At 42.3% G+C, this 71,079-nt stretch overlaps 4 protein-coding genes across 4 annotated transcripts in view; 1 reads left to right on the top strand and 3 right to left on the bottom strand.

Moving 5' to 3' along the window:
• Nucleotides 1-7,623: 7,623 nt before the first annotated feature.
• SOST (sclerostin) lies at nucleotides 7,624-11,935 on the bottom strand. Its single transcript, XM_044673973.1, has 2 exons — nucleotides 11,716-11,935; nucleotides 7,624-8,197 (listed from the first exon to the last, which is right to left on the bottom strand). Exons 1-2 carry the CDS (start codon nucleotides 11,933-11,935, stop codon nucleotides 7,773-7,775), a joined length of 645 nt encoding a protein of 214 aa, XP_044529908.1. The 3' UTR covers nucleotides 7,624-7,772.
• Nucleotides 11,936-31,385: 19,450 nt separating this feature from the next.
• On the bottom strand, nucleotides 31,386-50,248 carry DUSP3 (dual specificity phosphatase 3). The gene is made up of 3 exons (XM_044677042.1): nucleotides 49,750-50,248; nucleotides 41,720-41,946; nucleotides 31,386-32,718 (listed from the first exon to the last, which is right to left on the bottom strand). Exons 1-3 carry the CDS (start codon nucleotides 50,148-50,150, stop codon nucleotides 32,519-32,521), a joined length of 828 nt encoding a protein of 275 aa, XP_044532977.1. The 5' UTR covers nucleotides 50,151-50,248; the 3' UTR covers nucleotides 31,386-32,518.
• A 3,164-nt stretch (nucleotides 50,249-53,412) lies between these two features.
• On the top strand, nucleotides 53,413-60,908 carry CFAP97D1 (CFAP97 domain containing 1). The gene is made up of 6 exons (XM_044677041.1): nucleotides 53,413-53,536; nucleotides 55,226-55,296; nucleotides 55,658-55,776; nucleotides 57,991-58,114; nucleotides 58,973-59,029; nucleotides 60,629-60,908. Exons 1-5 carry the CDS (start codon nucleotides 53,413-53,415, stop codon nucleotides 59,027-59,029), a joined length of 495 nt encoding a protein of 164 aa, XP_044532976.1. The 3' UTR covers nucleotides 60,629-60,908.
• Nucleotides 60,909-66,735: 5,827 nt separating this feature from the next.
• Nucleotides 66,736-71,079, bottom strand: part of MPP3 (MAGUK p55 scaffold protein 3) — a 44,210-nt gene continuing 39,866 nt past the window's right edge. Inside the window, 1 exon segment of the mRNA XM_044675085.1 lies at nucleotides 66,736-66,912. Within this exon segment, the coding sequence (XP_044531020.1) occupies nucleotides 66,736-66,912 (177 nt within the window).

The following is a 71,079-nucleotide window of genomic DNA, read 5'->3' as shown; positions in this document are numbered from 1 at the left end:
TAGGGGCATAAAGTATGTAAACAGGTTAAGAATGAATATTAATAAATGTTTAAAAAAATAAAATATCATTCCTGAATTGATAAATAATCTAAGGATATGAATAGATGGTTCTCAGAAAATAAACCCAGGCTCTCTATAACTGTATTCTTTTAAATGCTCCTAAATCACTACTAATTCAATCATTCAAATTAGATTAATTATGAGATCCTACCTCATATCCATCAGAGTAGCAAAGATGAAAAAAAGAAGGATAGTGATTAATGTTGGAGGGGCTATGGGAAAACAGGCATATCAATGCACGTTTGGCAAACTGTAAAGGGGTACAACCATTCCAGAAAGTAATGTGGAAGGATACACAAAAAATTACCAAACTGTAAAATGTCCTTTGATACAGCTATAATAACTGCTAGGTCTATACCCCAAAGAGATGAACAAAAAAGGAAAAGGTCCTTTACGTACAAAAATATGTATAGCAGTTCTTTTTGTGGCGGCAAAAGACTACAAGTTACAAGTATATTCAACTATTGAAGAATGACTAGGTTGTGGTATATGAATGTGATGCATTACTATCATGTTCAAAGAAAAGAAGAAATAAATGATTTCCAAGAGATACAGAAAGATGACAACAACTCCATGCCCTAGCTCTTCGTCTTGAAACTCACTCAAACCCCAGATTTATACCTGGCTACACTCTGGACTTCTACCACTCTTCTCTATAGCATCTTCCTCTTTATCCAACCACTTATGCCCTCTTCAGTTTCCTTTTGTTTGTTATTTTCTATCATTAAAGTGAAAGCTCCTTGAGGTCAGGGACTATCTTTTCTTTCAGCTTGTAACTGTATTCCCATCATTTAACCCATCCCAATGCCTCAGCTCATATTCAATACTTAAATGCCTAGTGACTTGACTGAACTGATGTTAGTGGGTCCAATCTAGAATTTGTTTTACAGTAAAAATGGGTGCCATGATCAGAAACAATGATACAAACCCAGTGGAATTGCTTATCAGCTCCAGAAGGGGGGAGGAAAGAGGGAAGGGAGAGAACATGAATCACGTATCCTTGGAAAAATACTTAAAAATAAGTAAACATTTTAAAAAAAGAAACAATGATACAGGGGGGGTCCACATTGGAAGATTTAATTGACACTATAATATCATAGCTTGAATAAGCATCACCTACAGTAAAAACTTTTGAGATGGGGGAAGAGAGCCATTAAAATTATTTTGCCAGTTGGGGAAGGTTGATAACTATAGAGGATCATGCCATACTTATGGTGCAAAGAGTGATGCTCCATTTGGCATAAAAATAGCATTGCTGATCAGAAGTCATCATATTGACCATAAATAATCACCTTGCGCCTATCACTACATAGTATCATCTCCCCCATAGCCAGATCCAGTACCCAACCTCTACCATTCTCATGAGAGCATTGTGATTATTAATTCCAGTAGAAGGGGTATAATGTCTCATAGGGGCATTAGTATACCCCCCCAACAATTTTATGTGGTGAGAGGCATTTGCAAAATTCTTCCATTTGAACATCAGAAAGACTTACCAGGATCAACCTCCACCCAACACCATCCTTCAAAGCATCCCCATGGTTGGTTAATGACTGCTGAGGTTCAGTTATGTATACTTCTCTCATGATAGACAGAACCATCAGTAAATCAGGTAAAAGGGCATTCCTCAAGAGCCAAGTCCTTATTGGCATGGATTAATGGAGGAGGTAAAGCATTGGAGTTGGGATTTAAGATCTCAAACTCTGGTAGAATCTCAAGCTAATTCATGAAAATGAATAATATCCAAGGGAGAAGGAGAGAACAATCTTGAATATACTATTTCCTTTTTTAAAATTTTTTTGCAAGTTATAAGTCTTTCAATTGATCTGTCCCTCCCAATACCCACCCCCATTAAGCAATTTCTTTAAAAAAAATTCCTCAATATATATTTATATAGTCCAGAAAGACAAATTTCCACATTAAGCATGTATGGAAATGTATGTATCTTTTTGCATTTTAAATACATCATTTCTCTGGGAGGAGTTAAGGGTAATGTTTCATCTTCATTCTTTTGAATTCATGATTTATCATTGTATCAATCAGAGTTCTAAAGTCTTTCAAAGTTATTTTTCTTTACAATGTTATTATTACTATATAAATTGTTCTCTAAGTTGTGCTTAATTTTCTCTGCATCAGTTCACAAAGGTCTTTCTGATTTCCTCTATAATCATTTATTTCATAATTTCTTGTAGCATTATAATATTCCATCATATTCATCTACCTACAATTTCTTTAGCTATTCTCCAATAAAAGGATAACCCCCTGCATTTCCAAAAGGAGGTTTCAAGAAGAAGGTGGCAATCTGTCAACAATGCCATATCATGTTTTGGATTCTTTAAAAAATGTTTTATTGAAGACTTTTGTTTTTATAATAGCCAGAATTTATATAGTACTTTTAAAGCTTATAAAACACTTTACATATATTATCTTATTTGATCATCCCAACAATCCCATTAAGTAGGTGCTATTATCATCTTCATTTTATAGATAAAGAAACTAGGGCTAAGAGTTTATTTAACTTGCCCAGGGTCACGAAACCTATAAGGGGCAAGGAGATCATAAAGAAGAGGTATAAATGCAGCCTGCCAAACCCATGCTTTTTAGGACTCTTATCCCCTCCCTTGAAGATGTTCCCCATCGAGTAATTGCTTCAGAAAGAGCATCTTTGTGAGGTCAACTATAAAGAATCACCATTTTAGCCCTTAAAAAGGGTACGACCTGGAGCTTCTAATTGAGTCAAAAGACTTTATAAGAGCAAATCCTATGTAAATTCTCCAAATCAATGGAACTTTGCAACTAAAGGTACTCCATATTGATTCCATTAGGCATACTTTTGTTGGTCATTCTTTAATAACTCTTCAGCTTGCTAAGCTTATCCATGAAACTCCCAAACATTCTAATGGCTAAGCTTTGGCAAAGAGGAAATATTTGCTTTTTGCAGATGATATGATTGTTTGCTTAGAAAACCCTAGCGAGTCAACTAAAATTTAAATGAAATAATCATTTTAAGAGAGTAGCAGGATTTAAAACAAAACCACACCAAAAAATTGGCTTTTCCAAATATTGCAAACAAAAGCCCAGAAAGAAGTGATAGACAATATTGGATTCAAAATAACTGCAGAATGCATATGAATACATCTACAAAACAATCTTTATGGAAATAAAGACAAACCTAAATAGAGATATTAACTGCTCATGCTTGGACTGTGTCAATCTAGTAAAAATGACAGTATTACCTGAATTTGATTTACAGATTCAGTGACCATTATGATTAATCTACTGAAAGGTTACCTTCTAGAACTAGAAAAATAATAAAATTAATTTAAAGTTTACGAAGTCAAAATCATGATAGGAAAGGGTGAAAAAAAAGCAGGAAGGTAGAAGACCTAATGGTACCAGATCTCAAAATATACTACAAAGTAGTTCTGGTTTTGCTCACTTCATCTTTCATTAGTTCATGTATGTCTTTCCAGATTTTTCTGAAATCATCTTGTTTATCATTTCTTATAGCATAATAGTATTCTTTCACAATCACATGCCACAATTCATTCAACCATTTTCCAATTCACGGATATCCTCTCAATGTCCATTTTTTTGCCACCAAAAAAAGAACTGCAATAAATATCTTTGTATGAATAGGTCCTTTTTCCTTTTAAAAAAAACCTCTTTGGGATACAGAGCTAGTACTAGTATTGCTGGATCAAATGATAAGCACAGTTTTAGAGCCCTTTGGGCATAGTTTCTAATTGCTCCCCAAAATGTTTGGATCGGTATGAAGGGAATGGTAGTGATACAAAAACAAAACAAAAAAAGAAAGAATACAGCATCATTAAAAAATAAATAGATCAGTAAGGTAAAATATTTTAAATGTTATATAAGATAAATTAATATATTAAATACATAAATAAAATGTATTTACATTTTTAAAACAATATATGCATTATAATATGATGAATAAAATAAACAAACATAAAATATGTTCTATAAGAATGGAGCATTGATAAAACACCTTTTTAAAAAATATACAGAAAGAAGTTCAGAATGGAAGACAAACAGGGCAGTGTTGGAACTGTATTATAAATATATTCTTTAAAAAAAGATGAGTTCAAGTCCTACCCTGTTACTAGCTTTGTGACCCTCACCAGCTCATTTAAAGCTCTAGGCAACAACTCTCTAAGGGAATAAGTTGCAGAGAGAATGCTGATCATATTGGTAGAGGGAGTTTCCTCTTCTGAGAGTTCCCAGTATCATTAAAATCTAGTCCCAGTCCCTAACCCTCTGTATCCCTATATTTCCATCTACATTGTTACAGTTATTATGCCTGTTGTTTTATTTTCTGGTTCTGCTCACTCCATTTTTCATCAGTTCATCTGCCTTTGCTTACTTCTCGGTAGTCTTTGTATTCATTGTTTCTTAGATCATGGTAATTTTCTATTATATTCATTATACCACAGTTTGTTTAACTATTCCCAATCAACGGACATTTACTTTGTTTCCAGGTCTGTGCTCTTACAAAAAGTGCTATCCTGAATATTTTTATTGGAAAAATATTGGGCAGCTAGGTGGTGAAGTGGATAGAGTATTGGGTGTGGAGTCAGGAAGACCTTAGTTCAAATCCAGACTCAGACACTTCCTAGTCATATGAACTTGGACAAGTCATTTAATCTTGTCTTCTTCAGTTTCTTTGCCTATCAGATGAGATGGAGAAGGAAATGGCAAACCACTCTAGGATCTTGGCCAAGAAAATCCCAAATTGGAAATGGACATGACTGAACAACAATAGGAATCCCTTTCTTATTGATTTCCATGGGTTATATGCCTGACAGTGTGATCTCTAGTTATCCTTTCCTAATCTCTCCTAATTCTAGTACCTTTCCTCTGTTGATTATTTCCCATTTTTCTGTTTGTAGCTTGTTTGCCTATAGTTATTTGTAGACTGTCTATATCATTAGAAATTTAATTGAGCTCTTGAAGGATAGTGACTGCCTTTTGCCTCACCCCTCCCTTTTTATTTTTAGTTTTTCTTGGTTTTTTTTTTTTTTTTTTTTTTTTTTTTTTTTTTTTTTTTTTTTTTTTATCCCCAGCACTGTTCATTGCCTGGAATATATGCTTATTGACTTGATTGACTGGGTCAAAGTATATGTCCATTTTTAATTTTTAAAATTTCTAAATATTTTTCTATGTTTACATGATTCATTTTCTTTACCTCCCCCCTTCCAGAGCCAATAAGCAATTCTACTGGGTTATACAAATGTTATCACTTGATGCCTATTTCCACATTATTCATTTTTGCAATCTTTTAAAACCAAATCAATCTTTTGAAACCCAAACCCCAAATTATATGGCCATTTTGGTCACTTCATAGTATAATTCCAAATTGCTTTACAAAATGATTATGGAGAAGAGTATTTCAGGTGGGGAGAGGGGCAAAAACATGGAGTTGGGAATGATAGCTGCCTGTGGATAGCATGGACCAGTTTGGCTAAAGAGATTTTGAGCTAGGGAGTCAAGGAAGATAAAGTTACACCAATAAAATGGGGGCTGGCTGTCCAGTACCTTGAATACCCAGCTGAAGTTTCCCTCTAGGCAAAGAAGAAGCATTGAAGGTATTTAACAGGGCGGTAACAAGATGAAAGGGATGCCTTAGAAAGATTAATCTGGCAACAGTGAAGAAGGATGAATTGTGTAGGAAGAAAAACAGGACCTAGAGACACCCAGTTAGAAGACTACAATGGAAATGCAGGCTGGAGGCTATGAGGGGCTGGACCAGTCTGAGTATAGTAAAAATGGAAAGGTTAGAGGTGGATACAGAGAAACATTTCAAAGCAAAAACTGGCAGTCCTTCGTGACTGAATTGATTCAGGTGATGGAGGAGTCGAAGGTGACTCTGAGGTGTCAGGCTTAGGTGACTAGAAGAATGGTAGTGCCTGTGACAGAAATAAGATTTGTGTAGTTAAAAAAAAGAGAAAGAGCCCACATCCTTTCTTGAATAATCTGTTGGCTTTATTAACAATACACTTGAAATCCTCAGAGACCAGACTGTTATTTCATAAAGCAATATTAATTTTTGTTCTCTATGAGAAAAATACTTTTGCATAAATAACTTAAACAAGAAAATAAATATGTAACTTATTCTTTTAAAAACAATTACTTTCATTCCTGCATCAGGGTCCCATCTGAAGGGACTGCAAATGTAAGCTACCAGACCTGCAGGCTTTCACATTGAATACACTTTAAAAAAACAAAAAAACAAACCACGCACACACAACAAAACATTTTAGAAATTATACAGAAAGAAGTGTCTGGAAATGTTTCACTGAAAGATTTTTGGACTGTAGTTACTGCATTTTGTGGTTTTTCAGCATATGTACAGCAGTTGCAATTTTTTTGTTTGCTTTTTTTTTTTTTTTTTTTTTTTGCTTTTGCTTTCTAATAATAATCTTTTAATGAAAGGAGCATCAACACATGCATTGCATGGTGCTAAGCTATTTTCAGGATAGGAATGTGCCAGTGAATTACATGTGCTCAGACCAGGCCTTTGGACTGGCTCATCTTTTACAATGAACCAACACTGGCCTCTGCCAAAAGTGCCCGTGGGCACCGACCCCAGGTACTGGGGGGGAGGAAGGGACTCTGGGTCACTAGAGAATTTTGCAGCGGTTACTGTAAGAAAGAAAGAGTTAGGGCAGTCCTTTGGGGAAGGAGGGCCAGGTTGTCTCTAGCTGCTTTCTCCCCAACACCCTCCCTCCTGGCTTGCTCTAAAATCCCCGATTAGCTTTTAGTGCCAGGAGGTAGCCCATCTCCATGCCCTACAGACAATTCAGCAGTGGCTTCACAAGCCACTTGGTTCACAAGCTTTGCAAACTATATTAACTCTGCAACCACCACACACACCCGGGGATGGGGGTGGGAAAGGTGGTGGTGGTGGGGATTTTGCTTAAAACTGAACTGGAAAGCCAGGGTGTGAAAGAAACCGATCTCCCCACTCGCCTTGAACATTAGTGAACAGACCTAGCTTTTGGTAGGAGGGCGAGATGATCTCATAGCTCAGATTTTCAGAGTTGGCTATGGCCTTCGAGATCATCTGCTCCAATATTTCTCCTTCCAGTTTAAAAGTGGAGCTTTCCTTTTTGACAACCTGATGTTACACCTTAAAAGCATTCAAGTAGAAGCGGGACCAGGAGGCAAAGGAGGACTATTCTTTCTTTTCTGATCAGTAGGATATAAATATTATTAGAGGTCGCAAAGCCCTGGGCTTAATATACCCCAAGGCTCTTCTAACTGCAGGCGGGTAAGCGAATGAGTGGAAGGGTTGGGGTGCTGAGGAACTCCCCTCCGCGAACTCCTGTGTGGAGGTGATGGGGCGGATTGGGGAGAGAGGGGGAAGGGGAGGCGGTGTTTCTGTGGCTGTAACTCCTACTTGCCCTATCCTCCGCTTCCTAAAGAGAGAAGAGACCCACCTGCCAGTTAAATGCAGGTCAGGAGGCCACCTCCTCGCCACCTGGCTCCCGTCCCAGTGGCCCAGTGGCCTGGCTATCTGTCTGCTTCGCTAGAAGGTTCAGGCTCAGAGATCAGGGGAAGACAGACCCTACCTTGGGCTTCAGGCAAAACAAAACAAAACAAAAAAGACCCAGACGCCTTCGGGGGGGGGCAACCTCGGCGCTGACAGGTCTCGGAGGGAGAAGCGGCCTGGGGCAGGGTCTAGGGACGACCTAGTAAGCGTTCTCCAGCTCGGGCTGTTTGGACTTGCCGCTCCGGACCCGGGACAGCCGGGGCTTCTTGTTCTTGGGCGGCCGAGCAGCCTCCTTGCCGAAGTCCTTGAGCTCCGACTGGTTGTGGAAGCGGGTGTAGCGCTTACATTTGCAGGAGGCCACCACGCGGATCTTGTGAGTCCGGGCTTTCTCGCCACCCGGGCACAGCAGCTGGATCCGCTGCGTGCGGTAGCGGTCAGGGATGCAGCGGTAATCCGCCGCGCTTTGGCGCCACAGCCATTTGCGCCCGATGGCGTTGGGCTGCAGGTGTGCTGGCCCGCACTGGCCGGAACACACCAGCTCGTTGACCGGCTTGGCGCTGCGACAGGGCCCGTCGGTGATGTAGCGGGTGAAGTGCAGCTCCCGGCAACTGTAGTCGGACGCGTCTGGGGAAACAAAGGGAAAGAAGGTGCTAGGGTCCCGCGAGGAGGGGGCGATCTGGGCTAGAAGCTCCCCTAACCTCTCCAGGGCTAGCCAGTTGCCTTAGGCTGCACACACTCTGCCCTCCCTCTTCCCCTCCCTCCATCTCAACCCCAAACCCAGGAGCCCTTTCCCTCACGGCTATCCTACAAGTCACGCTCCTTTTTTTAGGGTGGGGGCCTCAAAGGATGCCATGCATTCCCACCTGTGTATTATGTATATAGGGCTATCCATTGTCTCTACGTTAGAGTTTTTGAGACTAACTGCATTCACACCCAGAGTTGCCTTCCAAAAGTCCTGGAAATAAACCACACTGGGTCACTCAAAGCAATTATTTACACCCGTCTCACCCACCCTGACCTAGACAATTTTCTGGGTTCACCAAGCCCCTCTTGCGTGGTTCTGGCCTGCTCCCAAATGTTTCCTTTCCCTAATGTTAGATTAAACTTGACAGCCACTGCTGTTAGAGAAGGCATGTGGAAGGAAGATCAAGGACCCACTGGTTTGTCCAGCAGATGTAGGAGTCGTTTCACTGAAAAAGTGAGGGCTCAACTCACTTAATGTTAACTGTGGTGTGGGATAAGCATCCCTTTTCATCAGTTAAAATGAGTTGCTTCCCTCAAGTTTAAAACTGCCAGAATGCCTCTGTTCCTTTAGAAGCATATATGGGGGAGGGGGGGGCGGAGAAAGGGGGAGGGGGGGGCGGAGAAAGAGAGAGACAGAGACAGAGACAGAGACAGAGAGAGAGAGAAACCAATAGGACCTGTGCAGGGGAACAAGGCTGGATACAGATCCTGTTGGCTCTGGAAATGGGGATTTAGGAACAATATAAACTCTATTGGTAGGGAAACGGGGGACAGATTTCTATGTCTGCTGGGAGAAACCCTCAGGTTTCAAAACCCAGAGTTGGATGAAGAAGACATTGCATTCTTTCCAAGTGTGGGCAGTTTGGTGGCACAGTGGATAAAATATGCCTCATATACTTCCCAACTGCCAAGTAACCTCTCTATCTTCAAGAAAAGGTTATTAATAGTACCCATCTCCCTGTAAGACTCAAATTAGGTAGGATGCTCTGAAAACCCTAAACCAAGAAAGGGAGCTGAGCTCTGATTAAAAACCTATATGTGAATGGTAAGTTAGTTAGAAGTTAGAAGACCAGGGTTCACATCTCTCTTTGGAAGCCTTTGTGACCTTAAGCAAGTCACCTAATCTCTCTGGGCCTCAGTTTCCTCATCTGTAAAATGAAGGGATTGGCCTAGATGGCCTGTGAGGCCCCTTCCAGTTCTAGGTCCATGATCTTCAGAGTCCTAGTAGCAGCAAGAGTCTTACAAAGAGTAGGGTGTTTGAGTACCAGAGGAGGCTGGGATGGTGATGCGCTCTCTGTGGGATGGTCACATCTCCCAACCCAGGCTGACCCCTGAACTCTTTCAAACTTCACTGACTGCTGAGAGATATACAGATAAAGACAGAAACAGATCAAGGCAAAGAAACAGAGAAAAATTGGGGGCAAAAGTGATGAAAATTGTCTCCAGGACTGAAAACAAGAGGGGAAGAAAAAGCCTTCTCCCACAGATATTCCTGGGGCCCAGAGGCACCACACCAAAGAGGGAACCTGTGGGCAGCAGAGCTAGCTTTGGCTCCAGAGTTCTTACACTTGGTTTCCCTCACCAGGCTGTACTCCTCCTTTCAGAGTTGGGGTTGTAGAGTGTGGGGGCGGCCTGTATTTGCCTAGGGAAAAGAGGAATCTAGGGCTAAGAATAGTGCTGCCCAGTTTAGGCACTTCCTTTGCAGAAAAAGAGATGGTATTTTGAGTGGTAGGATCTTTAGGGCAAAAGTGTTTGCTCATGTAACTCCTCCTCCACCAAATCTTAGATTTGTAAAATCTGTAAAATGGGCATAATGATATTTATAGAATTGTGATGGTGTAGATAAAACATTAAAAAAAAAACCTTAAGGTACACTTAAAAATTACAGTTACTATTATTTCCCAACAGCCTTTTTGGAGTTTGGACTACATTGGGCAGAACTCAGAAACCAGGTCCTGCCCTACTAGTTTCTAGACCTCACATCCTCAGGAGCTAGGATTGTCTTCCTGTTCATGTTTACCTCCTACAGAATGACCCTCATATCTCAGTTCTCCTTTCCTGAAGACCTCTTTGAATAAGCTAGATGGACCCCTTCATCACAAACACATGGAAGAGAAATGTGAAGCCTTTGTAACCCCTTCTCTTCCTCACTGTGATGGTTGTCTTGTCTGTGCCTGATTTCATTTTACAGCGAGTCTTTCTTGCTTCTTACTGCTATCTTGAGAGGCTCTCAAATAAGATTTCCCACTGACTTTGTAGCTTCAGATTAGGTTTGAGGATTTGTTAAAGAGAACACAAGCCAATATATCCCATGCCCACTGCAGATGCTACTAAAACACCTGTGTGCTGTGAGAGGATGGAAAGAAATCCTGGAAATCAGAAAGCAGAAATGAAAAGAAGAAGAAGAAGAAGAAGAAGAAGAAGAAGAAGAAGAAGAAGAAGAAGAAGAAGAAGAAGAAGAAGAAGAAGAAGAAGAAGAAGAAGAAGACCATACCCACCCACACTCAAGTGCAAAGAGTTACTCTTCTGACCTTGCTAAGGCAAAATCTGAAAATTCTCACTCAGTACTGCCCTTTCCCCTATCAGCATCAAACTGAACCAGATTTTTAGGGTAGACTTTTCCTTTCCATTCTGCCTGTAAAGAATTGGGTTTATTTGCCCTGATCTTCACACTCCTCTAATCTCATTCTCTTTTTCTCAGAAGCTGAGACTCTGGTTCCTGTACTTTGCCCAGGGAGCTGCAAGGTATAATGGGGGGAAAATCCCAAATTTGGAATCACAGGACCTGCTATTGACTACTTGCCTAACCCTGGAAAAGTTACTACACCTCCCCAGGCCTCAGTTTCCACACTTGTAAAATGAGGAGGTTGAAATAGGGGCTGGCCTCTGAGGTTCCTTCCAGCTCTAAAAGTTCCTGTCACCATTTATATTCCTTTTACTCCATTCCCCCCCCCCCTTAATTGATAATTGCATCTGTGAGACACATCTATCACAGTTGCTGCTTCCTGGGGTGCTCACTGACAACTCTTTACCCTACCTCCTTCTGTGGGGACCAAATCCTGATACTGCAGGTAACCTTCCCTGCCTGGTCCCCAGGAGCACTTCGTGGGTCCAAAAAAGAGGACTGCCTCCCCCATTCTTTGTAAGTTCTACAAAGAAGGAAATTCTCCAATTGCTCCAGCCACCAGAGCACCCAGGGGTGGTGAGGCTAGGGAACTATGGCCCTACTGTCTTGAAGGTTAGGCAGAGCTGGGCATCCCCTAGTGATGGAAAGAACTCTTTCCTCAATGTCACGCATGAGTCTGGAACCCTGCTGAATATACCTTGGCACCCACAGGGAGGGGCCCTCATACAAGACAACCCTCTCACCCTTTCTCTGACTTTAGTACTTGGAATACCTTTGGGCTCCAAAGGGTGGTGTGGGTATCTCCCGCCATTCTCCGCCTGGTTCATCGTCTTGTTATTGCTGTTCGACAGGTCGGGAGGAGGCTCGGGTTGCTCACTGAGCTCAGGGATGATTTCCGTGGCATCATTCTTGAAGGCCTGCCACCCTCGCACAGAGTGGAAAGCAACCTGCACCAGCGGGCACACCAGACAGAGGACTAGAGGGAACTTCATGGTGCCAGCCAGAGTGGGGGCAACCAGACCTTCAGCACTCACAGGCTCCAGTCCCTCTCCGAGCACTTTCTCCTTTTTTAAATCCCCCTTTGCTGCTTCACCAGCCAATGGGGTTACAGACAGAGAAGGGCCAGCCCCACATTTCACTTGGGGGGAGGGGTGGTAGGAAGTCGAGAGGGAAGGCAAAGGGGTGTGTTCAGAGCCAACCCACCTCACCACTTTCCTCCCCAGGCTGTCTGAACTTCCGAATAGCTCCAGTCTCTTCCCAGGTAGCGTGGAATGTCTAGGTTCATGCCTGGCAGATCCCTAAGGAAGAGGGGTCCTTTTCAGCGCCCAGCTGTTCCTCTGTTACTCAAAAGCTGCTTTCCTACTCAGACTGATGACCTCTCCGGACCCTTTCATATGTCTCAAAACAAACTGGATCCCAGTTTAACGAGCAAACTTCCCAAGTCTCCTTGAGGAAGGCTTGGACTCACTCCGTGTGTGTAAGTTCAGAGAGCTGTCATCAGCAAATACAAATCGCTTACAGGGTGTGCCTCTACCCCCCCCCCCCCTTGTCCTTGTAATTTGTACTCCCTTAGAAAGAGAGAAAGAACTCAGTGATGTCAGTCACAAATCCTGAAGACTCAGGGCTTTGTAACAGTGATGATCATAGAAGAGAGTACAAGACTTGGAGTCAGGAAAAACCCAAGTTCAATTCCTCCCTCAGACATTTCCTAGTTGTGTGCTCCTAGGTAAGTCATTAATGACTTATTAATGAATTTATTATTAATGACTGACTACCTAAAGTGTTAAATGATTTATAACTGTCTGCCTCAGTTTTCTCAGCTATAAAGTGGAGCGATTATAAGAGTACTTCCCTTACAGTGTTCTTGTGAAGAATAAATGAAATAACATATGAGTTTGGAAGCCTTAAGGCACTATGCATAGGAGCAATTAGGTGGCCCTGTGGATAGAGCATGAGGCCTGGAGTTGGGAGGACCTAGGTTCAAATCTGCCTCAGAAACTTCCCCTTTGTGTGACTCTGGGCGGGTCACTTAACTGATTGCTTAGCCCTTGCTGCTCTTGTGCTCTAAGGAGATCAGTAAGGAAATAAAAGACAGAAAGTCTTGTATTTTTTAAAGCATACAAATATAGCATATGGATATATAGCATATAAATGCTAGTTATTATTATGTCAGAACCAGAGTGGAGCCCCTATTTCAAAGTATTCTAGCATATAAACACTAGTTATTATTATTCATCTCAGAACCAGCGTGGAACCTTGGGTTCAAAGTATCTCTATTTTACTCATCAATATATGGGGAAAATACAAGGCACTAGTGACTCCTCTCCAGCATGAGAAGTGATGTCTCAGAGGTGATCCTGTTTTCATCTAGAGCAGTCTGGTGAAACATATGGACCCCCTTCTCAGAATCGTATTTTTTAGATTTGAATATTTTATTTTTTTAGAAAAATTTTCCATGGTTACATGATTTTTGTTTTTACTTTCCCCTTCACCCCCCCTTATAACCTCCCCCCCCCATATCCAATGCACATTTCCACTTGTTTTAACATGTGTGATCAATCAAGACTTATTTACATATTATTGATAGTTGCATTGATGTGGTAGTTTCCGAGTCTACATCATGTCCGCATCAACCCATGTGTACAAGCAGTTGTTTTTCTTCTGTGTTTCCACTCCTGCAGTTCTTCCTCTGAATGTGGGTAGTGTTCTTTTCCATAAGTCCCTCAGAATTGTCCTGGGTCATTGCATTACTGCTAGTACAGAAGTCCATTACATTCGATTTTACCATAGTATATCAGTCTCTGTGTACAATGTTCTCCTGGTTCTGCTCCTTTCACTCTGCATCAATTCCTGGAGGTCTTTCCAGTTCACATAGAATTCCTCCAGTTTATTATTCCTTTGAGCACAATAGTAGTCAATCACCAGGATATACCACAGTTTGTTCAGCCATTCCCCAACTGAAGGGCATACCCTCATTTTCCAGTTTTTTGCCACCACAAAGAGAGGGGCTTTTTTTTTTTTTTTTTTTTTTTTTTTTGTTGTTGTTGTTGTTGTTGTATTTTCCTACAAGTCTGTTTACCTATGATCTCTTTGGGGGTACAAACCCAGCAATGCTATGGCTGGATAGAAGGGCAGACAGTCTTTTAGAGCTCTTTGGGCATAGGCAGAATCGTATTTTTAAACATAAAAATAAAATGCATAGGATTGCAGAGAAAGAAAATTATATCAAAATATGGTTATAAAATATTAAAAGTTACAAGTTTATAGACCCTCCTCCCCACCCCAAGGTCCACTGATCCCAGATTAGGAACTCTATATTTATAAACTGGATAGAGTTCTATATCCCAGGCTTTGGCATGAGGTCAGAGCCATGGATCATAGAGTTCTTGGAGACTTCAGTCTGCTCCCATCGGTAGGAAGCGCCTTGCCCAGACAGGAAAAGGAATAGATTTGGAATTACATTTGGAATTGAATTCCAGCTCTGCTACATTTTTTTTAAAAACTCTTACCTTCTGTCTTGGAAGATACTGGCTAGGCAACGGGGGTAAGTAACTCGTCCAGGGTCACACACACCTAGGAAGTGTCTGAAGTTATATTTGAACCCAAGACTGCCTTACTTTCAATCCACTGAATCACCTCACTGCTCCCTCCAGCACTGCTATTACTATATATAAAACCTCTCCTTATCTGCAAAAATACACAGGTAGCCTAGATGCCCGGCAAACTTCTTTCCAGCTCTGAGCCTGATCCCCTGATTTCCCCACACTGCCAGTGCCTTGCAGGATGAAATGTCTAGGACATAAAGTTCTTTTTGCACTGGAAGGTTCCAGAGCCTACAGTCCTAGATGACATTTATATTAGCATTCTAAGGTTTGCAAAACGTATTACTTTCATTATTTTGTCGGAGCTTCGCAATAGTCCCGTGAGGTCAGTTCCATTGTACAAATAAGGAAACTGAGGCATTTATCTGGCTTCCCCGGGTCACCCAACCAGTTAAGTGTCTGAGGTCAGCTTTAAACTAAAGTTATTCCAACTCCCCAGGAAGTCAAATGCAAATGATTCCAGAAAGTTTTGTTTTCAGACCACATTTCCTAAAGGAGAGGAGGAAATAGGTACGTTTACTCAGCCAGGGGCTTGACTAACGTTTTCTATTGAGAAGATTTTTTTTTTTCCTCAGGCTCCCCTTCCGGTGCAGGTTCTTTCTTCTCATTTCCACGCCATCGCGTATCCTAACTATGGCTAATCCATTTCTTCTAGCTCCTCCTCCAGGTTAAACCCAGCTCCACCTCAAACCCCCTTCTCTACTCCCAAATAATGAAGAAAGAGCTAGTAACTGGATGTCGACGCTCTAGAAGATGGTTTCAGACTCTCTCCGTTTTCCAGGGCAGAGAGAATCTAAAGACAACTGCAGTGGCACATACCGGGCATTTTCTCCCGGAGGGGGGGGTATAGCTGCGCCCCGCTGCCCGCGCCCCCCCCCCCCCATCCTGCAGCATCCTTTGCATCCTGCCTTGACTTGCAATGTCAGCCTGTCCATGGTGCCCCTCCGCCTCCGTCCCTCCTTCTACAGATCAATCACTGAAGGTGCTTGAACGCTGCTGCCCTGACAGTTTTACAAGACAGACAGAAGCCCCCTCAGGAAGGAGTTTCTCTCATACCTGTTTCCCGACTTAGTTTCCTGCAGGGAAGGTGAAAACAGCTGTTGCTCTTATTTTGGGCAGGGGAAGGAATGATATATATGTCCCTCGTGGAGAAGCCTTTGAGAGCCTCTCATGCCTCCTAGTCCCACAGATCTTTCCCTGTAACTTCCAAGTGGAGATAGAGTTCATCGGAAAATCAGAGGATCTGACTGCAAATGAGACATTTATCTGGCTTCCCAAAGTCACAGAACCAGTAAAGTGTCTGAGGTCAGCTTTAAACGAAAGTTCTTGTGATCTTGGACAGACTAGGACACACTTTTCCGAGCCTCAGTTTTTTCATCTGGGAAAAGGGGACGATGGAACTGGATTAGATTAATGTTTAAAGATCTAACACTGGACTAGACACTCTAAATATAAAACATAAAATGCTTTCAGATTTGCAGTTTTAATATAGATTTTATATGTAGATTTTATACATAATATCATTTGATTCTCACAACTGAGGAAGGTAGATATTTTTGTCATTCCCATTTTACAGAGGAGGAAACAGACTGAACAAGCCAAGCAAAGTGACTTGTCCATGGATATACACTACAAATAATTGGCTGAGGTAGCTAGGATTTGAACTTAGGTCTCTCTGACTCTAAATCTAGCACTCTATTTACCACACTTCCTAGTGGCCACTGGGTGCCATGAGATGATTTGTGAATTCCCTTCCAGATCTGAGTTCCTATGAAGCACCTTCAACCTTCCTTACTTTGACTCAGAACCAAAGGGTCACGTTAACCCTATCTGGTCCAAAACAACCTTAATGTTTTTGTATTAAATGGATATTTGATTTAAAAAAAATTCTTCCTATACTCCCCAATTTGCTTGTTTGGGTTAGCGAGATAAGTGCCCAGAGCTCTCCCAGGGTCCTTAGCCTCTACCAAATGGGCATTGGAGTCCAAGGGAAATTAACACTTGAACACTCCTGCCACCTTGTGGGAAAAGGAGACAAGCAAACTCTCTAGATAAGGGAACCAGAGCTACCCAGATGGGATGTCTGAGTACTTTTGTCCTACTGGACAATGGCGAACTACCTTCTTCCTTCCAATAAAAAGCAGGGAAAGTCTGGGGCTTGGTAGGCAAGATCACCCTTACATGTAGCTAGAAGAGCCAGTCCCCGGTGAGGAGAAGCCCTGGTCTGGTCTTCTGCTCCCAAATACCTCTCCGATTTAAAATTCTATCATGGCAGCTTCATTTGTTTGGATTAAGAAATTGCCTTCTTTGGAAAATGCAAGTAGCCCTAGGAAGGGCGAAATATTAGACTACTGAAAGTGAGTTAAAAACCAGATTTCGGGCTTTCCCACATAACATAATTGTGGCCATACTAGACTGGAAGGGACTTCAGAGGCTATTGAGTCCCCCATTTTAAACTTGGGTAGGGACTGAACAGAAGTCCCTTCCTAAACAATTGATCTGTTCCCAGCCCAGCTGATTAAGTTATGGACTGTAAGAGGCAAATAATAATTGTTATAACAATAATAACTAGCATTTAAATATTGCATTAAAGGTCACAAAGCACTATACAATGAAACAATGTATACAAAGAAATTAAATTCTTTAAGTAAAAAAAGAGTTTGCACATTTTTTTAACCCTTACCTTCCATCTTGGAATCAATACTGTGTATTGGTTCCAAGGCAGAAGATTGGTAAGGGTAAGCAATGGGGGTCAAGTAACTTGCCCAGGGTCATACAGCTAGGAAATGTCTGAGGTCAGATTTGAACCCAGGACCTCCTGACTCTAGGCCTGGCTCTCAATCTACTGAGCTACCCAGTTGCCCCCACACATTTTTATTCCTATATAAGATGGAAAGTTTTTCAATCAAACAAACCATGGAATTAGAGGGCAGATGGCCCCTGGGAGCCCCCATTGGCTATTTACAAATCAAGACTCTCCAGGGGAGTCATTCTAGTTGTGTAGGTGGGAGTAGGGTGCTCTCGGGCAATTAAGAAAGGAAGCAGCTCTGGAAGAAGAGTCTAGCTATTGAGAGGGAATCACTCCTTAACCCTTGGTGGGGGGCATTTTTCTCTTCTCCTCATCTAAATTTTGTCTTGACCGACCACATTGACCATAATATCTTGCAGCAGAATTTCTTGCTCAGTAGGAGACATCATATCCAGAAGGGACCAGGCCCAGTGAACAAGGCACAATAATAAGAATGAATGTTTCTATAGTACAGAAGTGCTAGGCCTAAAGCAAAGCACGCTTTGCAATTATCCTCTCATTTGATTCTCATAAAAGCCTGGGAGGGAGGGGCTATTATTATCCTTATTTAGTGATTGAGGAAACTGAGGCAAATGGAAGATTTGCCCAGCTAAAAAGAGTCTGAGGCTGGATTTGAACTAAGATCTTCCTGAGTCCAGACCAGTGCAAGGGACCTAGGTGAGTGACCTACTTGGCAGAGAATGCCATGTGAAGGGAAGGAAGAAGTTGTTCAGTCTCAGTGCTTGCCTCCTTACTAGTATAATGAGTGTGGCTACTTCCCACTGATGCTGTCCGTATCTGTGGGAGACCATACATTAGCTTTATCGGGGTGGAGGAGTGTATAAAGAGTAGCCACACAGAATATTATTATAGTGTGATCTCAAAAAGTGCCTTGCTTCCAGCTAATTGTGCCCCCTGGCTAACTATTCAACATAAATGCTTTAATGGGGATTCAGAAGTCAGGATTTTAGTAGCATGGGTCCCCTCTGTGCCTTGAACCCGGGAAAGTCATGCCCCAAAGGACCAAACCTCTAAAAGTGAGTTGGAGGGCAGGGGGTGGGGGGACACCCAGAGGGAGTGCCACTTGCATGTGAGGAGACTGAGACCCCAAGAGATTATGGCTTACCCAATGTCATACAGATATAAGTGGTTAGGGCTTGTGCATGTTGGTCTGAATGCAGGGACAAGGATCCATGGTTTATCAGTCCTGTGAGCAACCTGAATCCTAGTAATGGCAATGACGGTCACCAATGACTCCCCAGGACCTCAGTAAATGAGGGAAATGATATATGTCAAGACACATAGGTTGAGAAAGAGCAAATTGCAGCTGAGGGAAAACCTGTCCTTGTGGGAACTATGTCTCTGTTACTTTCTGCTTCTGTTTCTATCTTTGTCCAGTCTATCTGTTTGCCTATTACTTTTCTCTGGGTCTGTCTCTCTCTGTTTCTGTCAATCTGTCTCTGTCTCTGTCTGTCTCTTTACTCTTTTTCTCTCTATCCTTGTCTCTCCCTGTGTATCTCTTTGTTTGTGTCTCTCTTTCTCTGTCCCTGTCTCTGTCTGCTTCTTTCCATCACTTTGTCTTCATTTCTATCTTTGTCTTTGTTTCTCTCTCCATCTCTCTCTGTCTGCCTGCCTGTCTGTCTCTATTTCTGTTTCTATCAGTCTGTCTCTGTTCTTTCTTGCTCTCTGTAGCTGACTCTCTGTTTCTCAATCTCTTTGTCTGTCTCTCTGTCTCTCTGTACTCTTTTTCTCTATCGCTTGCTGCCCGTTTTTACTTTTGTCTCTGTCTCTCTATTTGTCTACCTTTCTGCATCTGTCTCTCTGTTTCTGTCTCAGTCTCATCTCTGTCTTCCTTTTTCTTTTTCTGTTTCTCTCTTTCCCTGTCCCTCCCGCATCTCTAGTTGTTTCTTAGCCCCGAAAATCATCCTATCACTATCTACCCCTAGGATGACTGATTTCGGGGAGAGGTGGAAGGAGGATTTCCTGCACATTGTTACAAAGCAATTGAGGCAGAAAGAATCTGGGTGCCCTAGTGGATTACAAATTTACTAGCAGTCCCCAAAATACAATGTGATTATAATGTGTGTGACACTCACTTCACTTGCCTACATCTCAGTTTCCTCATCTCAGTAAAATGAAGATTTTGAGCTAGATGACCTCTAAAATCCCTTTAATTCTAAGTCTATGATCCTGTAGTCCTACAGATAATCATGGCAGACCCAGATCCAGGTCCTTCCTCTAAAGCCAAATACAACTTTTTTTTTTAACTTCATCATAGAATGTGAAAGATAGGAAGGAACCAAGATAAATTCAAAATGGATAAATGACAAATATAAAGAGTGAAATCATAAATAAATTAGGTGAATATAGATTAGTATACCTGTCAGATTTATGGGGAAAGAAGGAATTTAAGACTAAGCAAGAGATAGAGAACATTGCAAATGTAAAATGAATGACTGATTATATCAAATTAAAAAGGGTTGTACAAACAAAACCAATGCAGACAACATTAGAAGGAAAGGAACAAACTGGGAGAACATTTTTATAACAAAACTCTCTGAAAAAGGCTTAATTTCTCAAATATATAAGGAACTAAGTCAAATTTACCAAAAAATCAAGCCATTCCCCAGTCGACAAAAGGTCAAGAGACATGAATAGGCAGTTTTCACAGGATGAAATCAAAACTATCAATAAGCACATGAGGAAGTGTTCTAAAGCCCTCCTGATTAGAGAAATGCAAATTAAAACAACTCTGAGGTACCACCTCACACCTAGCAGATTGGCCAATATGACAACAAAGGAAAGGAATAAATGTTAGAGGGGATGTGGCAAAATTGGGACACTAATACACTGCTGGTGGAGTTGTGAATTGGTCCAACCATTCTGGAGGGCAATTGGGAACTATGTGCAAAGAGCTTTAAATGAATGCCTGCCCTTTGATCCAGCCATACCACTGCTGGGTTTGTGCCCCAACAAGATAATAAGGAAAAATATTTGTACAAAAATATTCATAGTTGCACTTTGTGATGGCAAAAAATTGGAAAATTAGGGGGTGTCCTTCAATTGGGGAATGACTAAATAAATTGTGGTATATGTTGGTCATGGAATACTATTGTGCTGAAAGGAATAATGAACTGGAGGAATTCCATGTGAACTGGAACAACCTCCAGGAATTGATGCAGAGTGAAAGGAGCAGAATCAGAAGAACATTGTACAGAGACTGATACACTGTGGCACAATCGAGTGTAATGAATTTTTCTACCAGTAGCAATGCAATAACTCAGGAGAATCCAGAGGAACTTAGGAGGAAGAACTGCAGAACCAGAAATGCATTAGAAAAATATATGATCAACCACGTAGTGCAATAGGGATATGATTAGGGTTTTGATGTTAAAGAATCTCTCTACTGCAAATATGAATAACATGGAAATAGGTTTTGAACAATGATACATGTATAACCCAGTGGAAAACTGCTTGTTGGCCTTGGGAGGAGGGGAGGAGAAAGTGAGGGGGGAGATCATAAATCACGTAACCATGGAAAAATATTCTAAATAAAATTAAAAAAAAAAAGAAAGATAGGAGGGAATGAGGTAAAAGTTTGATTTCCTTAGGACATTTTTGCATCTCAGACTTCCAATTCTATGTGTCCCTGCGTTTTTTTTTATATATATATATATATCATGGACTCCTTGGGTACAGTCTGGAAAAGCATAGATTCTTCCTCAGAATAATGTTTTTAAAAGTATATAAGATATCTATCTTTCTATAAAACAAAGGAAATCAATTCTATTGAAAGAGTTATCCATTAAAAAAAAAGAGAGAGACAGCAACAAGCTCACAGACCCTAAGTTAAGAACCCCTGCATTTAAATGGTTCAGTATGACTTTACTGAACTTGACCATGGACAGAGCAATGCTCCCTGGGGAGTCCATAGGTAGTGGAATCACAGACCAACATTGCCTCCTGGTGGAATTAATCCAGAGGCATGGCTCAGGTAAGGCAAAAGAAGGAAGAAATCCCCAGCCATGCTGCCTAGGGCCAGCCAAATCTCTGATGGTCACACTGGCCTGGTCTGTCTTTACAGACAAGGCCATTCCTTTTTTTCTACCCACATCTCTCTTTTCAGGGGCCCCTGAGCTTTATCACACTTCTCAGAGCCTTTTTCTCTGAATTAATGTTGGTGTTGGCCTTAAAACTAATTGCAGTGAATAATGAGTAGATGGAGGGAGGTGTCCTTTGGTGAATTCTCTGTCTCTGTCTCTAACTCTGTCTCTGTCTCTGCCAGCCTGTAAAAGAACTTGAAAGGCTATAAACTCCTCGAAGGCAGAGCCTGTAGTTCATTTTTGTCTCGGAATCCTCAGCACATAGCATAGTGCTTGGCGCATTGTTGGATGCCTCAGTGGATGGCTATCATGGCATAAAGTTTGCAAAGCCCTTTACACACATTATTTCATCTAATCACTGTTTTGAGAAGAACAGATCTGCCAAACGAATCATGTAGAAGTTGTCAGGGACTTAAAGTTCTGCTCCAGGAATAAAAGGACCAGATTGGTGAACAAAATGTTCAGTGAGAAGCAATGCAATGCTACTAATGGAATTCCAGTCATGAAAGATTGGGAGGGAATGGGGGGAGTGGGGCTGGATCACCCTGTGGTCCCTTTCAGCTTTATACCTCCTCAGTGGTGATCTCATTCAAACCCCTTATTTTTCAGATGAAGAAATTGAAATCTAGGGAGTATGTGGGTACTAAGGTGGCATTAACCCTCTCTTTTCACACAAGACCAATCAGCTTCCTTTTCCATTCAAACATTTAATTCCTAGCAACACACAAAACCACTCCCAGATGATTCAACAAATTCAACAAAGAAAAAAAAGAGATGTCAGAGAGATATTGTAATGAGGAAACTCCTATCTTTGATTTAATACCACTCGGCAAATGTTTATTTTGCACATGCTTTTAAAAAGCTTAACACAGAGTAGTAATAATGATAGCTAGCATTTATATAGTGCTTCAAGGCTTACAAAATATTTTACAAACATTGTCTCATTTGATCCTTCATAACGACCCTGAGAGGTAGGTTCTATTATTATCCCCATTTTTTAGATGAGGAAACTGAGGCTGAAAGGTTAAATAACTGGTCCAAGGTCACATAGCTGAGCTGGGATTTAAACGGAGAGCTTCCTCATTCCAGGTCTAGGACTCTAGCCACTGCTCCAAAACTTGCTTAGTGATGATTAACATATAAATTAATTTCTTTCTTTTTTATTTTAATTTTATTTTAAAAAATATTTTTCCATGTTTCCATGATTCATTTTCTTTCCCTTCCCTCTTCTCTCCCCGCTCCCAGAGCCGATAAGCAATTCCATTGGGTTGTACAAATGTTATTACTTCATATCTATTTCCATATTATTATAAGTGAATTTCAAATGCTACCCACTACCATAGAAAGAACTGTTGGAGACTGAATGCAGATCAAAGTACACAATTTTTCATTTTATTTACTTCATGAGTTTTTTCATGTATGTGCAAGATATGTCTTCTTTTACAACTTGAGGAATATGGAAATATGTATTGCATGACAGCACTGGTATAGTCTATATCAGATTATTTACCATCTGGGGAGAGAGGAGGGAAGGGAGGGGGAGAATGTGAATCGCAGAATGTCAGAAAACAACTGCTAAAAATTGTTTCCACGTGTAACCGAAAATTTAATTAATTTCAACACATTAAACATCAGAACAATTTTCAGTCACTCCCTCTGGGTTCTAATTAGGATTCAGCCTTTGAATTGATGCTCTTTTTTCTGGCACTAGCTACTAACCCCTCTTTCCTTTGGAGAAGCTGGATGCAAACAAAACTAACGAACACTGGTAATACCAGGCAATTTCCAAGGGCAGGGAAGCAAACGGGGGCATCAAGATAGACCTTGTGTGGGAGGAGGTGGTTTTGAAGGCCAGTCTTGAAAGAAGCTGGGGGGGGAGAGGGGCAGTTAGGTGACTCAGTGGATAGAGGGTCAGACTTGGACACAGGAGGTACTGTGTTCAAATTTGACTTCAGACATTTCCTAGAAGTGTGGCCCACTTAATAATCCCCATTGCCTAGCCCTTATTGCTCTTCTTCCTTGAAACCAATATAGAGTATTGATTCTAAGACAGAAGGTAAGGGTTTAAAAGAGCCACTTGAGCCCTATCCATTGTGTTTGTGGGGGCCATCTTGCATCACCCAATTCATAATTAATAATTCTTAGATTAACTATGATTTTAGGATCCCATGTTATCTATTCAGCAACAAAGGCCAAAGAACATATTTTTAAAATTGCTTTTTGTTTTTTTAATTATTTTTTTATTTTGAATATTTTCCCATAGTTACATATTTCACGTTCTTTCCCTCTCCCCCAAACCCCCAATTCCACTGGGTTTTACATGTATCATTGATCAAGACCTAATTCCATATTATTGATAGTTGGACTAGAGTTATCATTTAGTGTCTACATCCCCAATAATATCCCCATCAGCCCATGTGTTCAAGCAGTTGTTTTTCTTCTGTGTTTCTCCTCCCACAGTTCTTCCTCTGAATGTGGCTAGTTTTCTTTCTTATAAGTCCCTCAGTCTTCCTCTAGATTCTTGCATTGCTGCTAGTATAAAAGTCTTAAATTGCTTTTTGAAAATGGTATGGCGACGCATTTTAGGGACAGGAGGGGGGGATTCAATCTAGAAGCCTAATGGTTGCTTATTTAGCCTCCCCTTGGTCCCTGCCAAAGGTTCCATTTGGTTCAGTCATTTTCCAGGCATGTCTGACTCTTCATGACCCCACTGGAGTTTTCTTGGCAGAGATACTGGAGTGGTTCCTCAGTTCCTTCTCCAATTCATTTTACATATGAGGAAACTGAGGCAAACAGGGTTCAGTGACTTGCCCAGGCCCACACAGCTGGTAAATGTCTGAGGTCAGATTTGAACTGGGGTAGAGGAGTCTTCCTGACTCCAGGCCTGGCACTCTATCCACTGGGGCATCTATTTAGTCAGGTTTTTTATGGATTGAAACTGCCAAAAAATAAGGGCTCCATAGAAATATAGAGGCCCAAAGTAAGAGACTGCCAGATGACCTGCTTCCTGGACTGTAGACTATCCTAGACCCCATTCAAAAGAAGTAGGCTTGAAGGTGACTTGGTAAATGGGGACCATTAGGATACCCAGGCTGGGAATGTGGTTCTCCAAAATATGAAATGTCCAGCAAGCCTCCAGCCTTCCTTTTTAGATTGGAGTGAGGCTCACTAGCTTATTTCAGGAATAGAAATGGAAATGGAAAATTTGGATGAATGGAAAGCTCTAGGTTTTCTCTCATCCACTTTATCTCCTCCAAACTTGATTAAATGGACTGAACCCTGGATGGGCCACCCTCTGATCCAGGGCTTCTGCCACCATTGGCCAAATTAGCAGCATACTGTCAACATGGTGGTGTACGTCAAGGCCCTCCAGAAGAGAAGGAAGCCTCTTTTAGACAGGTGCCCCCCAGAAAGTGGCAGTGTGAGGGAGGGTTCAGATAATCCTCAGGAAGGATGGTGGAGGGGTATACGGAATTCCTCTCTGCTGACTGCCTTTTGAAGCATAAATAAACATTTATTACCACCAGCTTTTCTTTGGTTGTTTTTTTTTCTTCCAGATTGCTTTGAAACCTTGAGAATTCTTTCTCCTTGAGTATATTGGAATGTGATTTTAGTAAAAAAGACTTTTAGTATTTTTTAGTAAAAAAGGTTGAAACCTGATGGTTCTGAGTTATCATTATACCAGACTTAGAACAACAACTCCAACATTATCTAACTGATCATTTGCCTAGCAATTATTAAAGAGATCTGGGGTACAGGGATCCCCATTTTGAATCTATAGGAAAGGGGAGGCAGGAAAAGCAGAGAGATGAAGTTAAGTCTAGGAGACTTTGCTTCTATCTGCTTAGCCTTATCCCTTACCTTTTCATATGGAGATCTGAAGTCTGAAAGTGGCTTTACAGAACATCTTAATGGAAGAAGGGGTAGATAGGTGGCACAGGGGATAGAGTGCTAGGCCTAAAGTGAGGAAGACCTGAGTTCAAATCTAGGCTCTGACACTTACTAGCTTGTATGTGACCCTGGGCAAGGCGCTTAACTCTGTTTGCCTCAGTTTCCTTTTCTATAAAATGAGACTTTAAGGAAATGGCAAAGCACTCTAATATCTTTGCCAAGAAAATCCCAAATGGAGTCACAAAGACTCAGACATGAATGAAACGACTAAACGATTTTTATGGAAGAAAGTGAGGCACTACAGGAGCAGAATGTAGCATGTGCAGGTGTAGCCAATGCATCAAATGATTTTGTTGAATTTTTTTCTTTATTACAAGAAAGGACTCAAAGCAAAGGTGGGTACATATCCTGTGAAAAACAAAAAGAATTGAACAATGATATATGTAAAACCCAGTGGAATTGCTTATCGGCTCTGGGAGGGAGGAGGAAGAGGGGAGTGAAAGAACATGAATCATGTAACATGGAAAAATATTCCAAATTAATTAAATAAAAAATGAGGGGGAAAAGTATCCATAAAACTTAAAATAAAAGGCTGCAATGACAGATCATTTGTCTAATACATTCAAATGAAAATCATTCTAGAATGGCTCTATGCTAGATTAGGGCATCTGTCTATAGCAGTGATTCCCAGAGTGGGTACTACCGCCCCCCGGTGGGTGCTGCAGCGATCCAGGGAGGTGGTGATGGCCACAAGTGCATTTATCTTTCCTATTAATTGCTATTAAAATTTAAAAAATTTAATTTCCAGGGGGCTAAGTAATATTTTTTTCTGGAAATGGGGGCGGTAGGCCAAAGAAGTTTGGGAACCACTGCTTTATAGTAACCTGAATGTTAAGAAAAAAACCATCTTAAAAAATTTGGGGTGGAAAAATTTGACACTATTGGGGAGGATTCTTCAAATGATAGTCACTGACTTCTCAAGGCTAACCTAGAGGTGGCAGTAATACAAAAGGGGAATCCAATCCAAAAGCAAAGTCTGCAAGTCAAATATTAACCCCCATATGGAGAAGCAACCACAATAAAAGGAGGAAAAGCCAATTCTTTTTCCTGTGAATTTCATCCCAACTAGAGTTCCAACTAGGAGGATTCTCCTAAAGCATCAATGAAACAAGCATTGATTTTCTTCTCATAGGATAAAAGTTCTTGTGCGTGTGCGTGTGCGTGTGCGTGTGCGTGTGCGTGTGTGTGTGTGTGTGTGTGTGATTCTCCTCCTCCCCTCTGTCCAATCCCACAGAAGGGGGGGCTGTGACGTGGACAGTCTTGAGGGTGGGATTTTCAACGTTTCAAACACCTAAAGACCCCCATGATCCAGAAAAAACCGTGACTATCGTGGGATTCCCTCGTGATCCCTTTGAAACTCCCCAGACTTTCCCTCCTTCAGCTTATTTTACAACTGGCTTTCTTCCCAGGGTACAGATTAACCCTTCTCAAGGTTTTTGAAAATAGGCCAGGAGAACTAGATGTTTTATTTGGGGGAAGGAGGTGGGAAGCAGGCAGTTTTAGTCTAAGGAATAGCCACCTTCGGGGGTCTTGAGAATTGGGGTTACAAGCCAAATACTACGCTGAGAATTACACACCGAATCTCATCCCACACACCCACACGCAGCGCTCCCAGGGCAGGATTAAGGCCGGTCTTTTCAACCTATGTCTGAGGAGAGATCAGCCTTGTAACAGGGAAGAATCTAACTTGAGGGGGTAGAAATTCCCACAGTCCTTCCTGCTTTCGTTTGTTTTTTAAACCCTTACTGTGTATTGTTTCCAAGGCAGAAGAGTGGTAAGGGCTGGGCAATGGGGGTTAAGGGACTTGCTCAGGGTAAAGAAGTAGCATGGTCAGACCTACACTGTAGGACGATCAGTTTGGCAGTTGTCTGGTGGATGGACGGGGAGGTGGGAGACCAGGGAGGAGGCTCTTCTAACGGTCTATTGGAGAGGGTCTTGGTCCCTCTGACAAACCTAGACTAGAGTGGTCGTGGCACGGATGAGTAGGTGGGTCACCTGCGCAAGAAATGAAGAGGAGGAATTGACAGAAAGTGGCAACTCAATGGATGCTGGGTTGTGAGTGGAAAGAAGTCAAGGACCCATCCACCAAGGCTCTGTTTCTTCTTGTCTGTTCTTTTTTCATGTTCTATAATAAGCACATTGGTCATTGAACATCAGAGGGGACAAGGACTCCAGAGACCATCTAGTTAGTCCAGTTCTCTCATTTTATAGAAGAGGAAGCTGAAACTGAGAGAGGAAATGATTTACCCATGATTACACAGCTAGTCAATAACCCAGAACCAAAATACAAGTTCACATAATATAGCTCTAGTCAAGAAGTGGGTCACTGGTGTGACCAATCAGACTTTGTTCAGTGGGGCCAGCAGAATTGTTTTTTAGCAACATGGCTGCTGCTCTGAGAATACTGCTTATATCCAGCAGAAATTTTAAAAAGAATAACAAGGGACAGCAAGGTGGGTCAGTGGATACGAGTGCCAAAACTGGAAGTCCTGGGTTCAAATATGGTCTCAGATACTTTCTTTGCTGTGTGACCCTGGGCAAGTGACTTAAATTCTACCTTAAAAAATCAGTCTTTGTGGCTCAGTAGATAGAGAGCCAGGCTTGGAGACAGAGGTCTTGTGTTCAAATGTGGCTTCAGATACTTCCTGGCTGCGTGACCCTGGGCAAGGCATTTACCCCCAATTGCCTAGCCCAGTGATAGGCAACCTTTTGAGCTTGGTGTGTCAAAATTCTCCAAAAAACTGAGTATAACTGGGGTGGTGTCTCACTTTGAGAAAAAACCCACAATTTCACAATATTTATAGTTTAAATAACAAAAATGTATAATTGTAATATATAACTGTATTTAATAAACCAAAATAGATAAATTAATATAGGTAGAATTGTCTATAGTGCACAGAATGTCTACACCACTACACTACAGCAAATGTTTCATCCTCGGCATGCAGCCCCATGTCATTGAAAATGGCTACACGCTGACACATATGTCACAGGCCTAGCCTTTATTACTCTTCTGCCTTGGTTTTAAAAAATCAGATAGAAACAGATTCCTGCAGGCCCCACATTAATTTAGAAAACCAAAAATTAACAGAATGTAGTCGTATTGCATTCCCAATTCTATTTTAATTTGGTCGTGTGTGTTGGAGATGGGACCTGAGTTTGACACTCAATCCTATATCACTGAAATTACAAATCCAGTTAAAAAACAAACACTTGCAAATAAAGTCCCTTAAATACTATCCTCAGGACCTCCACCCAACTGAGATACCAAGGCCCAGTTATCCTTAGTGTTAATAACCCCTTGAGTTGCTTGAGGTCACTGCTAGTAAGCATCACTGAGGCAGGATGTGAACCAAGATCTTCCTGATACCAAACCCAGCCTTCTGGCCTCACCTTAAGCCACACTATCGCTAAATTATTACATTATTATATAAGGGAGTCCTGGTGAAGAAATTCCAAAGCCTATTGGAATCTTTTCAGCAAGTATTAGCTTCTTTCCCTTCCTTTCTCTTCAATAAGTATTAACTTCTTTTCCTTCTTTCCTCTTTCTCCTCAACAAGTATTGGCTTCTTTTCCTTCCTTCCTCTTTGAAACAAGTATTAGCTTATTTCTCTTCCTTCTTTTCCTTCCTTTCTCCCTCCCTCCTTCCCTTTTCTTTTCAACAAATATTAGATTCTTTCCCTTCCTTTCTTTTCAACAAGTATTAGCTTTTCTCTTTCTTCCTTCCTCCCTCTTTCCTTTTTCTTTTCAACAAAAATTAGATTTTTTCCCCTTCCTTCTTCTTTTTCAACAAGTATTAGCTTCTTTCTTCCTGCCTTTCTTTTTATTTCTACCTTTATCGTCTGTCTTAGTACCAACTCTAAGACAGAAGAGCAGCAAGGTTAGGTCAGCAGAGTTAAGTGATTGGCTCAGGGGCATGCAGCTAGGAAGAATCTGAGGTCACATTTGAACCCAGGTCCTCCTTGATCCAGGCCTGGTGCTCTATCAGGAGCCACCTACCTGCCCCTAGTAAGTATTAGCGTCCATGGAAGTTGATCTGCCCCACGTCTCCCTGTGCTCTACCTCCCTAAGAACGTCCCAACTCCAGTGGGCTCTCTCCACTGTTTCAGGCTGCTTCCCCCCTTTTCTCAGCACTTACCATCAAATCTCCAAATGAGATAATGGCTATAAAAAGCTTTGTAAACCTTTAAGGGCTCTATAAACGTCTGCTGTGATTTACCACCTTCCACACAGGGCTGCTATGGGGAAAGGTTCAGCAGAGCTTAAAGCCGGACATCCACGTGAGCCATTTCTCCTCTCACCCCATCCCTTGTGACCAATGGCAGGGAGAGCCAGGAGTCAGATCATCGCTCGGGGTGAGAATGCAGCTTGTGCCCTTAGAAAAGAACAAAGCCAAGGGCCCTTCACTGAGCCCCGAATCTCTCACGAGAACGCAGGCAGGGATGGAGAACGTGATCTCTTTCCGGGAAGGGACCATTTTAGTATTGTCTTTGTAGTCTCACTCCCTGATACGAGTACTAAGCAAATCCTGGCTGGCTGCCTGTCACAGACTTGGAGATAGAAAGGGCCTTAGAGAGCCCAACCCCTTCATTTTACAGATGAGGAAACTGAGGCGAACCGAGGTCAGGAGAGGCCCAGGCACACGGCTAGTCGTCTCGGAGGCTGAATTTGGAACTCGGGTTTTCCAGACGTCCACGACGCCCAAGATGCCCAAGGCTCTGACCACCGCACAACCTAGCTGGTGCTCCGACGGAAACAAACGAAAACTGAATTGGATAGAATTGAACAGAATGGAGAACGCCACTCCCTGAGAGCAGAGCTGTTGACGAATACCCGGGGAACCCTTCCCATCCCCACCTGGGGTGTGGAATAGCTGTGATACGTGTGTGTGTAAACATATGTGTACATCTTTTTGTTCTGTTGTTTCAGTTGTACCTTTGTCACTTTGTGACCCCATTTGAGCTTTTCTTGGCAGATACTGGAGCGGTTTGCCATTTTCCTTCTCCAACTCATTTTAGCAATGAGGAAACCGAGGCAAACAGGGGGAAGTGACTTGCCCAGGGTCACACAGCTGAGTAAGGGCCCGAGGCTGGATTTGAACTCAGGAAGATGAACTTTCCCAAGCCTTGTACTCTATCCCTGCACCAGAGAGCACACATACATACAGGAAGTAAATGTGTACGTGTGTGAGAATGCCTCCCTCTAAATTCTTGCTCAGGAGCAGCCACAGCAAAGGCAAAGCTCAACCCCATTACATACACCTGGTGTAGTCAGAGATCCCATCTAGGCAAGCCAAGGCATCTCATAGACAAGCTCCAAGTCCTTCCCTCCCCGGGTCCCTTTTAGAGGCAGCACTTCCACTGTGAAACTTGAAACCAGGCACATCCCTCTCTCAACTGAAATACAAGTCCAAAGAAGTTCCCCGCCATTTGCTTCCGAGAAATAATTTTCTGGTCCACCTGGCTGGGTGAGCCTCATGGGGATGCTGGGCGCCTGGCAGCGCCATACGGCCTGGGAGCACTCCATCTGTCTCCTGGAGCTGTGCCCCCACTCACAGCAGGTCTTCCTTAGTCCTGTGCCGAGGTATTTCGGGATAAATGCAGGCGGTTTATGCCAAGTTCATGACTGGGATGCCATTTGAAAGAAAGAAAGAAAGCAACAGAACCTCCTCGAGCCTGACTTGATTTGACAAGTCCAAAGAACACCCAGAAATCATCTTTTTCTTTTAAATCAGGAATGGAACAGGTGCTCTAAGCAGCTGCAAGAGACTGATAGCAGGAGAAGATTCCTTCACCAGCCCTTACTGGGGGCACGTCTCTTCCATTCATTGGAACGTCAAAGTGTGATGGAAGTGTGTCTGTCCATCCCCACCCCTTTCCCACCCCTTTCCCCCCCTTCTCCCCCACCATTAGAACACTAAGCAGGATCAGAAAAATGAGAAGTTGTGATTTTGTCTGGGGGTAGAGAGGGGAAAAAAGTGAAACTTTCCATCAATTAATTCAGTCACTATAATATATTTTATTTCTGGTGGCTGCTTGAAAGGTTCCAGTAATCTTAAAGATCAAATTAAAGTGTGAAGAACTCCCCAACTCCCCAAGAACCGGCGGGGGAATAACCCCTCGCTATAATTAACTTGGGCTGTCTCTCCCTGCAGCTGTCAGGCTCCCAAAGGTGACAGACACACGCACATCTTCTATTACTGGAGGATGCCCTCACTCTAAACTCTAAATAGAAACCAAACTGAAAAGAACATCCAGAGGCCCATCATCTCTGTCGCCTACTGCAAAACCCCCCACATGGTGAGATATTTTTATAGAATCTGGGCCTGGGGGCTCTAATATAAACGAGGCCAACAACATCACTCTTCTAACAAACTAGGAGCAGAAGAGGGGCAAAAAATGCCAATGAAACCAATTCTGGATTTGAGATTCCTAAGGATTAGCATAAACATTACGGGGAACAGGGAAAAGAGGACAACTCCCCTTCATTTTCTCTTCCTTTTTAGTGTTCTCTTTTCCTCTAGACGCCTTTAAAATTAAGGCACTTTTTTCATGGGAACCCCCCAATCACTAGCATCCTGGGGCTCACTGAGACAAGGGGTAAGGGGCGCTTCCTCACTCTGCCACCCAGGCCAAGCTGCCCAGAGAAGAGAGTGGACATGGGAGTGCCTGGGCTTGGGGGGAAGAGGAGGGCACCAAGGGTAAGAAGGCCATGGCCTCGGTGAGAGGCTAGTCCAGGGCTTGGAAGTGCTAAGGGCCAGGCCCTGGGGAAAGGCACCTCTACCAGGTTTGCTCATCTTGGATTGTAAAGGGACCTGGACTCTGAACGGCTTCCGCCACGGCTTCTGTGTCCAGGTGAGGTGTCAGGTCAGCTGGGGAGGGGGAACACATTACGATTCACACAGAGTCAGGGACTATCCCAGTCACCAGGAATGAGTCTTCTAAAGAAGCTCCCTTCCCTGAAGTCTCCTCCGGACGAGCAGGGCAGGGGGCCTCTTTCAGAAGGGCTCCCTGGAAGGTCCTGAAACGAGTGGTTGGAAAGGTGCCTGTGGTATAACCTAACCTGCTGGGGCAGCATGCTTGGGAACTGCTCGGGGACGCCCCCGGCACCTCGGCTTTGATTCTTAGGGGGTTACAACTTTCCCTCCTTAACTAGTCTCTCGTTCAGCTGGCAGAGCTGCGTCAGGAAGCCATCGTTGGGGCCGATCTCCCGGTTCTGCCTCACGAGGCTCACCGCGGATCGGACGTCCATCTTTTGGCGGAGCATGAGGTATGCGATGACCAGAGTAGGCGAGCGGCTGTAACCTTCTCGGCAGTGGACGAGCACCTTGCCTGAAACAAGGACCAAAGAGAGAGCGTCACATCGGCGCTGGGCAGATGCCAATGAAGGAACAGAAGGCACCACGAGGAATGAGAAAAGGGACAGAAGGCAGAGAAAGTGGAGTAGAGCTGTAGGAAGTGATGCGGTGACGTGAGGGGAACCAGGAGAACGATGTATCCAATGAATACGGCATGGAGATGACTTAAGAACTCAGATGGATGCAATGAGCAACCACAATGCCGGAGGCTGAGGATGAGGAAGGCCTTCCACTTCCCAGCACAGGGGTGAGGGGCTGCAGATCCATAATAAGGCATACATTTTCAGAGAAGATCAATATAAATTTGTTTTGTTTGATTAGTTTTTCACAAGGGAGAGCTTTTATTTGGGGAGGGGAAATTGGTGGAGGGTTGCTGAGGAAAGATGATAGTGATAGCAAAAAAAAAAAAAAAAAAAAGAAAACAGTATTAATGAAATGTTAAAAATACACATAAGAGAGGTGAAAGAAGTTCAGCAGCTGGGTTGTTCAGTGGATTGAGAGCCAGGCCTAGAGACAGGAGATCCTGGGTTCAAATCTGGCCTCAGATACTTCCTAGCTGTGTGACCCTGGGCAAGTCACTTCACCCCTATTGCCTAGCCCTTACCACTCTTACCACAATACACAGTATTGACTCCAAGACAGAAGTTAAGGGTTTAAAAAAAAAAAAAAAGACTAGCTGCTCAGTTACTCTGAATATTCTAATAGTAATAAAAAGAAATACTTTAAAAAAAAAGAAAAAGAAAAAGGACACAGGTATGTAATGGCAGTACTGGAACTATGTTAAAATTAATTATTATGTTAAAAAAAACAATTGTTCATGGCAGGTTCACAGTTTCATAGAAATCCTTTTTTCCTATCTTCCTTTGTATATGAAAAAAACTCATCTTTTTGATGGCTCTTAAGTTCATGATAAAAAATAATTATTTTTTAAAAATCACACCAACAGGGTCTATCTGTGGCATGGGAAATAATTCAATAGGATCAGGCACCTCTCTGAGGGTCAACAACACTCCTACTCTTTATTTAGCAGCTGTGGAGTCTTTAGTGTACAGGCCAAGTTGCAGGGAGCATTGCTAAGCTGAAGGAGCTCATTCTGAAGACCCAGAAGAAATAAAGCAGCTGGTTTCAGAGTCAGAAAAGATAGGTGTCAGCTCCACTTAGACTCCTACTGGCTCTGGGACCATAGGGAAGTCCTCAAGCTCAGTCCCACAGGCAGCACCCTGAGACTGAGCTGCCTAGTTGGCACAATGCATTTCCATATTAGAAGCTCTTGGCACTTAGGAGCACATCAAACAAAACAAAAAGATAAACATTTCTGACTTCCTCTTTCCCCAGAGGTCTGTTTTGCAGCACCTTCCAGGTCTCCGGAGCCTGGGGTGGGTAGGGTTTGCCATTAACCTCCAGCCATTTCTTCTATTTCAGAGTCCTTTTTCAGATCATAAGGGAATCTCTTTAGGGGATTTACATTTCATCTGACTTTGGAGGTTCCATTTTTGAATGGGAAAGGAACTTGAATTCAAATCAGTCCTCTCAATGGATTTTCAAGAGAAGACATCCCATTCAACACTCAAACCCTGAACCTAGCATAATCTGTTTCTAGGGGTAAATGCTAAAGAAGATCCATTGGACCAAGGGTTCTTCCCCTTTTTGTGTGTGTCATGGTTCTGGTAAACCTTATAGGCCCCTTCCAACAATAATGTTTTTAAATTCATAAAATACATAGGTTTACCAAGGAAACGGATTCTGTTAAAATATAGTTATCACCCAAAGGACCAAAAAACTGTGTACACCTTTTGACCCAATAATGCTATTACGAGGTCTGTATCCCAAAGAGATCACAGAAAGGGGTCTATTTGTACAATAATATTTATAGCAGCTCTTCTTGTGTGGCGATGAATTGGAAACTGAAGGGAGTTCCATCAACTGGGGAATGGTTGAACACGTTTTGACATATGATTGTAATATCCATTGTGCCATAAGAGTTGACAAATGGGATTATTTGAGGAAAAAAACACTGGACTTCTATAAACTGATGCAAAGTGAAGTGAGCAGAACCAGAAGAACATTGTACACAGTAACAGCAACAAAGTACAATGATCAACTGTGAATGACTTTACTACTATCAGCAAAGCAAAGATCCAAGAGAACTAACTCCAAAGGACTCATGATGAAAAATGCTGTTCATAATCATAGAAGGAACTGATGGAGTCTGAATGCAGACTAAAGCAACATCAGTTGTCACTTATTTCCTTCATGAGTTTCTTATTGAATATGAGACATGTCTTGTTTCACAACATGATGAATAAGGAAATAGGTATTACATGATAGTATGTGTATAAACTATATCAGATTACTCACAGTCTTGAGGAATGGAAAGGGGAGGAAGAGAATTTGGATTCCAAAATGTTAGAAAACAAATGTTAAAAATTGTTTCTATGTGAAATTGGGGAAAAATACAGTAAAATATTATTGGGAGGAGAAATATAGTTATCAAAAATACACACACACACACACACACACACACACACACACACACACACACACACCCCTGCTAGTGTATTTCCTTAAGAGCTTATCCACAAGTTAGGGGAAGAAGGATGTGCTTGACTGGGCACATTCTCCTTCTCTAAACTGAAACATAAATCCTGAGCAGTTCCCTGACATTTGCTTCAGGGAAATATCATGCCAGCTGGCTCACTTCCCAAGCAATCTAATGAACTGAATTTTCTTCTCCTCATTCCAATGCCACAGAAGCTAACCATGGAACTCTTGAGTCCCTTTGCTAAAGAGGAACTTCCCAGCCTAAAATGTGATCAACATGGCAGGGAGGAGAAGACCGAAATCCACTTAGCTCTGTATAGTGACACAGATTTAGGCCAGAGGGGGCAGCTGGGTGGCTCAATGGATGGAGAGCCAGGCCTAGAGACGGGAGGTCCTAGGTTCAAATCTGGCCTCAGACAATTCCCAGCTGTGTGACCCTGGGAAAGTCACTTAACCCCCATTGCCCAGTCCTTACAGCCCTTCTGCCTTGGAACCAATACACAGGATTGATTCTAAGATGAAGGTAAGGTAAGGGTTTAAAAGAAAAAAAAAAAGATTTAGGGCTGAATGTGACCTTAGAAGCTCTCTGAGCCAACCCCTCATTTTACGCATGAGGAAACTGAGGCAATTGCCCAAGGTCACAAAGTTAATGAGTGGCAGTGCCATGATTTGAATTCGAGTCCTCCAATTCTAAAGCCAGCACACTTCCTCTGCTATAACCTATTGCCTCCCTTTCACAACCATTATTTCATTTGAGCTACATAAAAACCTTGTGAGGTAGGTAGCATAAAGTATTCTTATTCTAACTTTTTTTTAAGAGACAGTTTCCTTATCTCTCCCCAGGTTAGCAGTGCAGTGCCCACTCTCAGGTTCAACTCCGTTACTGACCTGTACCATTTCAGACCAAGGCTGGTTCACCTCCATGCAGACAGCTTACACCCAATCAGCTTAGCCCAGAACTCCAGAGCTCAAGCAACCTGTCAGCCTCAGCCTCCCCGGGAGTGGGATTCTAGGTCTGCACTACCAGGCCTGGCTGTATGCACTTTATTGATGAAGAAACAGAGGGCCACATAAATGCAGTGATTTAGCCATCCACCATCACTCAATTAGGAAGCAGTAAGACTTGCTGTGCTTTCTTACATCCGATGTCTTTTCACCTACACTGAAAATGGTAGAAAATGGTCATCTGGCTTTCCAAGTCCCTGAGCATTCTACTCATCTGTGGTACAGCACTGTCTAGGTACAGCAAGATGTTAAGCCCTAAATAAACAACACCTCCTCCTTATGCAGTGAATTTTTTACATGGGTCAAGAAAGGATCATCTCAATTCTTTGCATCAGGATGTCCCCAAGATCATACCTCAAACATTAGGATGACAAGCTGACTGGACAAGATGGTGCTAGTATAGAACGGACTGGCCAGAATGCAAAGTCATTTTATATTTATTTTGTCTCTCTGTCTGCCTGTCTGTCCCTTTCTCTCATCTTTAATCTGAAGAGATTAGCCAAGTTGTCCAAGTAGGAGCACAGCACAGACAAACACACCTATACACAACCCCAAATATTCCACAAAGACCTAACAAAACACCAAATTGAATCTAGATTGGGGAATCCAAAGAAAAATCACAGTGAATCATTTTTCCAGACCACTTCAACACAGAGAGGGAGAGATCTGTGCAACACTGGAGATAGGATATAGCCAGAAAGTTGCCACATGGAGTCTTTCCAAGCCTGTGGCTGTGTTCTAGAGCAAGAAGAGGTCTGGGGTCCAGCACAGAGGGGCCTGACTGCTGGGAGCCAGAACAGGGGCCAACTGGAAGCTCTGTAACTCCTACACCCACACTGGGTTGGAGCTACAGTGTGGACTCAGGAGGAGGTCTGAGGAGCCTGGAGTTGGTGGTCCAGGGCAGAGAGTGGTCTTGAGTCTGGGGCCGTGTACTGGGCATGGAGAAGGAACAGAAGTGAACTGCCAACTGTGTGGTTCTAACCCCCAGAGCAAAGCAGGATCTCAGCTCCAGCCCTCAGCCCAGAATAAAGCCTGCAACAGTATAATCAAGGAAGAGAAGCTCAGGTCAAAGGTGAGCCTGCAGTTCTGTCACTCTGTCACAGCAGTCTATATTCAGGAAGTAAGGCTAGAAGAATAAAGAAACAATAAAAAAAATCCCACCATAAAGAGCTATTAGTATGATAGGAAGATCCAATACACAAACTCAAAAGAAGAGAATGGTTGCAAAATATTTTCAAACAAAATCTCAAAGAAAAATACAGTTTGATCACAAATTCTAAGAAATAGCATTCCTAGAATTCCTGGAAAAAGTGAAGAAAGAGCTTTTAAAAATTATTTCATAAAGTAAATGAGAGCAAAGGAATAGAGAACTAGAGAAGAAATGAGAGTTTTGAAGGAAATTGGAAATAAAATTAACAGCTTTTTGTACAAGAGGTTCAAAACCTTACCCAAGCAACAGACTCCTTAGACATAAGAATGGACCAAACAGAAGTTAATATATTCTATGAGACAACAAGAAATATTAAAACAAAGTCAAAAACTTGAAAAAATAGGAGAAAACGTAAGGTATTTTATAAAAAACCAATTGGTCTGGAAAGCAAATCAAGAAAAGATAATTTAAGAACCAATGGATCAAAAACAAGACATCATATTTTCAGAAATCATGAAGGAAACTGACCAGATCTCTTAGTACCAAAGGGCAAAATGATAATAGAAAGAATCCCCTGGTAATTTCTTGAAAAGAAATCCCAAAATAAAAACTCCCAGGAATATAATAGCCAAAATTTCAGGTCAAAGAAAAAATACTGCAAACAGCCAGAAAAAAATAAATTAAGTTCTGAGAAGCTATAGTCAGAATAACATAAGAACCAGCAGCTACTATTCTATGAAGGAGAGGAAGGCTTATAATAACATTCCAAAGGGCAAAAGATATAGGTTACAACCAAGAACAACTTACCCAGCAAAGATACATATAACAGCCCTCCAAGGGGGAAAACTGTTCTTTAATGAAACAAGAGGATTTCTAAGCATTCCCACAAAAAAGACCAGAGATGAATAGAAACTTTGAAATGTAAATAAAGGAACTAACAGAAATATAAATAGGTAAATAGGAGTAAGCAATCATAAAAGACTAAACAAGAATGAAGTATTTACATTCTGCCTGGGGGAAATGATTCAAGTGTCCCAATCATCATTAAGGGTCACAGAGGAAGTCAAGTAAGTCAGAGGAATGAAGACTGTTTTTTTTTTTTTAATATTTTAATCATCTTAGAAGAAAGAAAAGAGGGGCATGGGTGGGAAAGAAATACAATGGAAGCCAAGGAATCAGGGAGAGATGAAAAGTAGGGGAATTATCTTACATAATCAGGGTGCTCAAGTAGAAGACTATAAAATGAGGAAGAATTGGGAGAAGTAGATGATATTAAAGCCTCTCTTTCATTTGAACTGGTCAAAGGAGGGAAGAATACACAGTTAGGTATAAAAATATATTTCACTCAAATATATTTTGGGAAATGGGAGAGAAAGAGAGGATTAGTCATAAGTAAAAAAAAAAAAACAAAAACAAAAAAACAACCCAAAACTCTAACTATGGATGGTAGATCTTGAAGAGGGGTTTAAAAGAAAAGAATGAAAAGGTAAGAACCTATAATTGGGCTCTGGGTGAAAGAAAAAGAGGGATAGGGAAATAGAAGCAGATTGATTCCATAAAATTCAAAAGGTTTTGTATAGCTCAAAGGGCTTTAAAAAGATTGCATGCCCTTTGATCCAGTTATACCACTACTGGGTTTATATCCCAAGGAGACAAAAAAAATTAGTATAAAAATGTTTATAGCTGCGCTTTTTGTGGTGGCAAAACTGGAAAACAAGGGGGTGTCCTTCAATTAGGGAATGGCTGAACAAATTGTGGTATATGATGGTGATGGAATACTACTGTGCCATAAGGAATGATGAACTGCTTGATTTCTATATGCACTGGAAAGACCTCCATGAACTGATGTGGAGTGGAATGGGCAGAACCCGGAGAACATTGTACACAATAAATGAAATATTGTAAGATGATCAAATATAATAGACTTTGCTACTAATAGCAATGTATTGATCCAGGACAATCCTGTGGAATTTATGAGAAAGAATGCTATCCACATCTAGAGAAAGAACTGTGGGAGTAGAAATGCAGAAGAAAAATGTATATGTTATCACTTGGTTACCTGGGTAAATGATTTGGGGTTGTGGTTTTAAAAGGTTACTCTATTGCAAATATGAATAACCGAAATAGGTTTTGAGTAATAAGACATGTATAACCCAGTGGAATTGCTCTGGGAGAGGGGAGGGGAGAGAAGAGGTAAAGAAAATGAATCATGTAAGCATGGAAAAATATTCTTAAAAAAATTAAATAATGTGGGGAAAAAATGTTTTGCATAAATAAAACGAATTCAGGAAAAATCAAGAGAAGCAAGTAACTAAGGAAAAAATCTTTGCAGCAAGTTTCTCTGATAAAAGTCTCATTTCCAAATTATATAGGGAAGTGATTTGAATTTATACAAATAAGAGTTATTTGAATAAGTTATTCTTCAATTGATAAATGGTCAAAGAATATTAACAGACAGTTTTTTAGGGTAAGAAATCCAAGAGAGCAGTTTCCATAGGCAAAAATGCTTCAAATCACTATTTCTTAAAAAAATGAAAATTAAAGCAACTCTGGGGTTCCACTTCCTACCCATCAAATTGGCAAAGCTGACAAAAAAGGAAAATGACAAATACTGAGGGTGGCTTGTGGAGAAAATAGGGATATGAATGTGCTGTTGGTGGAAGAGTGAATTGACCCAGTCATTCTGGAAAGCAACTTAGAAATATGTCCTGGAAGTTACTAAACTAGGAACAATCCCCGAAATCCAGCAATACCACTCCTAAGTTTATACCCTAAGGAGATCAAAGAGAGAGGAAAAGGAGAGATACTAGTGTGGATAACACTCCCATTTCCCACCTCCATGCCTTTATAATGCCTGGCTTCACATGCACCTCTTAGATCCCTAGGTTCCTTCCAGAATAACTTTCTACAGGAAGTTTTTCCTGTCCTGGTCCAGGTGACCTTCCTCCCAATTTGTGCACATCGGTATTTGACATATTTTCAGTCCAATAGAAAATAAAGCCCTCAAGAGCAGGTAGTGTTTCACCTTTTCTCTTTTCATCTCCCAAGTCTAGCACTGTGCCTGGCACAGAGGAGGTGCTTATCAATGCGTATTAAACTGAACTGGAATGGAAATGGGACCAAAAATGTCTGAGTGTTGTTAGGTCAGTACCTTGTTTGGGGAAGGTCATCAAAGGGAGGTGAGGTTTGAGACAGAGATGAAACAACAGGGAGAAGCAGCACAGAACCACCAGCAGCGCCACTGCCGCTGCAGCAGCAAATGAGAGGGGCTGGGCAGGAGGAGCTGACCTTTCTGCACTCCCCTGGGCACTGCTGCTTAGGTTTCAGCGTGACTGCTCTGCTCTTTCTGGACCCTGAAGGGCTAAAAGGCTTCTGCAATTATACCAGCAGGCAAGTTACTGAGAACAGCTTTGGATCAACACATTTTCTTTCGTTAGTTTTTTTTCCAATGGACAAGCATTTCTCCTCCCTTCCCCGGCCCCCCCCCCTCCCGATTTAATTTTTGTTTAATCCTTTACTTTCTGCCCTAGTAACAACTCTAGGACAGAAAAGCAAGAGCTAGGCAACGGCAGTTAAGTGACTTGTCCAGGGTCACACAGCTAGGAAGTATCAGATGCCACATCTGAACTGGGATCCTTCTGTCTCCAGGCCTAATGCTCTATCCACTGAACTACCTAGCTGGCCCTCTCCCCCTAGAGTAAATGGAAAAAAAACTCCTAAAAATGAAATCCTTGTAACCAATATGCATAGTTAAGCAAAACAAATCCCAAACTGGTCACATGCCAAAATGTGTCTCCTATATATATATTTAGTCCATGGGCAATGCATTATTTAAAGTCAGTGGTTCCCAAACTTTTTTGACCTACTGCCCCCTTTCCAGAAAAAATATTACTTAGCCCCCGGAAATTATTTTTTTTTTAAATTTTAATAGCCATTAATAGGAAAGATAAATGCACCTGTGGCCATCACCGCTCCCCCTGGATCGCTGCAGCACCCACCAGGGGGCGATGGCGCCCACTTTGGGAATCACTGATTTAAGCAATGGCAATGACTAGAAATAGTGCCCTTCTCAAGTTCTAAGTCAGAGGGGCGTAAACAGGATAAAGTCTGTCAGTCTTGTAGTGTCTGGGGGCCACTTGCTAAGTGGACTAGTGTGCCCAGAAAGAGCCCAGACTCATCCTGGTCACTGCCAGTCATTGCTGGCATTCTCGTCCTCGTGGAGCACCAGCTCCCGGGCCCAGGCCTGAGGCAGGAATGGTGCTGCCAGGGATGTCCTTACCATTCTTCTGGGCCAGGGCATTGTCAATGAAGTCTGCTGCTTTCTCGAAGTAAGCACTAAGGTTGAACTCCTCCGTGTCGTTGGCTTTGATGCCAAGGTAGGTGATGTTGGTACCTTCGTAGAAGAGGGCATTGGTGTTCACATGCATGAAGGACAAGCCCTCGGCAGCATTCAGCACATGCGTGATCCCCAACTGCTTCAGCCTGGCGAGGTCCTGCGCCACAGTTCTGGATAGCAAGAGGATGATCAGAGGATGAATTATTATTAGTGTAGCAGCTTGCACAGCCCCAGGAGCTGAGGGATGTCATAAGGCTCCAGTCTGCCTTGGTTTATTAATAAAACTCAGCAGCTACCTCCATGGGTCCTTCTGCTATTCTGCAGAAGCACATACTTCACCAGAAATTTCAGCTGAAATTTTTCTACAAGTGGTCTGTTCCTATTAAAAAGTGATCTTGCTGGGAGCAGACATTGTCTTCTCTTTCATATTTAGAATTCCAGTCCCAGGGGTTTGTACATAAGAAACATTTCATCTCTCTCTCTCTCTCTCTCTCCCTCTTCCTCCCTCTCCCTCTCTCTCTCCTTCTCTTACCCTCTCCTTCTCTCTCTCCCCCCCACTATCTCTCTCCCTTCTTTCTCTCTCCTCTATCCCTTCTCCCCTCTCTCTCCTTTTCTCTCTCCTCTATTTTCCCCCTCCTCTCTCTCTCCTCACCTCCCTCTCTCTTACCCCTTTGCCCCCAAATTTCTTGAACCAGCACTCAACAACTGATGTGTTGGTTAACATCACTGAGCTGGTTTTCTCCCTCTTCTTATTTCTTGTTATGGGAGATGGCTCTCTGGGTAGAGAGGAAAGGAGAGGGAGATATTTGGAAATGAAAGTCACATAAAAACAAAAGTTATCAATAAACACTGTGAAAAGAAAAAGCAGTCTATACTTCATTTTCCATTCCACTCATCCTCTCTTTCACCTTGGGCAGGCTGCCTTCTGCCCTCCTCATACTCTGGAAGCAAAAGCAGCACCTGATGTTTCAGAGAGTGCTCAGGTTGGACTCGGGAACATCTAAGTTCAAATTGTTCCTCAGACATTCACTTAAGTCCCTTAACTTCTCCAGGCCTCAGTTTCCTCATCTGCAAATGAGGATGATAATAGCATCTACTTCAGGCTTGGGAGATTAGAACAATATACTTAAAGCACTTTGCAAACCTTCAAGTACTCCATATAGTTATTATTACTGTTTCTATAGAAAGATTTGCAAAGTGCTTTATACATTTTGTTTCTTTTGAGCCTCATATTTCTACTCTTTGGGGTAAGAGCTATTATTTTCCCTCCATTTTATAGCTAATAGCTCAGAAAGGTTAGGTGATTTGGCCAGGGTCACACAGATAGCAAGGGTTTGAAGTGGGATTAGAGGACCAGATTAAGAGCTGGAAGCAGCCTTGGAGACCACTGAGTCCAATTTCCTTGTGTAATTCAAAAATTAGGAAGGCAGGTGTACCTGATTCTAAATCCAACACTTATCCGATGCACCTGTCTCTGTATATTGCTCTCTCCAAGGTGACCAGGTTTCCTCAGCATTCTCCTTGGCCCCTCTGCAGCACCTGATATCTTGCTCCTCCCTTCCCTGGCGTGGTCCCATACTCCTCTGGCTCCCCTCCTGGTCTGGTAGCCCCTCACCCTAAGGAAGCTCTTAGTCTCTTTCTCTTCTCCTAGAGGCAGGTGCTCCTCCAGTTCAGGTCTTCCACTCTCCTTCTCTATCCTCTCTCTAGGCAGTCCCAAGACTCCCACCGTGACCCTGACATAGATAGCTCCCAAAACTAGACCTCTGGACCCTATCTCCCATGCTGTAGACCCACATCTCCAAATATATCTTTACAGCAGCTGGAGGGGGCAGCTGTGCGGCTCAGTGGACAGAACACTAGGCCTGGAACCAGGAGGACCTGGGTTCAAATGTGACTTCAGACACTTCCTAGCTGTGGAACCCTGGACAAGTCACTTGATCCCAATTGTCTAGCCCTTACTGCTCTCCTTCCGTAGAACTACAGAAGGTAAGAGTTTAAAAAAAAAAAAAAAAAAAAGCTGTCTCCAGCTAGGTAGCATGGTGGACAGAGCACCAGGCCTGGAAATGGTGTTCAAATCCAGCTGTGTGACCCTGGGCAAGTCACTTAACCCTCATTGCCTAGCCCTTCCCCTTCTGTCTTAGTTGTTACTAAGACAGAAAATAAGGGTTTTAAAAAAAAAAGACATCTCCATGTGGACATCTGGTTAGCACCTCAATCATTACATATTCCTCACCTGCTAGACTCTTTCCCTCAAAGGTTATTTTCCATCTATACTGGTCATGCTGATTTATTTACGTGTTGTTTTTTAGAATTTTAGGCTGCTTGAGGGCAGAGATTCTTTTTCTCTCTTTGACTATCCAGTGCTGAGAATAGTGCCCTAGCACAAATCAAGGGCTTAATAAATACTGACTCATCATTTTATCTTGTCTTGATAAATGTATTACCTCCTTCTGATTTCACTATTTCTGTTCAATGCTGCTAGCATTTACCCAACTGTCTGTGTTCACAGCCTTGGAATTGTTCTTCCCTCTCCTTTCCATCCTACATGCCATCTGCTGATGCTTCCTCTCAGCAGGATCTTTTAAAGCCATCCCCTCCTTTCTATTCCCAGTGCCAACATCCCAGTATAGGCTGTGGGTACCACCCACCTAGAACAGAGCAGTTCCTCCTTTTCTCCAGTTTCTAAGCAAAAGGTGATGAAAATAGCCCCTCCATCAAGAAACCTTGGGTTCCTTCCCTCCTATCTCCTCTAGACCTTCAATATCATTCTTTCTACTGAATCCTTTCACTCAGCCTAAAAAGTATACTTTAATCTTCTCTAACTTAAAAAAAAATCTTCCTCTGACTCAGCTCACCCCTTCCAATGATTGCTCTCCTTCCTCTTCTCCCCTTATGGAATGTCTCCTACATTTGCCTCTTCTTCATCACCCACTCAACTCCTTCACTCCTTACATTCTCTCTTCTCTCCCACTCCTTTACCATAGTTTCCCCAAGGTCATCAAGGATCACTGATCACTAAATCCACATTTTCTGTCCACATCCTGGGCAGTATTCAATGGGACAGACCATCCCCTCCGTATTGATCCCCTCTTCTCTTCCCTTAGTTTCCATGGCAATGCAGTCCCATGACTTGCTTCCTATGTCTCACATTTACTGTCCTCATCCTCCACCTGCCTCCAAATGGGGGTGACCCTTAGTGTTCTGTCCCTGTTCTGCCTCTTCTCTATGCCTTCTGAGCAGCGATCTCGCTCATTCCCATCTTCACCGAGCCATCAATGAAGAGCAACATGGTGGATGAGCTAGGAATCCCCAACCATAGTCCTTTCAGTAAGATGGAGGGAGGACTACTAGGCCTTACCCTATCTTACTATGGATACTCCCCTCTCCCTTCTGCTCCCCAAACCCCAAAAGCTGACAATCCAACCTTTTGGTGAACCCTGTGGAATCTGGGGCCTTTCTGATAGCTGAACTCTCTTACATAAGTTGATTAGTGAGACCCTCTGGAAAATGTGTTGAATTAAAATTAATTTGTATCCTTTTTTGCCCCCCCCCCACTCCTTCAAAAAAGGCCTTTTGATTTAAAACTCAAACAATTTAATTTTAGAGGTGAAGCCCAAGCTGTCTCTCCCCAGGCTAGGTTAGGTCCTCCCTTCTTTTGTCCAGATGTGGAGACCTGCTCCCTATTTATCTGTAAATAAGAACTCTTAAGGGTGAAGAAGTAACCCATCAGAAGCCTCACCAAGCCCCACTGCCATATTGGAAGCCCCACCGCTTCCTGGGAGGAAGTCTCAAATTCACTTCCTATGTGGCTGTTGTCCACAGAAAAACTTCTTAGGGTGTGCTAGGGAGGGTCTGGATGATGCCATCATGAGGAGTACATGTGTACACACACACACACACACACACACACACACACACACACACACTTTTGAGTGCTGCTCTCATTTACATTTCTCTGGGTAGGCCCTGCCCAAACTATGTAGGGAGTTCTCTGGCTAGTTTAGAAACCTGGGGAGAAGCTCGGATGGCTCAGTGGACTGAGAGCCAGATCTAGAGACTCCAGACATTTCTTAGCTGTGTGACCCTGAGCAAGTCACTTAACCAACACTGCCTAGTCCTTACTGTTCTCTGCCTTGGAACCAATGCACAGTATTTTTTATGATGGAAGATAAGGGTTTAAAAAAAAAAAAAAGAAAGAAATCTTGAACTGTCTTTTAGTAGTATTATACTGGAATTATGCCCAGAGAACTATAAAACTGGGTATCTCCTTTGACCCAGCAGTATCATTACTGGGTCTGTTCTCTAGGGGATCAAGGAAAAAAGGAAAAGAACCCATAGGCTGCAAAATATGCAAAGCAGTTCTCTTTGTGAGAGCAAAGAAATGGAAATCGAGGGGATGTCTATTAATTGGGGAATGGCCAAACAAATTTCGGGGTGTGGTTGTGATGGAATACTACTGCATTGTAAGAAATAATAAGCAGATTAATTTTTTAAAACTTTGAAAGAACTACATGAAATAATAGTGAAATGAGCAGAACCAAGAGAACATTATATTCAGCTACAGATTTAATATTTGAAAAATAACTTGTGAATGTTCACTTCCAGAGAATGAACTGAGAAGTGAAAATACAAAAGAAATAATCTATATACATGTTTGCTGGATGATGCCTTCTATGGTATAGCAAGAGGCTGAATAAAAAAAATTAAATAGTAAAAAATAAAATATTATATAACTAAAAAAAAGCAGCCTCTAGAGAATTTCATATATCATACCAGTATGAACTCACCTTTTTTTTTAAGCCCTCATCTTTCATCTTAGAATCTATATGGTGTATTGGTTCCAAGGTAAATGGGGGTTAAGTGACTTGCCCAGGGTCACCCAGCTAGGAAGTGTGTGAGGCCTGACTCCAGGCCCTGAGCCATAGCTTCCTCTGGCAGAGTGCTTAAGTAATCTTTCTAAGGCATCTCTCCCTGGGATCCTGTCTCTCTCACACTTCAGTGGCTTTATGCTGCCTGTTAAATAAATAAAGTCCTGATCTTGGCAGCCCATCTCTACTAGGAGCCAACTAACTCAGTGGTCGGCCGGACCCCACTGGACTTCCCTTGTGTCCATTCAGGGTTCTTGCCAAGCTGGGCCACCACCTCCCCTGTCCCTTCCCATCTCTCCTCCCATCCTGGGGTCTTTGGCTGGCTTCCACCAATCCCCCCCACACCCATCTCTGGCTGGGGGGGCGGTCCTTCAACTTCCTCAAGGCCCAGCTCAGACACCCCCTCTTCACAGATTCTTCCTGCCCTCTCCCCAATCTTCTCTATGCAAAAATGATCTCTTCTCCTCCAGTTCCTTACTTTCCTATCTCTCCTTCGAACTCATCTCACTCTCTCTTATCTCAGCATTATCTGAGATAACCCCCTTCCCCAGGGCAGCTAGACAGGTGGCACAGTAGCTACAGTTTCCACCTAGAGTGGGGAAGACTCAAGTTCAAATCCAGCCCTAGACTCTTCCAAGCTGGGTGACCCTGCACAAATCACTTCACTCCCATTGCCCAGCCATTACTGCTCTTCTGCCTTGGAACCAATACTCAGTATCAATTCTAAGACAGAAAATAAGGGTTAAAAAAAAAAATCTGAGGAGCTTGCCCAACCAATCTGACGAGATCATAGGACAAGCGTGTGGAGGCCAAAGAAGGAAGGGAGCAAGCATGTGCTAACCTTGTGCTAAGAGCTTTACGAATACCACCTCAGCGGATCCTTGGCAACAACCCAGGGAGGAAGGAGATATTATGATCTTCAGGTTACAGCTGGGGAAACTGAGGCAGACAGCGGTGAACTAGTCAGGATCTGCAGCCAGAGTTGATCTGGGGTCTTCCTGACTGTAGGCCCAAGGCTCTCTCCCTGGGCCACCTAAACAATAACCTAGACAGGGAACAGGTCTAGAGGCAGCATCGAGGGGAGCTGGAGAGATGGAACAGGAGCCAGAGTGGCCAATACAAAGCTGCTCCTTTATCGAACTCTCACCCACACCACACGATCTAAAAAGCTTGTGTAGACACAGAAAAGTCCATGCTCTAAGCCTCAAATAGTACACGCTGCTGCGTAGCCAGAGACCTGAAGAGGTGAGTAGCTCTCGTTCTTATGAAAGCGTCATGCCACCGTGCCTGGCACACATTGAGTGATCTATAAATACTAGGGAGGATGAGGTTACCAGTCCCTCTGGGCAGGTGGCTGGCCCAGAGCCCGGGGCTGGCTCTTTCCCCAGTCCCTTGCTAACTGTCTGACTCTGTGCAAGTCAATGAACCACTGCCTGCCTCTGTTTCCCCAACTGTAAAATGGGGATCATAAAAGCACCCAATTAATGCCCAAAGCTTACCGATGAGGATCAAATGAGATAATATTGGTTTAGCATGCTCCTGGGCTATAGTAAGTGCAATAGGTTGTTGCTTGTTGTTCAGTGGTATCCAATTCTTCGTGACCTCATTTGGAGTTTTCTTAGCAAAGCTACTGGACTGGTTTGCCATTTCCTTCTCCAGCTCATTTTGCAGATGGGGAAACTGAGGCAAACCGCGTGACGTGACTTACCCAGTCACATAACTAGCAGGTGTCTTGAGGCTGCATTTGAACTCATGTCTTCCTGACTCCAGGCCCAGCATCCTCCCCACACTACCAATTAAGGGCCACATAAATGTTAGCTTATATGAACTATTATTTGAACTAACCTCTTGTGCAGCTATGTAATTAGGCCTAGGACTGGAGTCAGGAAGAGGTGAGTTCAAATGTGACTTGCTAGTCACTTGCTAGTTGTGTGATCCTAGGAAAGTCACTTTATTTATCTTTTTAATTTAATTTAATTTTTTAACCTTTACCTTCTGTCTTAGAATCAAGAACATAAAGGGCTAGGCAATGGGGGTTATGTAACTTGCCCAGGGTTACACAGCAAGGAAGTATCTGAGGCCACATTTGAACTCAGGACCTCCCTTCTCTTGGCTTGGCTCTCCATCCACCGAACCACCTAGTTACCCTACTGGGGCATGTCACTTTAACCTGTTCCTGCCTCAATTTTCCCAACTATAAAATGGGGATCTTAATAATATTTATAAAACACTTAATACAGTGCCTAGCACATAGTAAGTGCTATGTAAATTAGCTATTATTATTTAGTAGGCATTTAACAATTTGGGTTTTTTTTCCCCTTCTCTCTGAGGTTCATCTATAAAATGAGGTAGAGTTGGACTCCAAGCCTCTAAGGCCCTTTGGCCAATATCTCCAGTCCTGCTGTGTATTGAGGGCTGGAGCAGCAAGACAGAAGGGGTGGGGTGGGATCTATACCCCCTCCAAAAAAGGCAAAGACTCTCTAGGAAGTATTTAGAGTGGAGGTGGGGGGTGTCTTCCTTGCCTGGCTGGGAGGAGAGGTGGACCCAGGGCACCTCACAAACCCAGCTGGGAAATGCCTTTCCAGAGTTCCAGTCCCCCCTTTCCAGAGCTTCCTGGCAAGCAAAGTTCTAATTCTGAGTCTATGACATCAGTCCCCACAGGGGCTGGGGCAAGAATTTCAGAAAAATTTCGAGACTTTCCCTGCAGATCCAGGTAGCAATTATCACATGATACATCAAGAAACCGACTCACTAGGTGACCTGTTAATGAAAACGGCAACCTGCACCCCACCCTCCCCAAAACGGGCCCGCCCCTCCCCCGGTCCGCTCCAAGCTCACTTTCCCACAGCCCGACCTTGCCCGGCCCCCGCCCAGGTCCACCCCTCCTAGCCAGCCCAGGGGTGCTAATGCACGTGACCCTGCCAGTCCCGGGCTAGCAAAGAACTTGACCTTTGGTGGGGTGGGGGTTGGGGGGGTGCGGTGTTTGCACTAGATTGTCCCGGGCTGAGGACAGTCCTTCTCCCCTCCCCCAGGGAGCGTGCATATAGGGAGGGGGGAGACGGAAGGGGGGCGCGTGCTGGGGCCCGATTCCCTCCCCCGACTCACGCGTTGCCCACGTAGATCCTTGGGGTCACCTCGTTGCAGGACTCGCTCGGAAGGCTGTAGCAGCCGCCCTCCGACAGCAGCTCGTTCAGATCCCGCACCGACAATCCGTAGCGGCCCGCCATGGCCGGGAGGGGGCCGGAGGTGGAAACGGAGGCGGAGGCGGAGGCGGGGGCGGGGGCAAGGGCGGAGGCGGAGACGAAAGTAGAGGCGGGAGCAGAGGCCAGAGCCGGCTCCCTGGCGCTGGAGCCGGCCGCCCCGGACCCGCCCAACGGAGAAGCGAAGGAGCTCATCTCGAACCCCGAAATCCCAGCGCTACTGCCCGCCCCGCGACGCCCCAACCCGCTGGAGCCCGCCCTTTGGCCGTGGCCCTGGCCGTGGCCAGCGTCCGTACTGGCCGCCATCCCCGCCTCAGCCGCCGCCTCGCGTTTAACCCGGATGCCAGCATCCTGGCGGCTGGCTTGCGAGCGCTCCAGCGTGCTAGGTGGAGCGATATGGCCGACGACGATCCTGTTTTGGCCACCGGACCCGGATCTCGAGCTTTTGGGGTTCGGCTTTGGGGATGGGTTCTAGGGTGGGGAGAGGTTCTGGGCTGGCCTCCTGAAGTGGTTGCCTCCGAGTCAGGGTGCTCTGAGTGCTAGTTCTGCCCTCTGACTTTTGACCTTGAGCAAGTTACATAATCTCTCAGTTAGGGGCTGAGGTGGGGGAGGGGCAGCTCTAGGACCGTCAATTACGGAGCAGAAGCAGATCGGACTTAATAGATTTCCCATTACCACCCTCCCCACCACTAAAAATGTTAAATTGCTCTTTCCTCCAGAAAGGACAGTTAGCTGTATGTATATCTTTGGCATATCTCCCAAAACCTGTGGAAAAAAAGAAAAGAAAAAAGTGAAGGCCGATAAGCTAGTGGCCCAGTGGATAGAGAGCCAGGACTAGAGATGAGAGGTCTTGGGTTCAAATGAGGCCTTAGACACTTCCTAGCTGTATGACCCTGGATAAGTCACTTAACCCCCATTGCCTAGCCCTTACTGTTCTTCTGCCCAATATACAGAATTGATTCTAAGACTGGAAGGTAAGGGTTTTTTCAAAAGAAAAAAAGGTAAATTGATAAACTCCTCTAGAGAGGACAGTGGACTATATATATATATATATACACACATATATACATACATATATATTTAACAGATTTCCCCAATCCTGACCTGAGGTTCTAAGAAAAAAGATGAATTGCTAAGTACTCTAGAGAGGGCATTGGACCACACCTATCATTGATGAAGTTCCTAATACTTGTGGTCCTGTGCAAAAAGAGAAAGAAAAAGGTAAATTGCTCATTCCTTGAGAGAGGACAGTGATAGATTTCCTAATACTTATGATTCTGTCTAAAAGGGGGGGAGGGGAATAAGATATTGCTAACTTCTCGAGGGAAGACAGTGATCTTGCATGTCAATAACATTTATTAAGTATCTGTTCTGTGCCAGACATTGTGCTAAGAACTGGGGCTATACAAAAAGCAAAAGACACTCCCTGCCCTTGATGAGCTCCTAGTCCAATGAAGGAGACAAACAGGAGATGATGAACAGAAGAAGGCACTAGAATTAAATATTGGTAATTTTCGATAACTGTGGTCCTATCCAAAAAAGGTGAGGAAGAGGAAGGGTAAATTGCTAACTCTTGGAGGAAAGACAGTGACCAGGCATGCCAATAATAGAGTTCCCAATACTTGTGAAATCCCAGATCTTCTTCAAAAAAGACAGAGAGACAGAGAGAGACACAGACAGAGAGACACAGAGAGAGAAAGAGAGAGAGAGAAAAGAAGGAAGAGAGAGAGAGAAAATTGTTAAAACTCCTGGGAAAAAGGGAGTGACTATGATTCCCAAGCCAATCCAAGGGTAGGTCACAGAAAAACAAAAAATAAAATATATCACATCTTTATAGAGGACCCTTTAAAGGTTAATAGAACAATCAATGGACCTTAATGACTGGCACTGTGCATTTGAAGGTACCTTGTGGCTAAATCCACAGAGATCATCAGCCTCTGATGTATAATTGGAGTCAGTCACTCAATATTATCGAGTATCTGAAAAGAAATAGAAGCTAGGATTGAAAAGGACTTTAAGAGATCATGGAATTGTGGGATTCAGAGCTAGAAGGAAACTTAAGAGCTCATGAAAGGGACCATAAAAATCATTTAAATCTGTTTCCTGTCCCACACAAGAATCCTTAATCCAGTCTGTCAGAACACACTTTCAGAAATAGAGAATATAAGAAATTTGTTTCCATATAGGCTCTCCAATTTAGCTCAAGGCATTAGTAGACCCAAACAAACATAACTTGGCTGGTAGAGTTACCTTAGCGGACAGATTGACTACTTATGCTTTCCTTCTCTTCCTGCCATTTATTTTACAGAGAGGGAAAATGAGGCCCAGGGACTTATCCCAAAATTCATGTGGCTGAAAAGTAGCAGAGATAAATCTAGAATTCTTAGGTTAACTCTTAGGCTATACCCCCAAGTCTGCTGTCCATAAAAATGACCAATCATAATAATGGTGATAATTAGCATTTCTGTTATACCTACTATGTGCTGGGCACTATGCTAAGCATGTTTATAAATATCTCATTTGATTCTTACAGCCACCCTAGGAGGGTAGGTACCATTAATATCCCTGTGATATAGATGAGGAAATGAGTCAAAATTGGTTAAGTTACTCACTCGAGGTCATACAGCTTTGAGATAGATACATAAATACTAACCCTCTCTGCCCCTCCTCATCCTCTTTTCATGACCCTCATTTGGCTCTTTCTAGCTTTATTTCACTGTAGTCTCCCCTATATAGCTAGCAGGCTAAGCTATTATTCATTAACTCCAATCCTGCTTTTTCCCTTTATTGGAAAAAATAGCACTTTCTTGCTAAAGCCCTTGATTTTTTTTTTTAATTCTTACCTTCTGTCTTAGAATCAATATCACATTATCAACCCTAAGACAAAAAGAGCAGTAAGGGATTAAGTGACTTGTCCAAGGTCCCACAGCTAGACCAAGGCCCTTGATTCTAAAGAAGATGAAAACAGTAGGGAGAGTTCTAACCCATGGGGTTCCAAATTACTAAGGATTTTTCAAAGATTGTAATGATTAAAAAAAGTTGTGTTTTTTTTAAGTCCTCATCCTTCTTCACCATAGAGGAGATATATTCTCTTGCCTTGCCTACATAGGACCAATGAACCTGAGACCCCGTGGGATCTCTTATTCTCACCTTACACTGAGCATGACAAAACTCAGTTTTATAACATCATCATGAGTAAATAAGAGGAGCTCAGCATCCATTATTGTCTGGTGCTCACTGGTTTGCAGGGGGCTTTACAGAAAGCTTTAACATTCACTCACTCCCAGCCCATCTGGGAAGCAGCCTTCAAAAGAGAATGATTCTTACATCTCCCTTTCCCAGGCCAAGGAACCATGGTTCCGAGGGCTAAGAGATAGGACACTGATAGGGATCCCATGCCAACACAAACATGCTCTGGGGGTTTTGCAGTCCTCTTTCTTAGTGACTTTCCTGTGCTTTCCACTGATGTCACAACTGGTTGACTATGACAGTCATTAATGGGTAAAGCTAAGTAGACCTCCGAGTTAATATAGGTGCCTCATTTCTGAACTGAGATTAGAAAGAGAAAATGAACAACTCCCTAGAATACTTAGCATATCCTGCAATTGTTGCTAATCACAGGCAAAGCACAACCTTTAAGAAGAAACTGGATGTCGGCCACCATGTGTCTCACAAGAACAGAGTGGAAGTAGGTAGGTATGGGTCAGAGGGTGCTGGCATCTCGAGGATGCTGACAGGTGCTGTCCTCGTTGGGGCGATGCTAAAATAAATAAATAAAACGGTTCGTGACTTCAGAATGCAACGGGGCTTCTCGGACACAGCTAATGAATTGATTTATTTGCCTGGGCTTCTTTCTAGAAGAAAGGACTTGGAAGAGAAGGGAGAGCACATAGCAGTAAGTGGGTAATAATAGAGATACAAAAAAATATCAATAAAGATTAAAAATACACGAAAGGAAGCAAAAGAAGTTCAGAAGAGCAATTTTATTTAAATTTAATATATGCTTTTAAAAATTAGCAGAAACATAATTTCATATAGAATTTTTTGTTTCCAATTTGTATGCTGAAATGTTCATGTTTATTGATGGTTGTTGAATTCATAACAAAAAAGAAAATGTATTTTAAAAACTGCACTGGGAGGCAAGGTAGATGGCTCAGTAGATAGTGAGCCAGACCTGGAAATGAGAAATCCTGGGTTCAAATTTGACCTCAAACATTTCCTAGCTGAGTTTCTGGATAAGTCACTTATTCCTCCCTGCCTAGCCTTTACCATTCTGATTTGGAACCAATACATAGTATTGATTCTAAGACAAAAGGTAAGGGTTTTTAAAAAATAGGGACCCACCTGTGCCCTATTCATTGTATTAGAAGGGCCATCTTGCATCACCCAATTCATGATAGATAATACTTGGGTGTGCTATGAACATATCATCCTGTGTCTCATCTGTTCAGCAGTGACAAAGGCCAAGGAATAGGTTTTTAAAAACTGCTTTAAGAAAATGGCACAGTGAGTCATTTTGGAGGGGAACTCAAGGCTCCAAAAGCCTAATGGTTGCTTATTTTGGCCTCCTTTTGGTGCCTGCCAACAGTTCCATTTTGTTGGCATCTTCCAGCTCTGTCTGACTCTTCATGACCCCATTGGGGTTTTCCTGAAAGAAGTACCGGAGTGATATGGAATTTCCTTCTTCAGGTGAGGATGATGAGGAAAGAAGGTTAGGTGACTTGCCTAGGTCTGGAGACAGAAGGTCCTGGGTTCAAGTCTGGCCTCAGACACTTCCTAGCTGAATATCCCTGAGCAAGTCACTTAACTCCCATTGCCTAACCCTTACCACTTTTCTGCCTCAGAACCAATACTTAGTGTTTCTAAGAAAAAAAGTTAAAGTTAAAAAAAAATGGCACTGGGGGCTATTAGCCCCGCTCTCCTGGATTTGAAGGAACTATGGAGGCCTGGAGAGGCCTAATGTGTCCACTTGAGTTCCTTTCATAAAGATGGGGACTGTGGCTCTCACTGAAGGGAAGTAGACAGGAGAGAAAACAAGATGTCAGTGCCCTTATTTCTAGATTTGTGTTGGGTAGAAGTGTGAAAAGGTCAGTTTTACAAACACCAAAAAGAAGTTTTACTGTGGGAGAGTTTCTTTTTACAGATCCTACCATTTTTGTCATAGCACAGAAAACCTTAAGTTGGAAAATTAAATCCAACTCAATCTTTTTGGCTTTCCAAATATAAGTGATCTGGTTCCACCCTTAAATTTTGCCTAAATCTGAAAAGGATAGAGAAGCAGAATGGCTAACTTAAAGATTGGCGTGTCTATCCAAGTTTTGTAATTATAATTGAGATATAACATTCATTTGTTTTTGTTGTTTTTTTTCCTTGTTCTCTAGCTAAGCCTACAGTTGATAACAAACCTCCAGCGGCACATACCCACCATATTTTAAAACTAAGTAAATTACAGGTATGTGATTTGATTACTCCCAGAATCTCTTCTGTGTCAGCTGAAATAGAACAGTTGAAATAAAATCTTAAAGGGACCCCATTACCCAGAACTCTGCCCATCACCTGCTGTTGTCTAGCCCCAAAGCATTTTAGTAAGTGGTCCCTACCCAAATTTCTTCCCCCCCCCCTTTTAAAAGCTTGTATTTCCCAGCTTTCATTTCCCTCTCCATCAGCGCTTCTTCCTCTGTCAAATAAGAAGAGCCATTCTTTCCACTTCCCCCTGTTGTCAATACAGGAGTCAATGTGTCTCTCCTGAATATATAGCTCTGCTTATGGGCACAGAAATGATGTACCCATCATGGTGACATTTTTATTACCAGGGTGAACAAAAGAGATTTAATAAAATTGAATATGAAAACAAGCAACTATGTCAAAAAATTGCTGATGCTCAACGTGGTCCCGCTAAGGTGGATTGCTGGAACGAATATTTTTCCAAGAGGTATTATTCTTACTTTTCCTCCCAACACTGCTGTGAGCCTTTTCTCTGAATCTCAGAGTGGTTCAGCTCTCAGGACCCCTGTCTCCAGTCTCTCTTCATTAACACATCATGGCCAAAACAAGCTTGCTAAAGAAGGGTCTAGCCAAGACTCTCTGCTGCCCCCCAAAGCGGCTCCCTATTGATTTAAATTTGTCCTTTTAGCAGGGGTGAGCCGGAGTCAACTGGAGCCAACTCCAGGGCCCATTATTAAAATTTCCAGGCAACCCATCTACACCTTGGAAATAGCCAAACGCTACAAATCAGGGCATAATTGATTGCTTTGTTGATTGTCTAGACTTAAAGTGATAGATAAAAATGTCTAGAGTGCACAGTAATGTTAAAAGTGTGTTGTGTGGCTTGGGGCTCTGTCCACTGTTCCCCAGCTGCTGCCCTAAAGGATCCCCCTTCATTTAAAAAATGAGGAAACTGAGACCCAAGAGCTACTTGCCCCAAGGCCACACAGGTTAGAAGTAGCAGAGCCAGCATCTGAGGCATGATAGGAGCATAGAGTTAGAGGTAGAAGGGGAGGTAGAAAACCATCTTGTCCAACTCCCATCATTTGACCATATCATCTAAACTGTGCTTCTCCCCATCTGCCTCCAGCCTCTGCTGCCGCTTTTTCCTTCAAGGTCCACCTAGGGCACCACAGAAACCTTCCCTGATCCCCATCCCACCTGCAGCAGAAATGATCTCCCCTTCGGCAGATTTCCCTACAGCACTGAGCTCTTTCATCACATCCAGTCAGATGCTAATCCGTCAACTGGCATTAATTAAGCACCTACTATATGTTCAGTGAAGATATAAATGAAACAGCCCCTGCCTTTGAGGAGCTCACATTCTATTGAGGGGAGATGACATATACACATAAAAGTACATACAAAATGGCAATAAAACACTGGTATAAACAGACCATTTACCACCTTGGGGAGGGAGGGAGGAAGAGAATCTGAATTGCAAAATGTCAGAAAATAATTTTAAAACATCGTTTCTACATGTAAAAAATTGTTTAAAATGTAAGCACACACAAAAAAGTCAGGATAAGCAAGACATAAGGAAGACATGGGGACAGAACCAGGAATATTTTTGTAGAACTGTGGTGTCTGGTGCTCCGAAGGAAACAAGGAGTTCTAAGAGGCAGTGGTGAAAGCGGGGATGGGACATACAAAGCCACATTAACAAGACAGCTATTTTGACTCTCATTTCTGTCATCATCTTACCCCTTTTAAATTGTAGCCTCCCCAAGAACAGAAGAAACAGGGACATTTCTTTTTCTCTAACATCTAGCAAAGGGCCTCATACACCAGAGTAGGTCATTAATAAATGCTTCTTCCACAGAATCTAGTTAGGAGATTAAATCGGGACAATCATAGACCTGGTGCTGAAGCCAATCTAAGTGCAACCTTCTCATTTTACAGATGGGGAAATTGAGACCCAGGGAGACCAAGCGACTTGCCTAAAGTCACACAGGTGGTGGTACCAGAGGGTAGACTTGTAAACTCAGGTCTGACCAGAGCAGCCAAAGGAAAGGCACCCTTTTATTTTGTCACATGGGCACCATATAAATCTGAAAGTGTTCTCATACAGAGAAATACAGTGATCTAAAGCCACGAATAGTATACAGGTTTTCCTGTACCACTGGACTTGGAAGATAATTGGGCAGCTCTGATTTTCATTAAGATTCTCTTACTAGGTTTGTGGCCCTGGGTAAATCACTTAACCTGTGCCTCAGTTTCCTTGTCTCTAAAAGAAGGGGCTTGCACCTTTCCCTTCTACCTCTAAATCTATGAACTTCTTTATCAAATGCTGTAGTCAAGGGACTCGAACCTAGAATGTCTGACTCCAGAGCCAGGGCTTCTTCCACAGTACCCCTTTGCCTCCCTAATTCAGTAAATCAAAAATACCCCGTTGCTGACTGATGGTTTTCCAAAAAGAGAATCTCCCTATCATCTAAATGCAGGGCATCTTGGCACATTCCCCAAGAATCCTGCTAATCCAACGAGCATGCAGAGGTCACCAGAAATGGCAGGTGAATCCCTTGAAGGCCATCCCATCCAGAAATGTCAAACTTCCTCCCTCCTGATTCCTCAGCCCATCTCAGCTAGAGTTTTGTGATTATTGTTGTTGTTCACCAGCCTTGGTGTTTTGTGAGTTTGTTCTTTTCTTTTTTCCCTTCAGCTTAAATAGAGAAACTCGCAACAGGGAACTAGTGAGAATTACTGTGGAGAATCAAGGAATTCTTCGAAGACTTGGAGACCGTAAACCTCACTATGACCGCAGGGCATCAGAAATAGACTGGCAGGCACGTGGGGCAGGATCATATGTATTTTATTTTCTTCGACATACAAGTTTCTTCTGGGTTCCAAGTAGGGAGAACCTTTGATAGGATTCCCATGTAGCTGAGTTTAACAGTCAATAAAATGAAGAAGGCCACTAAAAAAAGGAGGGAAAGGAAGGAAAGGAGGGAGGAAGAGAAAGAAACTCAATCACCCTCAAGGACATTCTGGGATGGCTTCCAATAATAGAAGCTCCCTTCGACAATTAGATAGAATAGAAAATGGGGCTTGAGAAGATGTGAGCAAACAGGAGATGGATGGATGGAGCACCAGCTTCATTGGTTAGTGTTCCCCTTGTTGCTTAACAGCACAATCATCAATTCTACTCCCAATAAAGTGCCAAAGCACAACCCCTTGAATGGAGGTGGTGCATATTTTTGCCATGTCATATCATTATTAATGGCATGACACCATGCCACAAGAGAAATGCCAATGGCATCAGATCTAAATGAGCCAAATTGTGAATCTCTCAGCAGGTTGGTAGATGCCAATCAGTCACTAAACAGTAAGTGCCTACTGGGTGCCAGGCACTGTGCTAAGCCCAGGGGAAAGGCAGGTAAAAGTTCTTCCTCTTGAAGAGCTCTCAGTCTAATTGGGAAGAGAATAACATGAAAACAGGGTGGATAAATAGTATAGGGAAGGCACTGGAAGGAAGGTGGATGGGAAAGGCCTCCCCCGCCCCATAGCAGGTGGGATTTCAGCAGGGACTAGAAGGAAGGCAGAGAAGCCCCCTGCCAGCACTTGGGTCTCTAGTGGACCCATTTCCATACTAGCACCGAATCAGTGCATTGACATCATTTTATTTTTTGCCTTTTTCCTTCAAGAATTCCAGACGATATATAAGAAATACTACAAGATATCTTCTGTACAAGAAGGATTAGGTATGTCCCCTGCCCTTCATTCTACACTTTAAAACCCATCGTTGTGACTTTAAAAATCCATTTGTAAGTCATCAGCTCCATCAATAATGGAGCCTGCAGAAGGCAAGCAGAGAAGGAACCTGGAAAGAGGGGACATGATTGAATTCCTGTGGTATGATTCCCCGCCGTCCTTTCAGTGAGGCCAAAGTTATAAAGAGGAGGCCTCTGGGGCTGCTCTAGATGTTATCAACTTGGCAGTTGGTGTATTATTATTTATCATTGGGTCATATGGACTGGGCAGCAAGGTTGGCTCAGTGGATAGAGACACTGGGCATGGAAGACCCGAGTTCAAATCCAGCCTATTACCCGAGTTCAAATCCAGCCTATTTCCTAGCTGTGCAAATCATTTAACCCTGTTTGCCTCAGTTTCCTTATCTGTCAAATGAGGAGGAAATGGTGAACCACTCCAGTATCTTTACCAAGAAAACCTCAAGTGGAGAGACAGAGTCAAACATGACTCAACAACATATGGACTAGAAGTCATCTGGTCCAACTCCCTCATGTTACAGTTATGGAAAGTGAGACCTAAGAGTAATGAGGCACAGGTTATGTAAGTTAGTAAGGTAGAATTTGAACCCAGGTCCTCCATCTCCAGAGTCACTGTTCTTTCATTATTAGCAGTAATTAAATATTAGGGGACAAGAAACAGATCAATAATGAATTTCATTATAATGGACATTTTCCTAATGCTTTCAGGTTTACAAAGCAATATATATGTACATCTATATTTCATATTTGAAATAGAAATAGAATTTATAGATTTGTGATGGAATACTATTATGTCATAAGAAAAGATGAGTAGTTTAATTTAAAAAAAAAACATGGGAGGGGACAGCTAGGTGGCTCAATGGATAAGAGAACCAGGCTCAAAGCAGGTCCTGGGTTTAAATCTGGCCTCAGATACTTCCTAGCCATATGACCCTGGGCAAGTCACTTAACCCCCATTGCCTAGTCCTTACTGTTCTTCTCCCTTAGAATCAATAATGTTGATTCTAACATAGAAGGTAAAGGTTTAAAAAAACATGTAAAGATCTACATGAAATTATTAAAAGCAAAATAATTAGAACCAAGAGAACATTATATACAGCTATAGAATTAATATTTAAAGAATAACTTGTGAATGCCTACCTCCAAGGAAAGAACTGATAAATAGAAACATGGAAGGTATAGTTTATATATACCTTTTTTTGGCCAAGTGTTGCCTTCTCTGATGGGGGAATGGAAAGGAGACAGGGAGATACCTGGGAATTTTAATGAAACCAACAAATGAATATTTTTTTAAAAAGATTGATTGATAGATTGGAGAATTGTTTTATTCAAGCCTCACAACAACCCTAAGGAGTACAAGTTCTACCAAAAAAGGAAACCAAGGTTCAGAGAAGTCAACTGGCTTTCTGATGGTCATGTATAAGTGTTAGAGGTGGACTAGGAACCCAGATGGTCTTTACTTCAAGGCCAGCGTGACACAAATAATTTTTGTCCTACATAATTGATTCTCTCTCTCTCTCTCTCTCTGTCTTTCCTAATCCCTCCCCCTTTTATACTCTTAATAATTAAAAGAAAAATCAGCATGGGGAAATAAAACCCAAAGGAGGCTTGGTGATCTCAAGTCAACTTGGAATATCATGGAACTCCTAAATGGATAAATGACTGGATCTTTGGAAGCTACAATAAAACTTGCCACACGAAATGAGTAAGTTACATTATATTCCTCATCTGAATCTAGAGACAGAAACGGAGCCTGCCGCCAGAAAAAAAAAGATGCAAGCACATTTTTTATTGTTTTTTTTTTAAACAAAGGACATTTCCACACTCAGACCTTATCACCCTTTTAGACATAGACTAAAAACAAAAAGAAAAAAAGGTGATCATCAAGCTACAAGTTGATTTCTCCACCCAAAATAATCATGTGACAAAACCAAGGTTAAAAAAACCAACAACACGTGGAACCGATGTCATTTTTTTATTCTGTCGATTTACAAAATTGGGAAAAGAACCTCTCGTTTAAAATCCCAGTACACAGAACAAGGAGGTCCGCTCGCATCTGCTCGCAGCAACAGTGAAATACTCCACTAACTTTGGCGAAAATGTATCATTGAGAAATCATTGTATGTATCATTGTAAAATTGAGGCCACAATGCATAGATTTTCTTGCTGATCCTACAGGTTGGCGCAAGTGATTTTTAGAGAGAAGAGATGTTTTGACATCCCCTTATTTATTTACAGGGTATACAAATGACTGTCTTTTGCATGTTATTGACTTTGTGATGCAGAAATATTCTTCCTTGTTCATTGGCTCAGAACTCTATCTCTCGAGGATGGGAGCTGTACTTATTCCTAAAAATAATTCCATAGTTATTAAAGATATTTCTATGAGATACTATTTCTGGGTATGTGGTCGCCCGCTCATGCCCTCCAGGCTGTGCCTGATCTAACCTGGAAGTTGCAGAACTGTATTCCAAATGAATGTCTTGAATGTAACATGCCTGCACTCCGGCATGCGGGGGGCAAAGCGTAATTCATGGCCCCAGCATGGTAGAGTATGGCACGGTCTATTGGGGTCATTCTTATGTTAACTTGACTCCTGTGGACCACAAGGTTAACCTTCCTCCCCCAAGATCTCCTAGTGGTCTCCCTGTGTGGGTGGCAAGTAGACAGATCAGTTGCCATGTAAAAGATGGCATGGTATGGTATAGAAATGGTTAATTCAAATAGAAACAGAAACGGGCCAGAGAGTCCCCAAGAATCCCTGGGCACAGTGACTCAGAAAACCAAGGGTCCCATTATCTGGGCTCTGTTGTATTTTTATGTATTTTGTTAAATATTTACTGGTTCCATTTTAATCTGGTTTGGCCCAGTGTTTTGAGCCACGTGGGCAGCTGGCCTCCTATGGGACACATCTGGCAGAGTAGATACAGAGCTAACCCTGGACTCAGCTGGGTTCAGGTCTCATTTTTGTGGTTTAGTCATTTCAGCCACATTCGACTCTTCATGACTCCATTTGGGGTTTTCTTAGCAAAGACACTGGAGTGGGTTGCCATTTCCTTCTCCCAACTCATTTTACAGATGAGGAAACTGAGGCCAACAGGCTAAGTGACTTGTTCAGGGTCACACAGCTAGGAAGCTAGATTTGAACTCGGGTCTTCCTGCCTCCAGGGTTGGTGCTCTATCCACTGGGTTGCCTAGCTGCTCCTGGGATCATGATTAATCTCTTGTCCTTGATCCCAGCCAACTCTTTAAGTAGTCTATATTCTCCACCTCCATCCAGGATAGTAACAGCCAAGGGCATACTGGGAAATGTTTAAAACAACCTGCTCTTGAGAAGAAAAAAAATTATGCCCAGAACATACTTTTTTTTTTAAAAAAAACTCACTTTCTATCTTAGTAACAACTCAAAGACAGAAGGGCAAGGTCCAGCAATTGAGGTTAAGTAACTTGCCCTGAGTTGCACAGCAAGGAAGTGTCTGAAGTCACATTTGAATCCAGGACCTCCCAACTCCAGGCCTGGTGCTCTATCATCCACAGGGGACACACTTTTAAGTTTAATCTGTATCATTAACATTTCCTTCGTCTGTTTCTTAAGTCGAGATGATTTCAAAATAAAACAGTGAATTAAGCAAACACTGTACTATTTTCCAATTTCCAGAGCTGGTCCAGCAGACTCCTGAAACAAGCGACATTTATGTAGCACTTTACCTATGTTTTCTGCCTCATCTGATCCTCCCAACATGAAGTTAAAAGGCTACTCTTCCCCCATTTTAGGGATGAGGAAGCTGAGGCTGAGAAAAGGGAGATGATCAATTTCCCTGGTGTGTTTCCACAGCCAGGAAGTGACCTCTGCGGCATAGATTTAGAGAGGGACCTTAGAGATTCTTGTAGCCCAGTCCCTGGTTCCCCTTTTGTTGGGCAGATCAAGAAACTGAGGCCCATGAGAAGTTAACTATTTGTCCTCCAGATCACACACACTGGCAAAGCCCAGATTTGACCCTGGATCCTCCAATTCTAAATCAAGCATTCTCCTGTTCACTTTGCCTTCTCACAAGAAAAAACAATAATTTATAAACATTTGCATTTGGCAAAGTTGATTTCTTTGGGGTCTTTTAAGTCACAACTAACATTTAAAAACAAGAAAGTAACATCTTGTTTTTTTTGGCAGCCTCCCATCATGCCCCACATAATTGAGAACTCCCCCCCCCCAAGTTTTCAATTCAATTCAACAAATTCAATTTGTTCAATTCAACAAATGCTGAGTTAAAATACTTTGTATCTATTACAAAGCAGCAGCTAGGGAGGCACAGTGGACAGAGCATTAGGCTTGGAGTCATGAGATCCTAGAGAACTGTGACTTCAGACACTTCCTAGCTGTATGACAACTGGGAAAGTCACTTCACCTCAGTTGCCTAGCCCTTGCCACTCTTCTGTCTTAGAATTAATATCTAAGACAGAAAGCGAGGGTTAAAAAAAAAGCATTTATTATAAGCTTCCAAAGAGGTAAAAGAAATGAGTGTGAGAATGTGTCTGGGATATGTTAGTTTGGGTGTGGGTCTGCTGCCAAGGTCCTCTTGGGAACCCTGAATTTAAATCTACTTCTTAGCTATAAAGAGGGTATAGGTTTTAGCCCCAGGTCTCTAGTCTATCTTCAACAAGTCAGGCATGAGATCGTAGGGTGGGTGCTATATCTTCCCAATAACATTTCTGCCTTTGAAAGAAATACCAGAGTGTCCCATCCAGTGTTTTCTAATTCACATACCTAATAATACCCAAACTGTTGCAGAGAAGACTTTTAAGAAATTGAGCTACTTTATTTGTAATGGTAAAGAGCTGGAAACAACCTAAATGTCCAACTGTTGGTGAACAATGGGAGGGACACACTGTGGTATATATTGAATAATAATATACTGCCATGAAAAATGACTAGTATGAGGAACATAAAGAAATTTGGAAAGACTTATACAAAGTAACAAAAAGCCAATGTTATAGCAACAAAGGAGAGCAGTATATAATCTAATTATCAGAAAGGAAAAATATTTCTATAAATACAGAGAAAGAATGAATAAATAGTACAGAGCATACAGAGGGAGAACAAAAGTGGGTTTGGTTATACATGTATAAATTCATTTTTAAGTGAAAAGAGTTGTAAATGTATTTGTAAATGTATTTATATTTGTCTTTTGTCCTTTTTAAAAGTTACAAGTGCATAATAAACTGTTTAAATAAATAATTTTTTAAAAAATAACCAGGCTCCAAAAAAGAGACTATGCTATTTTAGGATTTTTTTTTATAAAATGCTAGAGGGGGGAAAGTTTACATTTTTAGAGGCAACAAAACAAAGACACTACATTTAATGCATTGTCTGTTCATGTGTATTAATGCACATCTGTAAAAAACAAAGGTTAGCTCATTTAATAATTGTGTAAAGGTAAGGAGGATAGAGTTGGAGGAAGAACCAAGAAAACGTTACACACAGTGACCACAATAACATAAAGAGAGAAACAACACAAAACACTACAAGACATCAAGATTCAGATCAATGTCATACAACCAGTCCTGACTTCAGAGGACCAATGATGAAAGACACCTGCTTGTCCCTCTTTCAGAGAGGAAATGTTAGACTACAGGTGTAGAAGGAGGCATACGCTGCCTGAGATGCCCAATGTGTGGGTTCTGTCAGTGAAGGGGTGGCACTTGGACAAAAACATCAGTAAGACATTTTAAAAACTGAGAATTTAGCAGAAAATAACTTGTGGTTAAAAATAAAAAATACAAACCAGTAACATGTTTTAGGATCTGAGGCCTATATGGCACTCTTAACAAAAACATCAATAAAACATTTTAGAATTGAGAATATATCAGAAAATGACTTATGGTTAAAGATTTTAAAATGCAAACCAGGAACAGCTGTTTCGGATCTGAGCCATATATAGATGTCTCACCACCCTAGTAGCAATAGAATATAAGAACTAGAAATCCAATGCAGCATTTTCTTCTCTTCACACAGAAAGAAACTGCAGGAAATCTCTTCTTTCCTGGAAAATTATCTGAAATAAGGTACTCCCGTTAGGGCAGATGGGATAGCAGCTTGGAAAACACAGCTCAAACAGATTGATGCTGCCCAAACCAGGTCACTGTCATATCCGTCCACAATGAGTGATGGGGCTGGACGGGCCTGGCTGAAATGAGAGTTGTTTTGGTCCTAATCCAGCAGTTTGTGGAGAGAAGAGTAGTACAACCTAAGTAATAAAGAAGACTCCTTGCTAGGAGGAGACACTTAAAGGGACTAAGTTAGGATAATTACCTTTTCCTCTGGTTCATTTTACTTTTATCAGTCAATTGAAGTCCATTTGGGGTTCTCATGGGTAAAGGGGCCAAAAATGTTTGCCCCTGTGTTGGTTTCCGGTCCTTTTTTTCAGTCTTAGCATTGATGAGAAGGATCCAACAATATATAATTTATATTTTGGCAGCCACAGTTACATAGTCAAGAACTCAAAAGTGAGAGGGGAAATACTAATGAGAAGTCAAAACAAAAAAGGTCACAAAGTTCATACACTCAAGATTAACTCATGTGTTTTAGGTAGAATCATAGATTTAGAAGTCAGAAGGTGTTTTAGAGGTCATCTGGTCTCCACCCCAAGCCTAGAGGCTCAGAGTGACTTGCCCAAGGTCAAATCAACAATGGCAGAGGCAAGATCTAAAATCCAGGTGGCTCCCATTTAAATCCTGCCCATGTTCCACTGGACCACGATGACCCCTTTGGGTCAGAGAGCCCCTTGGGCTCTCTCTCATCCTGACTCTTCTTTGTACATTAGACATGACCCTACAATTTGGGGGAGGGAGGGAGGAAGGACACAGAAACTATAATTTCAAAAATCTTGGCTGGCCAGGACCAGTTAGGGTAGGACGAAGAGCCCATGATGAGGGATGTGGAGGTAAACCACCCTAATTGCAAGGAGCATTGACCAAAGTCTTGAACTGACAATTCCTGGACGTTTTGTTAGTAAAGGAACCCTCAGATGAAGGGTCTCCCTCTATCAATGCAGCCCGGTAGCGTCTCTATAACTTCAAGTCTTTAAGAATCCTTGCTTCAGGGACTGAGAGGTCTAGAGACTTGCCCATGGGTCAGAAATGGGACAGAGATCCAGGTCTTTCTCCCTTCGAGGCTGGCTCACTCTACATTATGCCATGCTGCTTCTCTAGGTGGCTTAGTAAGACAGGGAAATATGTAAAACTTTTTATTAAGACATCCAATCATAATAAAGTTTTCTTGTTGAAAGGGCAAGAGGGATGCCTCTTTAATTACATAGAAAATTGACTCCTGGAAACACCTCTTCCTGATTGTGTTGAATAAACGAAGTGTGACCTTATTTTCAGGGCTTAAAGATCTCATGGCAAACTTAATTAGTTTAATTAAGGTTTCCAACTTAATTAGGTCTCTGAAACTCGAACACAGACAGCTTCTAAACTTTGGTACAAGGCATCAGTGTCAACTTATGTCTTTTATATTTTCACGATGAAAACATGTTGTTCTTAGAACACCTTCATCCCCAATGATTTCCCTGATCCAAAGGGGGCCAGGTTTGAATTTAAAAACAAACAATTATTTTATTTCCGACCTATACATTTCTTCTGTACAAAGCGTTGATGATGGCGGATGTAGGCCCAAGATTGAATTACCTGACCCAGCTGACTGGGACCCAGTGAGAGTCTTTACTCAGCTTCTCTAAGATACCTTTGAGTTCGCTGTATGTACTCTGGAGATCCTCCTTCACCAACACTGCGTCCACCAAGTGGCCATAATGCTGGTCTATGAAGGCTGCCGAGGAGAGCATCTCTTGTTGTTCCTCGCTCTGTAAAGGGACAAGCCATTATGTTGGGACAGGGAAGAAACCATAATAATGACTGCTGCTAGCATCCTCACAACCCTGGGAAGTGGGTGCTTTTATTATCTCCATTGTACAGCTGAAGAAACTGAGGCAGACAGGTTAAGAAACTTGTCCAAGATCAGACAGCAAAAAAGCGACTCAGGTTGGATTTGAACTCAGGCTTTCCTGACCCCCCTATTCAGCATTTTATCTGTTACACCACCTGGAAAATCTATCACACAAAAGCTATGAAGATTCAGTGCCAGACAGGGTTCCCTCTTTATTTTTTTTAAAACCCTTATCTTATCTTATCAATACTAAGTATTGGCTCCAAGGTAGAAGAGAGGTAAGGACTGGGCAATGGGGAAACCAAGGCTGGTTTTTTTTTACAGATGAGGAAACTGAGGCAGAGTTAAGTGACTTGCACAGGGTCACCCAACTAAGAAGTGTCTGAGGCCAGATTTGGATCCAGATCCTCCTGAATCCAAGCCTGGCTCCACTGAGCCACCTTGCTGCCCCTTTGTTTTCTTTATAAAGTATTAAAGAGTAGGGGATTTCTGAGGTGCCTCCAAACTCTAGAAAAGATGAATATGACTAAGCCTGAGAATTCATGGACAGTGTTTAGAGTTGTAATCAAATGAAAATTATAAAGTTACTTACCTAAATTGGGCACAGATGTCCAGCATTTAGTAAATGCCTGTTTTGCTAAGTGCTGGGAATTACAAAGAAATGCAAAAAAAAAAAATTGGTTCTTGCTCTCAAGGACCTCAAAATGTAATGGGGGATAGTTTGTAAACAATTATGTAAAAGACTAGACCAGAAAAAATGGAGGTAGTTTTGGCATATGGAGGAGGAATGTTAGTTAGATGGTGGAGTAGAGTGCTGGGCCTAAAGTCAGGAAGACTCATCTTTATGAGTTCAAATCCAGCCTTAAACACTTTCTAACTGTGTGACCCTGGGCAAGTCACTTAGCTCTGCCTCAGTTTTCCCATCTGTAAAATGAGTTGGAGAAGGAAACAGCAAACTACTCCAGTGTCTTTGCCCAGAAAACTCCAAATGAGATCACAAAGAGTCAGAGATGACCGAAATGACTCAACAACAAAGATAGAGCTGGATAAGATACCCCTGGAGGTCCTTTCCAGCCCTAAATCTATGACATTTGTCCCATGATAACCTGACATAATCAGTGACATGTATAACTCTTCATTTAGACATTTATTGGGCCACCTATGCTCCAAGCAATGTGTTAGGCATTGTTATGGTTGTAGAGATGTTAAAGATCCAGTCTCTGTCCTCAAAGAGTTTACATCTAAGAGTACCATGCCTCTAGGACAACAATCGGCAACCTTTTTGGCCAAGAGAGCCATAAACGCCTGCGGAAGGAGGAGGATGGAGGGGGAAGGCGCTGGAATATGGGGCGGGGCTGAAGGGCCCCCTGGGGCACATCCTGGGGCTCTGCCGGGACTGGCTGGTCAGGAGGTGGAGTCAGATATGGCTCAAGAGCCATACATTGCCCACCTCTGCTCTAAGATCATTATAAAAGGTGGTGCAGTGGACAGAGTGGAAGATATGAGTTCAAATCCTACCTTAGGCATTTACTAGCTGTGTGACTCTGAGCAAGTCACTTAACCTTGTCTGCCTTAGTTTCTTCTTCTTCAGAATGAGCTGGAGGAGGAAATGGCAAACCACTCCAGTATCTTTGCCAAGAAAACTTCAAATGAGGTAACAAAGAGTTGGACTTTATCAAAAAACGACTCAATGACAACACAACATACATAGAGACAGATTTGGGTAATAGTTAAAGAATTGAACTCAAAGTCAGGAACACCTGAGTTCAAGTCCTTCCCTTGACATATAATTGCTGTGTGACCCCAGGCAAGCCACTTAAACCTCTCAATGATCTTGGCAATTTTCTCAGGATGTTCTTAATCTGGGAACTGTCAACTTATTTTAAAAATATTTTGATAACTATATTTCAATATGACAGAGTTCTTTTGTGAGCCTATGTATTTTATTTTATGTATTTAGAAACATTTTTCTGAGAATGGGTCCATAGGCTTTGCCAGACTGCCCAAGGGGTCTGTAACGCAAAAAAAAAAAAAGGGACTAAGATCCCCTGGTCTAAGATAAAAAGAAGAGAAAGTGCCAAATGCATTTTCTTTATCAGGGAGTTCCCTAGGCCAGTGAGATCTCCGTGAAATTTCTATAACATACACATAATTCGGACTCTTAAGTTCAGTGGAGAAGGGTCAGGCTTAGCTTACAATGAGCAAGTCTTTGACTTTTGAGTCTCTTTTTCATAAAGACATGGAGATCCACTCACCTATCAAATCTGAGAGTCTGGCCACATCTTGCCAAAGAAACTGTTCTATTAATTTTAGTAGGTACACTTCAAGAATATGAGATTTCCTGACTAACAGATAATAAAAGTGTAAAATTGTTAGAGCTGGATTCTTCCCCTTTGCCATTTTACAGATAAGGAAACTGAGAAACAGAGAGGTTTTCACTTGCCTAAGGTCACACAGGTAACATTGTTAGGAAAAAATATCAGAAGGGTAAACTGATTCAAAGCAGTTGAACACATCAGCATTCATGCCTTTATGGTAAAATGTTGCCCCCTCCCTTTTGTAGGGCAGCAGCTGCCTGGTTGGGAGAAAAGAATTTCATCAATACTTCAGGCTTTCATGGTTTCAATTTAATTATCTGTGCACACAACTCCCACATCATTCTCTGCAGCCTCGGTCTCTTTTCTGAGCTCTAGTCCCACTTCACCGTTTCAAACTGGATGTTCCATAGACGTCTCTAATTCAATACATTTGAAACAGAATTCATGACCTTTACTGATGAAGGCACCACTATCATTCTAATTAGGTTCCCAACCACAATAACATTCTGGACTCCTCCCCTTCCTCCACACAAATCCAATGTTTCCAAATCTTTTCATGTTCGTCTCCTCTGCATCTCTCCATTATATCTTCTTCACTGATATAGTCTCTCCACTGACACAGTCATCACTCTATCTCGAACCCTCACCACTGCTCATCTGGACCATTATTATAGCCTTCTATTGGAGACTCCCTGCCTCAAGTCTCTCCCCATTCCATTCTATCCTCCCTACAGTCGCCAGAGTGAATTTCCTAAAATGAAAGTCTAGCCATATTACTTCTTGACTCAATAAATTCTAATCACTTCCCTCTTCCCTCTAAGATCAAATGATAAACTCCAGAAGGCAGGTAGGTGGCTTAGTGGATAGAGAGCTGGGCCTGGAGATCTTGAACTCAAATCTGACCTCAGACACTTCTTAGCTGTGTGATCCTGGGCAAGTCACTTAACATACATAGTATTGATTCTGAGATGGAAGGTAAAGGTTTTATAAATACATTTTTATTTTATGCATTTAGAAACGTATTTCCAAGAATGAGTCCATAGGCTTTGCCAGACTTCCTAAGGGGCGGGTAACACAAAAAATGGACTAAGATAAAGAGAAGAGAAGGTACATATGTAAATATGTACCTTCTCTTCTCTTTATCTTTCTATCTATCTATCTGCCTGCCTATTTGTCTATATCTATCTAATCTCTGTCTGTCTGTCTGCCTGTCTGCCTATCTGTCTATGTCTGTTGAGATCTCTTTATCATCTCTGATAATCTGATAAGGACAGTTTAGTTGATAAGGAAATTAGGACAGAACAAGGGAGTTGTCTTTTACCTCATGCTTCCAGCTCCGGCTCCAGGAGCATGGAGTTTATTATATATATTTCAAGACTCATTTCACACAAAAGAACCCCCCCCCCAAAAAAAAACTTTGCAGATGCGCAGAAGTTACAAATAATGTCACATCAAAACACAAAACATTAGCTTCAGAGTAGACCAAGGCCAAGGCTGAATTTTGACTGGCTTCTTATCAGGAAGCCAAGTTGGGAGTATTTTTCTCAGAGTTGAATTGCCCCTTACTAAAGTTTTGGCCTTGGCTGTAGCTGCATTCCTGGGCAAAGGGGAACAGTATTAACCCTTTAAATTCAGGTTTGCTAGGAACTTAAAGCTTTTCAATAAGGCTACAATACTTTTAAACAAGAAATCACAAGGATCACAAAAGGGGTCAAAAGAGGAATCTCAGATTTTTATCTATTCTCTTATTGGCTTCCCACATATGT

This window comes from Gracilinanus agilis, chromosome 4 (assembly GCF_016433145.1).
Source record: "Gracilinanus agilis isolate LMUSP501 chromosome 4, AgileGrace, whole genome shotgun sequence".
Taxonomy (NCBI): Eukaryota; Metazoa; Chordata; class Mammalia; order Didelphimorphia; family Didelphidae; genus Gracilinanus; species Gracilinanus agilis.
This window is presented reverse-complemented; position numbering and strand designations above follow the sequence as displayed.

Excerpts from the sequence above, each read along its gene's own strand:
- CFAP97D1 (XM_044677041.1), top strand. The coding sequence starts at position 53,413 with ATGAACAACTCCCTAGAATACTTAGCATATCCTGCAATTGTTGCTAAT. Across the intron at positions 53,537-55,225 it reads CAAGAACAGAGTGGAAGTAG|CTAAGCCTACAGTTGATAAC; the intron begins GTAGGTATGGGT and ends CTTGTTCTCTAG. Across the intron at positions 55,297-55,657 it reads TAAAACTAAGTAAATTACAG|GGTGAACAAAAGAGATTTAA; the intron begins GTATGTGATTTG and ends TTTTATTACCAG.
- DUSP3 (XM_044677042.1), bottom strand. The coding sequence starts at position 50,150 with ATGGCGGCCAGTACGGACGCTGGCCACGGCCAGGGCCACGGCCAAAGG. Across the intron at positions 41,947-49,749 it reads AGGATCTACGTGGGCAACGC|AACTGTGGCGCAGGACCTCG; the intron begins GTGAGTCGGGGG and ends CTTGCTATCCAG. Across the intron at positions 32,719-41,719 it reads TGCCCTGGCCCAGAAGAATG|GCAAGGTGCTCGTCCACTGC; the intron begins GTAAGGACATCC and ends TCCTTGTTTCAG.
- SOST (XM_044673973.1), bottom strand. The coding sequence starts at position 11,935 with ATGAAGTTCCCTCTAGTCCTCTGTCTGGTGTGCCCGCTGGTGCAGGTT. Across the intron at positions 8,198-11,715 it reads CCACCCTTTGGAGCCCAAAG|ACGCGTCCGACTACAGTTGC; the intron begins GTATTCCAAGTA and ends TTGTTTCCCCAG.